This window comes from Xyrauchen texanus, chromosome 2 (assembly GCF_025860055.1).
Source record: "Xyrauchen texanus isolate HMW12.3.18 chromosome 2, RBS_HiC_50CHRs, whole genome shotgun sequence".
Taxonomy (NCBI): domain Eukaryota; kingdom Metazoa; phylum Chordata; class Actinopteri; order Cypriniformes; family Catostomidae; genus Xyrauchen; species Xyrauchen texanus.
In genome coordinates this window covers 21,425,416-21,490,453 of record NC_068277.1, presented here as the reverse complement: position 1 = coordinate 21,490,453, position 65,038 = coordinate 21,425,416, and the positions used below count along the sequence as shown (strand labels likewise).

Here is a 65,038-nt window from a genome sequence, read left to right as displayed (position 1 = left end):
TTTCAAGCTCATGTACAAAAAGATTTCGGATGTTAAACTGACCAATCAGCAGACCAGCTTTAACTATTTACATTTATGCATTTGGCAGACGCTTTTATCCAAAGCGACTTACAGTGCACTTATTACAGGTACAATCCCTCTGGAGCAACCTGGAGTTAAGTGCCTTGCTCAAGGACACAATGGTGGTGGCTGTGGGGCTCGAACCAACATCCTTCTGATTACCAGATTACCAGTTATGTGCTTAGACCACTACACCACCACCACTCCTATTTGGCAGACACTTTTATCCAAAGCGACTTACAGTGCACTTATTACAGGGACAATCCCCCGGAGCAACCTGGAGTTAAGTGCCTTGCTCAAGGACACAATGGTGGCTGTGGGGACTGAACCAGTGATCTTCTGATTACCAGTATACGAGTAATGTGGTTTAGACCACTACACCACTGTATTCAAGTTGCTACCATTTGTAGAGTCCCAACACACAAACACCTCACTCAGCCAGTAGGTTGACAGATCACTATCAGAACTCTCTGGAATTCAAGATGACTGCTTTCACAAAGGAATAAGGGTTGTAACACAGAAATGAATTATTTTGTTTATTTTCAATCCTACCGTTGATAATAAGTTTCTAGTCTACAGTGTTCTCATTTCTACTGTATTTAGTTGTTTCATACACTCACCTAAAGGATTATTAGGAACACCTGTTCAATTTCTCATTAATGCAATTATCTAATCAACCAATCACATGGCAGTTGCTTCAATGCATTTAGGGGTGTGGTCCTGGTCAAGACAATCTCCTGAACTCCAAACTGAATGTCAGAATGGGAAAGAAATGTGATTTAAGCAATTTTGAGCGTGGCATGGTTGTTGGTGCCAGATGGGCCAGTCTGAGTATTTCACAATCTGCTCAGTTACTGGGATTTTCATGCACAACCATTTCTAGGGTTTACAAAGAATGGTGTGAAAAGGAAAAACATCCAGTATGCGGCAGTCCTGTGGGCTGAAAATGCCTTGTTGATGCTAGAGGTCAGAGGAGAATGGGCCGACTGATTCAAGCTGATAGAAGAGCAACTTTGCCTGAAATAACCACTCGCTACAACCGAGGTATGCAGCAAAGCATTTGTGAAGCCACAACACGCACAACCTTGAGGCGGATGGGCTACAACAGCAGAAGACCCCACCGGGTACCACTCATCTCCACTACAAATAGGAAAAAGAGGCTACAATTTGCAAGAGCTCACCAAAATTGGACAGTTGAAGACTGGAAAAATGTTGCCTGGTCTGATGAGTCTCGATTTCTGTTGAGACATTCAGATGGTAGAGTCAGAATTTGGCGTAAACAGAATGAGAACATGGATCCATCATGCCTTGTTACCACTGTGCAGGCTGGTGGTGGTGGTGTAATTGTGTGGGGGATGTTTTCTTGGCACACTTTAGGCCCCTTAGTGCCAATTGGGCATCGTTTAAATGCCACGGCCTACCTGAGCATTGTTTCTGACCATGTCCATCCCTTTATGGCCACCATGTACCCATCCTCTGATGGCTACTTCCAGCAGGATAATGCACCATGTCACAAAGCTCGAATAATTTCAAATTGGTTTCTTGAACATGACAATGAGTTCACTGTACTAAAATGGCCCCCACAGTCACCAGATCTCAACCCAATAGAGCATCTTTGGGATGTGGTGGAACGGGAGCTTCGTGCCCTGGATGTGCATCCCACAAATCTCCATCAACTGCAAGATGCTATCCTATCAATATGGGCCAACATTTCTAATGAATGCTTTCAGCACCTTGTTGAATCAATACCACGTAGAATTAAGGCAGTTCTGAAGGCGAAAGGGGGTCAAACACAGTATTAGTATGCTGTTCCTAATAATCCTTTAGGTGAGTGTATATTGTTCATACTTAGGGTTAGGGATTTTACCAAACCCCTAACCCAAACTATTAGACTTTGGTGTTTAACTTGTCCCGCACAGAGGTGTACAATAACTTTTGGCAGACAATAAAGCAGGTAGAAAAAAATCACATAGGTTTGTATTGAAAGAGGGACCTGAGTCATATCTAGGGAAAAGAATATCATAGAATTGTGGTTGGACTCTTTTGACTTTGACTAGTAGGCTAACACCTACATAGCAACCACAGAGCAATGCTCCAGCTACCACCCAGAACCCCCTAGTAACAACATAACCATGAGCTAAAATACACTCAAAATACCTTTGCAAACACCACATCCTAGCAAATGTAAAAATCTAGAGATTAATTAAATAGGTTTCATCTTAAAAAATTCTAAATCCTTTGTTGGTTTTTGTATCTAGGAGGAAACTCAGGAGAGGATCAGTGAGTGAGTTGGCCAAATATCTCTTTTGCATAACCTCATAATCATTTTCTGAAAGTAACATGGCATCATTCTATTAAGGCCACTGACCTTGAGGGAAGCTTTCCTATCTCTTACATGTTACTTTCATGGGATATACTGTACAAACAGCAAAGTTGAAAATAAAAGCAATATTTTGAAGAAATTTGATATGAGGGACAGTTTGCACATGCACCACTGGAACAATTGGTCTTGTTTATCAATCTATTTTGCTCCCCTGCTCAATTATAAGAAGAACGCAAGCCCATATATTTGTCAGGGAAATAGCAATAGGATTTATTACAATATGAATCGTGATCAGGTACCAACACATTCTGAATAGGCAGGTGGGTCTTTTCCATTAGCCAGTGCATTCCCTTTCTTGCAAACTGAGCAAGTCTCTGAATACGGAATTGACAGCAAGGCGAGAAATAGTGTCCTTTTGTTCAGAAATACTGTATGTAGAGTAGGAATACAGGTCTGTATTGTTTGGAACAAACACATTTAAAAATGCATTGTGCAGCATTGTCAGGCAATATATTACTGTTTTACTGAAAACTTTCTCACTCAGACAAAAGGAGCAATAATATCATAGTCTGACAATATGTGGCTAGCTACAGAAAGTCACTGGTAGTTAGACAAGTTGAAGTTTCTGTCTGCAATGATATATAAAGTTCTGTTTAGGAACAAGGAAGCCCATCTTTAAAGTACTGATTCATGATTTCAAATTTATACTGTTTAGTTTAAATGATTCATAATTGTATACAAATTTTCTCTTGCCATGCTTCATTGCTGATAAAACTGGCATGAGCAATGTGTGATACGTGCACTGTCTTTGAGGACCAGCAGTGGAATCACGCCAAACAATTCTCTCACTTCACTGTAATAAACCTCCAATTTCAGTGCACCTGTGGTGTGCAAACACAGACACACAAACACACTTCCATTGAATAATGCATGGACAGAGATGCATTCGGCTTGCTCACTGGGGTCATAAATACAATTATTATTGAATTACTTATTTTCAATTGTATTTTATCTAATTACACAATGATGACTCATAGACATTATAGACATTACAGTTTTATCGTCTGTTAATGCCTGATCTTCTGTAAAGCTGCTTTGAAACGATGTATGTTGTGAAAGGCGCTATACAAATAAAATTGACTTGACTTGAGAGATGAGAGCAGCCTAGACTAACACAAACTGACACCTCTGCCTCCGATGCAACATTCATCCATCTTAAACAAAAGCACCCATCATGCCCAACTGAACTTTTAGTCAAATGAACCCTGTTATCTAATTTCCCAGTTTTCAGACTTCCTGAAATAATCAAATAGAAACACAAACACACTTTTAAATTCAAATACTGTACACACTCTGGTTCTGCTGATTCCATCTGACCATTACCCCTGTGGTTACACTATAGTTACTAGAGGATTGATTTTCTTGTGGTGTTTGAAGTAGGGTGGATCATGTTTGCAGTTGTTTTTCGTCAGTGTGGTGATGTGAGATGTGGATAGAGTGGACAGACAGAGGAATGGTGAATGAAAAAATTGCAGAACGCTGGACAGCCTGAAGTGTGGGAGGTTAATGGAAGCAGAAAGAAAAGGAGGAGGTGGGGGAGGAAGAACAGGACACAAACTGACATCTCAGCCCCAAGAACTGCCAGAACTGTGCAGAAGTCATAGCCCAGTCACTGAGAAAAGGGGGAAAATGCAATTACAAAAGTAGATCCTGAGCAGAACAATTCAAATGAAAACTGTGAATTATTGAAGTTACTTTTTGAACTTCCAAAAATATTTTAGAAAGGCTGGCAAGGTCATTTATAACATTTCCAAATACATTGGCTCAGGTAACCAGAAAAGTAAATAAAGATGTTTTTCCCCCATGTCCTGAAGTGGTTTCGCCAACTGGTTGGTCCATCTGTTCATGCCTGTGGCAACACCTTAAGGCCAATGCTCATGTTAACATCACACCACCTGCAGGTCAGCAATTATTTTATTCAGTACTAACACACATTCATTTTGAATCCTTTGTGCACATTTAGACCCATGTGGATCACAGTTACAGCATTGATCTAAAGACTACTTCAGCCTGTTGTGATTACCTTAACATTAATCTTGTTTATGAACTTTCCCCTATTTTTAATCTATTTATATTTATCGAAAATATCATACCTTCCATTACATTCCCTTGCCTCTGTAAATAATAGATTTGTATTTGTATATTTTACATAGCCTGTATGGTACAGTTTATTGTGTGGCTGAAAATATATTGTTATTAGCATTTAGATACAGAGATTAAGGATGTAAATTGACAATTATGAAGCTAGATTGAGCTTACTTCACATTCATTTCCCGCAAAATAATTGTATTTTATCCGGAAAAACGGCAGCATGACAGTCTCATCGCCTTAGTCCTGTAATACACGAGCATCATGCTGTCCGGACCTCCCCTGTATCTGCAGTAAGTACATAATCTTGCTACAACCAACTTTTCAGGTTCTGACTAGACTCAGTATATGCTTTATAATAACCATAATTATCTACAGTTCTCAAAACAGCTTTGAAAGCGCTAATAGGCTACATAGATTTCAGGTTAGTCTGCTCAGGTTCTTCCATTAATGGATAACGACTCAAAACAATTACTAAAATGCTTCTATTTGCGATATTTGGCCATCATCCTCAAACCCATAATCATTACTCTCAACTTTCTGTAATTTTTAGTGCTGCGTTAGTATGTAACATAATGATTGTTTCGCCCGACAAGCATCATGGGACATGAATATTGTGGATAGATCAAATTATAAAGTTTTATTAGGAGACTGAAAGTACAGAATACTTCATAAATCATCGTGCCAGAGCATATGTCAACAACACACTTTATCTGTGTTTTTATGTGTTTTTTTATTTTTCATCCTTAAAATGTATTTATATATATTTATTATTCCCCTTACTTTAATGTTATGTCATATTGTTAATATAGTAATTATAATGTTCTAAGCATTGTTCTGATTCAAAACAATAAAACAATTAATGATTGTAAAAACATCTTGAATGCAGTTAAACAGACACACCATAAGCCTCGTTAACGTGTTTTAAATCCTCAATCTGTGCTTTTGCGACATACAGGCAGTCGTGCCAGCAGCTCGGCAGCTTATCCCGGAAGTCATGATAACAGATTGCAACCATACATGGATGACAAGCTCACAGGAGCTCTGAACGTTTGCAGAGGGGTGAAGCAAATGTGCAGAGATGTAATCAAGAGACAAGCCCACGATGTGTGAGCAGACAGGGATAAAGAGAAAAAGATGAACGGATTGAGGGAGAAAGAAGAAATTGCTTTTTTATCTGAAAAGAAAGATGGAGTCGGGTCAGAATGTTAAGTCTGTAAGGAAATCAGTAAGAAAAGACCACAAGAATCAGGTGTATCATTGTGGGGTCTGCCTTATTTGTTGCTTCTAAGTCCACAGGAACAGTAATTATAACTTGTAACTTTTCGTGGTCACTGTATGTCTTATAGTCCGTAGATTTTTTACTACCTTCATAAAAAGATATGCACCTGATAAATAGAAAGATGAGCTGAATATGTCCTGTGATAATATCTTCACTGCTCGTTAATATATTATTGAATGTTAATTATTAAGCAAAATCACGCTGGCAAAAATGCAAGAAAGAAAGAAATTAAGAGAGACATCGTTAATCTATTATAAGTCATAGTATTGCATTACTGTTGTATTTTATATGGCCTGACCCTGGCTCTGGTAATTATTGTCATGAAGACAGATGTGCAGACCAGATGATGTTGGGTACACATCATTGGCCTCTTTCTTGTATTTGACATGTGCTGCAGATCCATTAGACAGATTCATGCATGTATAATACATCCATTAGGATGTATCAAGTTAAGTCAAGTGGTTGTTATTGTCGTTCAACCATATACAGTTAGTACAGTACACAGTGAAATGAGACAACGTTCCTGCAAGACCATGGTGCTACATAAAACAACAGAGGACAACACAGAACCACATGAGACTACACAGACTAAATAACATACCTAAATGAAGTGCACATGCAAACGTGTGCAAAAAGTATGGGACAGTACAATAAATTATTAAAAATTAACAGGACAATGTGCACAGTGAGAGACAGTGCAGCGCCGACCAGTACACAGTAGTGCAAAAAAATTACAGTTTCTAAAAATGCCAAATGTAAACATAACATACTATGAGATATTGTTCTATGCACATAGCAGTTATTGAGGTAGCAGCCAGTAATAATGTGACAATAATTAAAGAGCAACTCAGGACACTTACGTGTGTGTGTGTGTGTGTGTGTGTGTGTGTGTGTGTGTGTGTGTGTGTGTGTGTGTGTGTGTGTGTGTGTGTGTGTGTGTATCCACAATGCTGGTTGCTTTGCGGATACAGTGTTTTTTGTAAATGTCTTTGATGGAGGGAAGAGAGACCCCGATGATCTTCTCAGCTGTCCTCACTATCCTCTGCAGGGCTTTGCGGTCCGAAACGGTGCAAGTCCCAAACCAGGCAGTGATGCAGCTGCTCAGGATGCTCTCAATAGTCTCTGTATAGAATGTAGTGAGGATGGGGGTTGGGAGATGTGTTTTCCTCAGCCTTCGAAGAAAGTAGAGACGCTGCTGGGCTTTCTTGGTAATAGAGCTGGTGTTGAGGGACCAGGTGAGGTTCTCCGCCAGGTGAACACCAAGGAATTTGGTGCTCTTGACGATCTCCACAGAGGAGACGTCGATGTTCAGCGGAGAGCGGTCACTCTGTTCTCTCCTAAAGTCAACAACCACCTCTTTTGTTTTGTCCACATTCAGAGACAAGTTGTTGGCTCTACACCAGTCCGTTAGCCGCTGCACCTCCTCTCTGTATGCTGACTCGTCGTCAGCATCACAGAGTCACATTGTCCAATCATGCTCTTGTTTGATCATTTGATCTTACTAGCACAGCTGCTGCCTACTATTTTGTAACTGTAATGTTTATGTGTCCCATCAGAGCTGCATGTGTTCGCAGCAGGGCCTGGCCTTTCATAACTTGATTGTAATGAATTTTCAATTGAAGTTAGATGGAAGGTAAACACTTCCATCTTTAACGTAATTTGCTTTATGAAACATATGATCATTTTTGTTTTGCAGCTCAAATAGCCAATCTGGCTCTGTGCTTCGAGCTCTCATGCAAATATGCATTTATTTTGGGCAAAATGATCAAGGATACAACTCAATGTCTTTAGGGCCCCAGAGAAAACTAGTTTTAGCATAGATAAAGCAGATGCTGGGTACAGAACGCATATTAGGTTAAAAGTGACAACTTGTATGATAGTAATAGGTTCAAAATAACAAGCTAAAAAGCTTGAAGTTATGTATAATATATATTAATTATATGTAACTATATTGCATGTTTAATTTCTGCAAGTGGCACCCAGTAATCATCTAAAAAATATGGTTAATTTACATTTTGTATCAAAGTGTATTAATCTTTGACAGTCCAATCAAATAAAGGGTTAAAAAAGAAGATTAAAATAATGTTAAAAACATTTTTTAAAAAATTAAAACATTAAAAATGCCATTCGGAACATTCACAAACAACCCAGCTTGGTAGCTAAAATGTCACAGCTTTTGGGTCTTGGAGGTACAGGCAGCATTTTCTCATTGGAAAGTGGACGGTATATTGTAGTTGACCGAAAGCTGCCTTCTGCCTTCCATAAAGAAAAACATCAGCGTCCATCTCTACATCTAACTTAAAGAAATCAAGGTTATGCTAAGTTCATGAAATTGAATGGCAAATAGCTAGCTGGCTGTTTAGACACACGTTAATAGTGGAGATTTAGCTGTTTATGCGATAATAATGACATATTGCACATAATTCTTCTAATTGTGTCTTGTCTTCATAAATATGTATTCTAAAAGTATTATTGTATTCTGTAATGTATTGGAGTAGAATACACAATACAATTAAGAGACAGTATTTAGCTCAGAATACTTATAAGTATTCTGCAGCCCTGTCCGTTACTCCCTAACCCTATGTATAAAGTAGATGTAGACTTTACCAGATACACTCCGAATATGGATGTTTCCTTCCTTATCCCAATTAATGAAGTCACCAGACACTTATCAACAAATGTGCAAACTAATTTTCCTAATTTCATATGTCCTCCATCATGCAGTGTCACTACTATTGAGAAACTTATAAGAGCTGTTTTATTCTGCATTTAGACTGGTCCCAACTTTGTGTTAGGGATTCACAGCACATGTGAGTGAGTCTGAAGACAAAGCCCAGGATCCAATCGGTCAGTCATCAAAGGGAGCTGTCCACTGACATGGCAAACACTACATCTGGGATGCCACACCTAAAGATTAAAGAGTGGAATGCAGTACTGAGGATTAGAAACAAAGGCCTGAACAGCTATAGTTTTCATGCGAACAAGCGAGCCACTGCGAATAAGCTTGTCTCATAGTGTTCATGAACATGTTATGAACTTTGAGATTTTTTTACCAAAAATCATGTATATTTCAGATTTTTACTCATCAAAACCTAACGTATGCTTTGAGAGGACTTAAAATATGATGCATGTGTCACGTTTTTATGATGCTTTTGTGTGGTCTTTTAAGCTTTAAAGTTAGTATGTAAATACAAGTGCCATGTTATTGAAAAGACAGACTGGCATATTACATTTTATAACAAAGAAATTAATGCGGGTTTGGAACAGCATAAGGGTGAGTAAATTATGACAGAATTCTCATTCTTGGGTGTGCTATTCCTTTAAAACCCATTAGAACAAGCAATCTGAATTCCCAATAAGCAGCACAGCCACTGTTCATCCATAGGAGGTCGAGAAGTTACTGTCTTACACTATGCTAAAAGTATTTTCCATACCCAATCCTAAGCTAAAACATAAAAGAGGAACTTCGAGATTGGTCACTTTGTCTCTAATCGCAGCAGAAAGAGCACATTAAAGCAGCACGGGAGAGGTTTGTTGTTCGCTATTGGCTGTGATGGATTGGATCAGCTCAATTGTGACTCAAGCTGCATCCAAAAACGGCAAACAGACGTCAGAGACTATTTAAACATCCAAACAAACAGAAGATTTCCAAAGATAAAGAGTGGTTTCCTGCATTCAGTAACCACTGGGGTTGAGTGTGTGACAAAGGTTGTGTGTTTATTTTCTATAGGTGCAATGATTGAGGGTGGTTCAAGAGACATGCAGTGAATGTAGTTGAATACAGATGCGCACGATCAATTCAGTGAAAGATTTGGGAGCACAGTGCCTCCTAGTGGTACATTTGAAATACTGCATTAATGGTACGTTGGTAAAATGTAATAGATTAAATCAAGTGCCTTTAATTTACAAGGAATGAATCAGACAAATATTAAATTAAAATATTTTTTTAATCAACAAAGTAAAAAAACAAAAAAATTCAAGTCTTTGACATGGCAAACATAGAATGCTGTACGAAAACCAACAGATATATGTACATGTTTAAGCATTGTTTAAATGCTATTTTAATAACATTATTACATTAATCTAACAAATCTAATGAACAAATACAGTGAATAGGATGTTTTTTACTTTATCAAACTTTATTTAACTTTTAAGAGTTCTATAACAACTTTAATGATATAGTCACTGGTTTCTGTTTAAGTGATTTTACTCTTACAAGAGTAACATGGTTTATAAAAAAGAAAATCCAAACATGAACAGTCAAACATGAAAAATGGAAGACATGCATAAACGTTCCATTTACACTCAAAAAATATTTTAAAAGATTCAAATACAACATTCAATATAAATATTTACAGTCTTTGAAACATTACACATTTTCCCCTCAGCTCACTTCAAAAACCCCTCCAGCTTCTGTAGATTCACTGTGGGTATCAACGCAACTTCAAAGAAAACCCTGAAAATGAAAAAAAAAAAAAATAATCCATTATTTAAGATGGAAAGAGACATTAATAATGTGAAAAATATATATCGAACACAGAAATCTTGAATATATAGGCTGAATATGAATAAAATGCTTCATTAGTCAAATGCTTTTAATAATTCTCAACATCTGCTGTAGGTGTGACATGAAATATGACAGAGCAGATGTCAATGCCAACCAAGTTTAGGAAGACTTTCAAAACAACAAGGTACTAGGCTGAAATTCCAACAAAGCATCAAGCATGAATTTTAACTGAACTTCTGCATTAAATACTAAGTACGCTCTCTTGACAGCACCTCTGACATTCAAAAAAATGTATTCGCCTTGTCCCTGTTTGTAAAAACTAAATATGCACTTACACTGAAAACCCTAATAAGTTCATTGCACTCATTCGATTGAGTAAACTCGTTCCCTCAATTCCATTGAGTAATGGGGGCTCCCAAAACTTGAGTATTTAAATTCAATTAACTTGGTTTTCAAGTAGAGTGAACTATTAACTATTTAAGTTGAGTTAACTACATGCAAGTAGACTTAACTCAGATTTGAATTTAAATATTGTTGTACATTTTAATTGATTTGATTCAATGTTAGATAAAACAACAGCACAGCTCAAATAAAGATAACCAATTCTACGTCAGTTATTAAATAATTATTTACGGAAATGCATATTTGCACTTCAGCTTCACATGCCCAAAGAGAACTGAGATAATGTGGCAAGGGTCCAACTTGATCAAAGAGACACAGATCACTCTAATGGTGACATTACCCCAAGCAACTATTTGCAACAAATCATAAATAATTCAACAAAAGAGCTAAAACATCTATGAATTCTTAATAACAATAATTTAAATTCCCCAATCTGTTTCCTCTGACCAAGGAACACAATTCAAGCAGCAAGGGATTGTGGGTATTTCCAATAGCCTCAATTTTGTAATCAATTGTTTGAGTTATTAACACTTAAAATCTTAAGTATATGGATTTTTAAGAAACATAAGTTCAATTACCTTAAATATTTGACATTTCAAGTAATAAATAATTAAGACAACTTGATTTTTACAGTAATGACAACTTTAGGGTTTACAGTGTACAATAGAAGTCCGTGGAGCAAGGTATTGTAACAGAATAAACGTTAAACACACTATAGGTGTATACAAAGTAGAAGTACAATACTTAACATTGTGCATGTTAACAGGATACTAGCTTGATAGAATCGCTTACCATCCTTGTTTGTGCAAAATGACATTGAATCTTTATCAAAATTCCCATGTTCAAACTACTATGCTATGTAAAGCTGATAAACCCTACAACTTTTTTAAGGATACCAAAAAGGGACATGACATAACTAGGGTTGCAGAGGTATACCGGTTTCACAGTGTACCACTGTATGAAAATTGACGGTTATCATACCATGTACATTTGATTATCTACGGTATTGAGAAGAAAACGCAACCGGACGGAGAATCTCACCTGTGCATGCTTATCTCCTTTCCTTCTCGACTGTCTGTCAGACTAGTCAACTTACCCCACACACACACAACGGAGAAAATGTCAGAGAGAACTGGTGGGTCGCAGGTCTATTCGGACTGGGTTGCGGACAGCAGGGAAAGAACAATGCCATGGTTCTCCCAATGAAAATATTTCGGCAGATTTAATGATCATCTCGCAATCAGCTAAAGGCTTCTCACCTGCACATTTATACGAGTGTAACGCAACCAGCTAGTGCTAATTATCTACTCTTCTCTCTGGTGCGCGCATGCAACAACCGGCTTTCCTCAATATTGCAGAATGCAGACCTCAAAACTGATGTGACCAATTTTAATTCTAATGAGACTTTTCTAGTGTAAAGCAGTAGGCTGTAATGACATGCCAAACAGCACTGAGGGGGAAAAGAGAAACACTGTACTATGCGCTAATATTCACCTTTACAAAACTGCTTCATGGTTTTACATGAGTAAAAGTAACTGTTATATTTTGACAAAATGTGATAGTTTCATATGAAATAATCTAAAAGGTAGAATCTATTAGACCTCATTTTATATCAACGGTGGCAGTTGCAGTTTCAAAATGTTTCAGCTAGTATTTATTTTTTCATAAATACTTTAATTTGTTATTATTATTATTACTACTATTATTTAAGACTAGCTACACTGACCTAACCAGCCATGGTAAAGAGGAGCCTTTCCTCCTGTGTAATATGTATGTGTTTGAATTATGTTTGAAATTATGAAAAAAGGGATAATAATGGGCTCATATTAGTAAATATGCTCTTCAATTTTGAAAAGGGGGAAGAGAAAACTTCCTGTCGCTTTTGTTGTTGACGTCAACAACAAAAAGTAGTCACTGCTTGTATTTGAAAACCATGAACAAAACTATGCAACAAAATGCGACACAGGATACATTAAAAACAGGTTAATTTTTTCTATGGTGGGTCGCCACTTGATTTTGAGTAAAATCTGTCCTGAAGCAAAACCAGTTGAGAACCACTGAGTTAAAGGTTCAGACAGGAGCAATCTGGTCTCACTGTCACACACTTACAGTATATGTTAATTATTAATAATCATAGGACATTACTTTAAATCTCACAAAGATGTTAGTGTACATTTAGTATTTCATTTAACCTGCTATGCTAACATGTAAGCAAACATGCTTTAGTTGTATAACATGTTATATTTACATGCCATTTTTATCATGTTTATAATTCTGTTTATTATTATAATTCTATTAGCTTTCTTATTCTTATTTATTTTCGTTTTTTAATTCTTCAGTATTCACTCTTTTAAGGGTCATTGTAACTGATAATAATAATTGTTTATACCTTGATATTTTCAGAGACTGTTATCGTACCATGAAAATCTTATACCGCTGCATCCCTAGATATAACTATCCGTTAAGTAGACTTTAAATGTAGCAAATTCCTTCCACCATTAGTCTCAAAGCTCAAAAGAAAGATTTAGACAACTTCACAGCTCAAACACTTTTTTGCATGAAAGAATCAATAGAAGAGCTGTCAACAATAGCACTTTTCCGCTGCGCATTAAGGTTCGACTCGCCTCAACTCTACTCGCTTTACGTTTCTGAGCTTGCATTTCCACTGCAGTTTAGTGCCATCTCAACGTGGGTGGGATTATAGGCTGATCGTCAAAGTTGTGCCGCCTCTACTGCCATGACATCATCTTAAACATGACACAAACTGACCAAAACAATAACACAACCGCTAGCTGTTAGCTACTAGCTCATTGTGCTGCATAAAGCAGTTGTTGCATGGTGATTGGCCTGGTTGTTTTAGAAGCAAGCTTCCAGTAGCTGGTCAACTAAATAAAGCAAAAGCTTTCAAACATAGTATAGAGTTAACGTAATAAAATGTACCATCCTCCATCGTGGATCAACACCAGTCCAGGGCATTCTCCCTCCCATTGCTCGCCGGTTTAGATAGCGTCCATTTGGTCGAACCACTTCCACTTTTCCTTGATGGTTCTGTAGTCACTTTTAAATTTTTTTTTTACTTTTCCCTACACTGTTGGTAGCCGTGTGCGGCCAACAGCTGAGATACTTCCTGAGAGACTTTTTCGTTTCGCTCATCGCTAACGAGTGGACCATCTGCACCTCGTTTATTGACCACAGCGTGGTTTTGCACACAGCAATTAATTTTTTCACAATTCGAAAGTCACGTGAACAAAATGATACTGCTATCGCTGTTGCTAACTTTAAAACTAGGGGTTGATGTTGCATGTTGAAAACCCAGTGATGCTAGTAGTGACGATTCTCCATAACCAATCAGTGATCTGCAGGATTTTGATGTCACATTTAGTATCGGCTTGGCTCGCTTGGAACCTCGACCGAGATGGCACTAAAAAAAAAAGTATCAGGAACCAGGTACTATCCACAGTTGAAAACCCCTTAAAAGCGAGCAGAGTCGAGTTGAGTTGTACCATGCAGTGGAAAAGCCCCATAAGACCTGCACATTTCTGAATACCCTCCAGAATGCCTTGCCCCATAGACTTCTATTGTAAGTACATTCCTTTGAACACAATTTTGTTTTTTTTTTTACAAAATGAGAGATATTTAAAAGACTTGGAATATGGTGCAAGTGTTGTATCGATTACTTGACTATGGTTTTATGTTCCTTTTTGAAGCTTGAAGTGGAGTCACTATTCACATTAATTAAATGGCGAAAAGCCTAGCAAAGATTATTAAAATGTGTTCCAAAAAAATAAAGTAATTCGAGTTTAGAACGGCATTAGGGAGTTAATGATGACAGAGTTTTCAGTTTTAGCTTTACAATCCCTTTAATAACTCAAATATACTGGAATGACTGAAAATTCATTCAGCAGTTCTGGTAAAAAATAAACAATTTAACAATTGAATAATAAAAAAAAAAAAATCACACTGATGACTTACTCATGTGCGTACTTGCTCCTGATGATGGCAAGCTTACTGTCTGGTGGGCTGCTGAGCATGTGATGGAGTTTTCTGACCACGGGCGCCAGATCCTCCCCGTTGTATCCAGAGTGGAACTTCAGACATGCTGACTGGAAGCAGAGGTGGGACATCACTCAAAACCTTCACGTACACACACTGCAACCTCAATTTGAGGTAATGCCAGATATCTATGAGACTATCTGGAGGGCTTATGAGTATTACATAAGGGATATGTGACTTTACTATGCCTGCCAAATATTTCACAGAGCAAGAACAAAATACCCTCATGCTGTCAATATTTTGAGGATAAGACAGAGAATGTAAATGTTTTGGTGTGTGATTGTATGTGGTGTGTGCAGTGCTCTACCTCAGACTCCTTCCTATAGGACACAAACCAATTAGTCAAACTTCAGAAAACACTGTCCAGCTTCACTTTCATTAACCACAATGCCTTTGTCCCAGCCCAGTGCGAGGGCAAATGTGTTTGTATGTGAGTTCCAAGCCAGTGGACAGAAATTAGTATCCGTAATTAACAGTCACCAGACCATTATAAAGCTGCTGTCAGCTTTAGCTCATTTAATGCTTTCATAAAAGCACAGAATACTGAATCACAGCACACAGAGGCTGCAGAATTCAGAGAGTGTGGCAGAGAGAGAGAGCAAGGAACGGCTGCATTTTGTGTAAATAAATGGTATTATTCAGAAGCTCTGTGACTGTGCATACATTATAAAGGTATAGCTGTACACACATACCCATCCTCCCAAATCCTTGGTTACCAGGGCGATGAGCAGGCAGGCAGAGGCGAGCAGAGAGGCTCTCACGGGCACAAACTCCATCTCGAGCAAACTCAGCTCACAAATAAACCGCGCCAGAGTCAGTGTGTCCATACCTGCATTCACACACTGCAGGGAGGAGAGAAGAGGTTAATTATCTCTCTCACACACACACACACACACACACACACACACACACACACACACTCTCTCTCTAAAGCTACCAAGAGTAAAATGAAAAAGTGAAACAAAACTATTCACTCCTAGAGCAGAGCCAATCATTCACATGCATTCAACTGACTAAGACATTATAAAATAATAAAAAAAGCCATCTGAAAATCTAAATTTCACTCACTTTAAAGCAGTGATATGGCGATAGCATAATATATGAATATTTCTGAGTATTCTGAATGAAGGGACAAAATAAATGAATAAAAATATTACACATTTACAAAAAACATTTTGGAAAGAACTCATCATATTCTTATAAATTTGCAGTTTGCAAATGCGTGAAACATCCAGCTACTATGTACAGCCTATAATTTAAAAATGGACCAAAATGGTCCAGTGAGCAAAGTGTGGTGAACAGGGGCCAGATTCTCAAAAATATACTTAAGAAAAAAAAATTTAAGTTCTTAGGATACATACAGAGGGCCCTATTTTAAAAGTGCTACCTATTAAGCACAGCACTATGCAATATGTCAGGGGTATTTCATTAATGTTCCAGGAGGTCTGGTCTCTACATTTCCTTCCCAGCAAATGTCTGATAGTAATAGCTTGACGGTGTCAGTTTTCAGTATGACTATGAAATATATATATATATATATATATATATATATATATATATATATATTATTTATTTATTTATTTATTAATTTTATTTTTTTAAATAGTTATTATAACTTTCCACATTGGCAGCAATAGTATATTGTAAAAAATAAAAATACTAAACAGTCAAAATAGTCTCTTCAAAACTAATAAGGACATTGGCATCTGCTAAACTGTCATAATTTATTATTACCAGTCATTTGAATTTTCATATTTTCATAAGACATTTAATAGCTTTTATTTTAATTTTTAATCATGAACTTACAGGACGAGCATATAGCAGATTATGCATTTATTTATTTATGAAGAGAACAGTTGAACAACAGAGACACCACACAAAGCGGATGAATGATTTTTTCCCCCGCAGTGACAGCGGAGGCCACTAAAACACGACATATGAACAACACAATATTCAAACAAAACACAAAAAAATTAACTGAACAGAACTCAATCGACAACTCAAACCTTCCTCCGCATCGACATAAGTGCTCACCTGTGCGTAATCAAACGCATCAAGGGAGACTGATGCGGAGGCAATTGTCATTAGATTTTGCCACGTTAAAAAAGTGGGAGGTGTGCACAATAAACATTGAAAACATGTATTTGGAAGAGAGAAAAAAAGTTGCTTTGATAGCAGAAAGTAATAAAATACTCATTTATGTTTAGGTCTAAGCGTTTTGTTGGTTAAATTAGATCAATAACTGAGGTCTCTGATATTCGTAAACGATAAAAACATATTTAATTAAAAGAAATTTCGAGACATTCAATTTCACTTCACACATTTTTACAGTTTTTAAATATATTTTGTTGCTTAGTACTCTCAAAGACATTATTGGTGAAGCAAAAACGGTGCGTGAAAAACACTTTGGTGTTAAGTCACTTCATAGATTTCAATGTATTCTGCAGCGCTGACACAAGTCATGTGAAAAACCCTTAACGCATATAAATATCACTCACTTTTGCACATCAATCATTGCTCTACACAATCACAAAAGTGACCGATCATGGTTTCAAAATGGTAATTTTCTCGAAAGGTGAGGAGTTTGGATCCCTGCACATAATGCACATTTCTAAAAATTTGACTAAAGAAAATACGAAACATTGCACATTTCCATGAACTGTAAATGCCCAAATATCTTGAGGGAGCCGGCCTTTTTGTCATGAAGCAACTGAACAACATCTTTGATTCGGGAAGAGTTGTATTTGCTGTAATAAACAATTGTACATTACGTTGTTAAATGCTGCCAGGAAATGTCGCAGAATTAGTGCAATAGCTCACATAATGAGGGCTCATATATGGCTATTCCCATTCGCCTACAGCCTCCACATACCTGGGATGCGTGGATCAAACCGTTTTGGTGGATTGTGAGGAACCACTTTAACGACGATCTGTGGGTGAAGCAATTTCGACTAACCAGGGCCATGTCTGAAGAATTGTGTGTCATGGTCGTTGAGCTCTCACACACCTATACCATTCGACAAGCGCATTTCCATCGTGCTTTACAAGCTCGGAAATTGTGCCGAATACTGAGTTTTTGGTGAGACCATCTGTGTTGGTGAGACCTTCAAAATGCTCATCAAAATATTCGGACAGAAACACAGCTACTGACACACAAGGGCAGATTGCTAAAGGAATGGTGAAAAGAAAACTCAGAGAGCACATCGAACGTAAACCTTCCATAACTTTGACACACACATTCACAAAGAGACACGTCGATATTAATCCTGTGGCATGTATTGTATGACTCTGAGCTCAATCTGTCTCTGCAGTGAGGGTGTGCATGTTTGTGTTTTCTCTCACCTTGGCATAACGACGGAGAAAACGGTATGGAACCGGAATATTAATGTCAAATTTCAGTGCCTGCAGGATGCTGATCTCCATGGCGATGAGTTGAGAGCGCTTGTAGGCATCGTCGCAAATATAAAGGAAATCGTCTACGCATGGAGGAGCCCGCTCCTGTAAGGATACACCAGAAGGATGATGATTAACAACTCATACTTAGGGTATGTTTACAATAACAGAACCTAACTTCTTGTTCTGTTTTAGCAGGCTATTGTGCACAGTTTGCTAAATTTCTATATGCATGGCGTACACGGATGACCAACTATGACATTTGGCAAATATTGCAGGATACAACTGAAGCACACTGTGCAATATGCTCATCATGACCTTCCATGTCCAGTTGGAGGAATGAACTTGTACCAACTTGCAGAAAATGTACCATCATTTTTTACAGCTCCTTCTTGACATTATATAATTGGAATGCCTTAGCCTTTTATACTCTACTGCATATTTTGAATGCCATCTGCAATTGTTCACACCCAATCTCAAAAACTCACTTTACCCCCATACAGTGGACTACATGCAAAAAATGTGTCTCATTTTACAGAAAACCCCCATAAATGGGAAACAAAACATTCCAATAATTCATAAAAAATTGAGCAAAGGTTAAAAATCTTATGATTAACACAATTTTTTATTGGCTTTTTATTTTGTCCTAAATTTGCAAGCATATAATTCATGCTCTGTTTGCTCTACCTCTATGTAGAGTGCTAGTTCATTCCACAAAATGGCAGCAAGTACTAAGAAAAGTAATTTTTCCTCTATCAACTTTCATCGCAGTATACAGATCTGAAATGTAAGTGACGCTCTAACACAGCTGAGCACTGATACATGTGTCCATAGACATCTTGTCTGTTTTGTGATTGCATGCACCTTTCCCACTGTTTTGACAAAACTCACAAAGCTTAATCTAGGTGTCGCTGGAAAGCTGAGATCCTCAACTTTATGAAGATGTATAACATTTCATCATCAATATTGGTGTTGAAAACATATTTTGCAGATGATCTGTTTGTCTTGGTTTTTCTGCTGGACTGCATATTTTCTTCATGACATCTAAACATTGGATTATTTACCCAAACAAGCTCACAGCTTATTTTGAAGAAAACAGCCAAAGGTAAGAGCTGATCTAGAGTTTGTGACTTTTGGGGGCTTACAAAAGAAGTGATCAGAGCAGATATGAGACATTTGTCTTTGTTGTCTTAAAGAGATCATATTTCATTTTGTGATTCATTTGATAATCTTTCAAAATGTTATGTTATGGAAACAAAATAATTGTAACCGCATTCTTGAGAACACAAACTTCCATTTGATACATGACTTGTCTATTTAAGTGTTACATGAAAGCCTTGAGTGACACTGAGGTTTTCAGGTCTTACCTTGTTATTTGATGTGATAAAACTAGTGTTGTCAGTCAGTTAAAATATTTAATCTCGATTAATCGCATCATTTTTCATAGTTAATTAGCAGATATTGAAAGTGCTGAAATTTGACTGTATATTTATTTATTTTCATGTCAAAATGCATTTAGTTCCGTCTTAGAAAATAAAACAATATGTAGCAATAATGATTTATAATAATTTACCAAATAAAGTATTCCACACTATAAAGATGGAAATCCACTAAAATAACACAAATCCAAGAAACAATCAACATTTCCCAACATCTAAGTGGGAGGTTGACTAAATGAAAAAATGTATACCCATAGGTTGCGTATTCATTAAATTGGGAATTAAATCTCTTAAACACTCATCCTTCACTAGGGATGGGATTGGGAATACAAGGAATTAATGATTCCGGTTCCAATTCCTTAACAGTTCCAGTAATTATTTTAGTAGTCTACGTTTGAGTAAGAATTATTTGAAAATGAGAAGTACAATTCTTATTGGATTTACTGTCCTCTGCAGTCTGTTGCCAAATGATGAGATCCTTTAAGATTTCTACAGAGCAGATATAACAAATCAGAAATACATTTAATGCAATTCCTGTAAAAGGTGTGTTTGCTAACTTTTTAGAGACATAAATCCAATCCAACAACTGATCCTAACTAGTCTCTATTTAATTCATTCATTTTTGTAATAAAATGTATTGTATTACAAAACTTGTATCTTTAAGCATTGTCATATGAACCACCAGTCAGTAACAACACTGCTTGAATAAAGTCTCAGAGGTCTTAGGTAACATGACATAACAGTAACAGTTCCAGAGATAGGTTAGTCTGTCTTCTATTATCTAATATTGTACTTCAATGTGTAAGACTTCAACAGTTCTTATTTAATTTCGAATATGTGAAATACACATAAGTGTAAGATTATTTCTATACCGGACTATACTGGAAGTGCCGTATGTTTTGCGCTGTAAATTCAAAGGAAAGTAGGTTGCGTTACGCTGTAGACCCAGTAGAAGGCAGCGCTGCTGCTGAAATGCGCTGTGGAAAACAGTGTCAGAGAATTTCAGCACTGTGTTCCATCCACATCGGCAGTAAATTCATGCAGGGGAACTGTTAACGTAACCACAATTTTGTAAATAATGGTCCTCGGTTCCCAACCTTACCCTCCAACCTTATTAATTGTGGCTATCCACTTTGCAACAGCAATCGCGAATCACATTTACACGATTTGTGGCACTTTGAACTCAACATGAAAAGCTTTTAGCACTGGCACTGTCCACGTAATGATCCTTCATCCGGATTGTCCGGTAAGACGGAAGCGCTGTGATGCAGGTTAAATGCTGATGCTTCACCCCAGTGGGTCATGTGAATGTGGCTTTTCACAAGTTCCATTTGTTCTTTTTGTTGTCCAAAAAGTACGGTTAAGAGGTTCTTTCTCCATCCCTTTTATCAATGACACAGAATCGCTGTTGTGTGTGTTTGTGGTGTGTACGCCAGTTTTATGTCCCCCGACACATTGCAAAGGTTCCGCCCTATGCCAACCAGTGTTTAAAACTCAAACGGAGTGTCAGAATCAAATGTCATATTGGCAAATGGGTTGATCTTTCATTTTTCTTATGTTAAATATTTACATTAATTGAATGTTAAAACATTAATTTGAACAGCTCTAGATAAAACACGTACTATTGCATTTATGCAAAAAGAGAAAGTGTTCTGTGAAAAGTTCAGATTCTAAGCTTTCAAATGGTACCTCATATGACTAACTTATGTATCCAGGGACATTTCCCAGATAGCACACATACATCTCTGAGATGTCTGTTTTAGATCACTTTCTAATTAGCATCTGCTAAACATCTTAAAAAGATCAGATAAACAAACATTCTTAATCATAAATGTCTCAAATACATCAGCTGAATGTCTTATTGACATCTGAGACATAATTTTCACATATATCTTATAGAGAAAAAAACACATCTTCCAGATGTAAACACACACATCAACGTCTGGGTGATGTAAATGTGCTATCAGGGTTTATGCATAAACTTATAACACGCTCCTGGCCCAGCCATAATACTTCAAGTGTTTAAGACATTTGTTACACAAATTTTTATTAAAAATGTAAAATAAACATAACAGTGGGCAGTATAAAGTATATATAGCACAGCATGTATTAAGCATACTGTTAACAAAAAAGTCTGCACATCTGAATGGTAAAGCTGATCAAAAATTCTAAAACAAAATGGAAAAATAAAGCTTTTAAAGAATCTGGAGAACTAAGAGTAGATATCAAAGGCACACTTTCAAAGAGTAACTCTGTTTCTATGAAGTTGTGTGTGCCTGTATCTGTGTTATAATGAGTAGTTGAGTAATTACCTCTAAGCCCAGAGTCAGCGTAAAGAAATTACTTTGGGCCATCATGAGAGAGCATATGCTTTACCTCAAATTTAGAAGCAATGAGCATGGCAGTGGAACCAATGAGCTGTAAAGAATCTCGCTTGGCTTGGGTCACGGCCAGATAATGATCCGTCATTTTCACAGCCAGGTACAAAGTCTCATGATTCAGCTCAAAATTCTCCTACAGAAATCAGAACAAGAATAGAGTCATATCAGTGCTCAACACCGCCAACAGAAATGGACTAAACACTGTTTGCTTTTTTAACTTGCCAAAATGTGGGAAACCCACAAGGGTAATGATGGCTTATTTGGAAGCAGCCTAATGATCAGATATCAAAACATACCTGCACCTCAACCAGCCAGTCCACCAGAATTGCTCGCATATTTCTGTTCAGATTTGTCTGATTGGCCATGTAGTCTTGCAGGACAAACTTCTCCTGAAAATCAGAGAAACAATCAATCTTTCCTTGTCAGATCATTCACAATAGTTCACCTAAGATTTTTAATTATCTCATTACTCACTTTCCCTGATGCCATCCCAGATGCTTGACTATCTTTCTTTAGCAGAACACAAATTAAGATTTTTAGAAGAAGATAGAGCTCTGTCAGGTTTTTATAATGGATGTACACGGGTGCCACCACTTTGAATGTCCAAAAGTCATATTTAGGCAACAATAAAGTAATCCACATGACTCCAGTCGATCAATGAATGTCTTCTGAAGCAAACTGATACATTTTTGTAAAAAATCAAATCGATTATGAAAACATTTTTAACTTTTAAAAAGCACTTCCTACCAGCAGCTGAGGCGAAGTGTGTTGTAAGCGGGTCAGCGATTTCATGCTAGAATTCGGAAGCGGTGCTTATTTACAACAGAAGAACGAACGTCGCTTGAGAGTTCGGCCATTTCAAACTGCATCAGTGCCTTGGATGGAAGCGCCAATTTAAAGTTAAAAACTTTTTAATTATCAACTTGTTTCTTACATAAATCTATCAAATCGCTTCAGACATTTATTGATTGACTGGAGTCACATGGATTCCTTTTATGCTGCCTAAATATGACTTTTGGACTGTCAGAGTGCTGGCACTTGTGTACTTCTACAATAAGGACCTGACAGAGATCTATCCTCTTCTAAAAACCTTCAATTGTGTTCTGTTGAAAGACATTCATACACATCTGGGATGGCTTCAGGTTAAGTGAATAAATAGAGAATTTTCATTTTTGGGTAAACTAGTCCTTTAAGTCACAACTACACCAACCTCCCTGCTCTTGAGGTAGTCAAAAATATCTTTGGCATACTCTGGTGCATGTGTGGAGTCGCTGAGGTGCTCAGAATCAATGTCGAACTCTGGAGGGATCTAAGAGACATCAGAAGAACATAAAAATCAGAAGGTAAAAAAATATTTATTAATGTTAGAATTCCATTAACAAAAAAGACTACCGTAATTTCCGGACTATAAGCTGCAACTTTTTTCTCACGCTTTGAACCTCGCGGCTTAAACAATGACGCAGCTAATATATGGATTTTTCCCGCTTTCAAATTTTATGAAAAAAAAAAAAAAAAACATTCTGTGACGTGCTCGGTTTTTTGGCGCCGTGAAGCTTTCATTAGACCAATGAAATTGCCGAAAGGGTTAAGGTCAAACAACTTTTTTGTTTACTGTTTAGATTAAATCGAGCGCGCTCAAACTTCCCATCATTCTGATTACGGTAGTCATTTTGTCACCCTCATCATGGCAAAGACTCATGCAGCTTTCAAGTTGAAGGTTGTATTTTTGTTTCAAGCCGTGTTTCGTTAAAGCCTATTTATTTTTGTGACAAGCCGTGTTTCATTAAAGCCTGCGTAAAGTTCCTTTGTTTCAATGTACCGGTAGGCACCTGCGGCTTATAGACATGTGCGGCTTATTTATGTTCAAAATAATATTTTTTTTTAATTCAGTGGGTGCGGCTTATATTCAGGTGCGCTCAATAGTCCGGAAATTACGGTAACTACTTCCAAGCCTCAAAACAAATACAATCTAGAGTAATATGCCCCTGCAGAAAGGATATAATTCATGATTAAATATGCATTCATTATTAAAATTCAGTTTGTTTAATTTATCTATATTTTCTGTGGGATGTAATAAGCCTAACTGGTTTCTTTTTGCCATTAAATGGAAATCCTTTTTCAAAGCCTTTTTATACTTCTGTGCAGCACTTTGGAACATTGAACAGCACTCCAGAACAACTGAATACATATATGCATTTGGCAGAATATTTATTAAAGCTTAAGTATGTAGTTTCAGCGACACTAGCGCCACCAAACAGAATTGCAAAAATAAACTTTGTTTTCAAAATAGCTTTCTGAATCTGCCATTGGTCAAACAAAGTGATAGCCATGCCCCCCACTCATGGCATTGGTTGAGTAATGTTGTTGGGGCGGGTCACTCAAAACAAAGAAAGAAATTTTCATAGCACCAAAGACAGTGCTTATAGTTTTCGTGAAAATTAACCTATGAATGGCTTGGTTGTCATTGTCTCTGCATATTTAGCTGGGATAGGAGAAAGTATTTTAACAGAAAATATACATACTTCGGCTTTAATGGATATTCGCATTTAATTTCATTGCTCATGGCAATTCTGTCAGCATCTTACCAACTAGGGATGTGCGAGACTAGTCGACTAGTTGGCTAAACAGTTCTGATGCTGCTAGTCGACACTGGGATTATTAGTCTGTTAATATTATAAATTGATTTACAATTTTACACATTTACCTTTGGCTTTATATTATTTCAAAGGCTGCACTGTGCATGTTAATGTTACACATTTTAAATCTAATTAGTAATACAAATATTATTAAAAAAAGAGGATTTCTGTAATTAGTCATTCCTCACATCCCTATTACCTACACAGCAGACCTGGACCTTACCTGTGGGGGCAGCAGATGTGGAGGAAGTGAAGCTTTGGAACAGGGCTCCACTGGTTTCTCAACTGGTAACTCAACTTTCTTCAGTTCCTGCAACTTTTCCTCCAAACTGACCACAGCTGATCTGATGGAATAGAAGATCAGCAATCCTCAAATGTTTAGCCAATTTAATCTCAAATTACTCTTAAACCACCTCAGTGTAATGTAGGAAGTTTAGGGGGATCACATGTAGAATTTAGACTAAAGATGAAGTAGGTAATTTCTGCATCACCAAAGAGAAATTGCAAAAATATCTCACACACTTCCCCCCTTTTACTCCATCATTAATCTGAATATTTGGGGAGGGAGGGTGTCCCTCTCTATCAGTACATTTACATGCACTACATGCACAAAACAATAAACTGTCTAATTAAAATTTCAAGTAAACACTTTAGTCCGACTGCAATCGTCTCAATCCAATTTTTGCAAAGTCGGACTATTATACCTAGATGATCCGATGGTACCTCAGCTTCGTCCAGCATATATACACATTAATCGGACCACAACTGGCCTCGGCATTGAGCGCATACATTTACATTTATGCATTTGGCAGACGCTTTTATCCAAAGCAAATTACAGTGCAATTATTACAGGGACAATCCCCCCGGAACAACCTGGAGTTAAGTGCCTTGCTCAAGGGCACAATGGTGGTGGCCATGGGGTTCGAACCAACAACCTTCTGATTAAGAGTGATGTGTTTCTAACCCTGATGTATTTGCTGTACTTCGTTCCATATTCGATAATGCACTGTGTCATGCATTCTTGGGCAGACAGATGAATACTGTAGCTCGACTATAAAGAACCAGCTGTAGCTTGATTATAACTGTGTATGAAACGGATTGGATGCCTGTGGTGGTTACAGCACATGTTGAAGTCAAGAGAGAGGTAGTAACATTCCAATTACTTTTTAAAGGTGCCATCATTCTTAGCAAGTACTGAGGCCTTCTTCTGCAACTTCTTGATAGGATCTTTCTTGATGGGATTGCATAGCTCGATCTTGTGTGCCTTTAACAAAAAAAAAAAATGCATTTCATGAGTAAGCATGGATAACTTTCCCTTTAGGAACCAATTTATTCTGCTTACACAACACTATACTCAGGGTTTGATTTTTCCCTGCAGTAAAGTTGTCCTGATGTTAAAGCTGGTGAAACAGCAAATCAATAACATTAGTTTGATCGGAGAATCAATGAAAGGTGTTAGACATCGGTGAATAAAGCCATCATCACAATCTGCATATGAGAGCACCTCCCCTGGAAACCCTGAACCACCATGGGAGGGCCCATTTGAGTTAAACGTGTCTTGCATTGCATTTTTTTATAATGTTCACTGAGGTCCACTTATAATGTTAGTAAGATTTTTTTCATCAAAAATAGTCATCATTTAGAAATAATTTTCCATTTTCTATCCTATTTTTGTCTCTCTGATTAAAAAGCTAAATTTTCAGGTTGTGTCCCCTTTAAGACTTCAATGTAAACACCCACTGCTATGATTGGGAAACATCTTTATCGACGATAGTGTCAAATGTATTTATATTGGAAAACAAGCCAAAACAAAAACAAATCATAAATGTATTTTGTTGCAGTGTATAATGAGGTGAAGACTACTCTCTCTCACCTTTTTGTTCACTTCAATTCATCTGTAACCAACAAAAAAAAAACTCCCTCTTATTAATGTGTATTGCCTATTTTCTTCACGATAAGAAATGCACTGTGATGCATATATTACGATTCAATAAGCCACGAGCCATCATGTTATAATCTTGCAAGTGTGCACTTGAGGGACAAGTGTTCCCATGACAGATTGTGCCTCAGCCAGGGGCAGTTTCAATATCTCTCCCTTAGACACTTCGCGCAACTCATAGAGGAGGTGCTGACTTCACAGAGAAATGCCAGTTTCTGAGTTTGTAGTTATTTACATGATCTGTTTCCTTATAATTGTAACTTTAATAATGCTATAACGCATTAAATATAACTGCATTTAAGATGTAATGCTAGAGTTTTTCCTTTAAAGATGCTCGACACGCAAGTTTTGCACGAGAATGCCTCTTTATTTACTTATTTTGTATTTTTGCCTTATAATTCCCTCATACTTTGCAATCTAGAATCCAAGAATTTCACCTACTGTTGCACTTGTGTACATGGTAGTGTGACAATAAAGTGATTTGATTTGATCTACATCACCTGAAGCTTGGAAAGTTTAGAGTGCATCTGGACTGTTAGCTGTGTAATTCTTCCCCTCCTCAGTCTGTTGCGAACTGCAATGCCCTCTTACGCATCATCATTAGAATTTAATATGACCTCATGATACGTTCAATTATATCAAACTATTCCGACAACTAAAATTTCTGTCAACACTTTTTTACTGTCAACGTTGTCAATAATGTTGACTAATCGTTTCAGCCCTAATATGAAGCAATACAATTCACATGGATTCTCACCCTTGTCTGTTACGACATTACTGCACTGCATCAACTTTTAATTTAAGTCTCTCTCTCTGCAAAACCTGCGTCGAACGGTGTCTTGTTTAAAAAGAGTCCACAGTAAATTGAAGCGAACAAACAAACTGTCTTACTGATGCGATCCAGGACTTCATTAATAATAAACATCAGCCGCTCTTTTCTAATGTTTGGATCATTAGGAATCAAATGCATCAAAAGAGTCTGTTTTTCCACCACCTGGCACTGCACAAAGTTTTGTAAACTTTGCAGGCATCTCGATCCTTGTGTTGTCTGCTGTGCCAACTCTTATCACCGCTCTAACAGCGAACCTGTGGGTGGGCCAAATAGAAGATGATGAAGAAGTAGGCGTTGACCTGTTTATGCAGAGGCAGACTTGTGCTGATGGTTTCATTAAAGCCTTTTTTTTTAGACTAACTTACTTACAGTATGTTTGTATAGTACTTTGACCTCTTATACTTCAAAAGATCAAGGACCTTATTATTTCTCAATGCAAGACACCTTTAATAAAGTGATTTATATCCTGCTTGGGCTTGAATGAGATTTCAAGGAAGACTATGGAATGGGAGGATGAATATGATACATGTACAATCTGTGCTGATTAGCAGAAGATATGCATTATTCAAGCAAACCGCTTAAGTTAGTGTGTTGAAAGACAATCACACTCAACACTGTGTTGACATCCAGCAATAAACTGAGGGGCCAAAAAAAACTCTGAGAGACAGCCTAATCAGGTAACATAAAAGCAATAAAGCTGTAACGCATGTTTAAACTAATACATTTATGAATGAAAACCTGAGGCAGCCTTACATTGGTGATGTCCACAAAAGCAGTTCTTTTCTTAGGAGCCCCTTGAGGAGAGGAGGATGAACGCTTGGTCTGGGGCCCATCCTGCTGAAAAGCATAAACACAAACTCAGATCAGTACATGTTTAGAGCTAGAGTCAAATATACAGATCAGCAATGTCTCATTCATTTCAAATATCAGTTGTTCTAGTTGGTATACCTGGTTCTCCAGGCCTTTGGTATTCAGTTTTGGTATTTTGCTGGAGATGGGCTTCTTTCCCCTCGGAAATGGCATGTTATTACTTATCTGATCCTTCACGTTATCTGTCGTTTCAAATGGATAGGCCTACATACAAACAGGTTTAACAGCACATGGTCTACTGTAAACGTAACAAGGAAACGTGCGATCTACGACAAAGTCGCTTAAAGTTCAAGCAAAAACAGATCTAAGAGGTTTGCTTCGGTCAGTAATTGTTTTTATCTCATTCAACCTCAGCCGCATATCTCTGAACAGCATGCGGACGAATGTTTAGTTTATCGAGAAATAAACGAACTTACCTTTATATATGCGTTTAATAGCTTAAGTTAAATGTAAAAGTGTTTTGGAGAATATCATGTGTAAACTTTTACAAAAAGTACAATAGTGCAAAAAAGCTTAACGCAGGCTGAAACAGTTCGTGTTGCTTTCTGCATGTGTCCAAAATTGCACACAGCGAACTGATTGGCCGACTGCACTTTCCACTAGACCAATGAGCGTCAACCTAGAATGCCGTTGTTAAGGGGCGGGACTGTAGAATTTTCAAAACACCATAGCAACCAATAGGAATAAAGTTCGCTGATCGCGCTGTTGTTTATCTCTGTAGGTTGAAGAACGTGCAGCCCACGAGACTACTGCTAGGTGAAACCCATAGAGTCGGTTTTGTAGTTTTAATACATTTTTGTGATGTGAGATAATCACTTTGCTTATTTCTGCCCTTACGTCGTCTTTTCAGTTAAGCCACACCCTCATCCACCCACACTCAATGCATGTCATCTCACATAGGAAGTCAGCATACGCTTTTCATAGTCTACACTCTGGTCCCATCACTCACTTGAGCTACTGAAGTATATTAAGCTGAAATTGTTTGACTGATATCCCTGAACAAGGTATGAAAAACAGATATTTTCCCAGTCACATTCTGTAATTAAGACGTGTATGTTCCCCCCTCCAAGATTGTGATGGAATTATTATTATTATAATTTCTGCTGTAAATAATATTTAAACAGTTTAAATGTCTGCTTTGCCTACATGTTTGCTTTAAACAGCAGAATATTGTGAATTATGTGGAAGATATATCTAATAAGATTTTTACTGTAAAAATTGTGTGATGAAAATCATATACAGCATTTTAAAGCCATGCAATGTGGCATCTGATACATTTGGTTACGCCTGCACACTGGTAAAATGTGTTTCATTGTCTGGGCAGTGATCTCTGCAGCAAATATTCAGTAAATTATTCCTCAACATGTGAGTGTGATATCTCTCAAGCTGTTTTTGAAAAACAAAAAAGACACTATTGATGACACATGCCATGTGCTTTTACTTGTAAAAAATATTTGATCTGTATTGCTGCACAAGGGAAGTGTAGGGTTGATTTAAGACTATTCATCCCACTCTCTTTGAGTTTTGTTTGTTTCATGGGACATTTGATGTAATTAAAAGAGAGAAATGCCTTGAGATCATCGTTTCCTTTGGCAGTTAAACAGAACTGCTTTGCTTTGGACGAATACAAGCACACGCATTTCATTACTCCTTAGAACATCTCAATCATCTGTTTATAAGATGTTCTCTTGTGAGGATTTAAGGCCTGTATTAAAGACATCAAACCATAACAAAACAGATTACAAAACCCAAGATTCAAGGTGAAGTCTCCACTTCACTGCCCAGGAGACTTCATATTTTCAAATCTCTTTAAATGCGCTTGTAATCTTACTCGAACCCACTGCAGGTCACACAAGTGGGTTTTCGCAATCATAGCCAAATTAAATAAATATGTGGATCCTGACACAAAGTGCTTCACAAGTTTTAGACTGAGAAGATGTTTATCAGAGATTAAACATCTGTAAAAGTTGCATCATGATACTGATCTAGGATCAACTTACTCAGTAAGTATCATTGCTTTAATTATTAGATGAAAGACTCTAAAACTGATCTCATGGAAATGTAAATGGAAACATCTACCATCAAGTTTTTTAGCATCTGTCAACACCCACCATCTTTTCCTGTCTGTCACATGACTTATTTCCTGGAACCATGAGAGCAACTCATCTGTTGATCACTTGTGGTTTTCAGGGCACTAAAGTTGTCTCTTTTCATCTGATCTGAGAAAAGTTTTGAGGTTGGTTTTTCATTGATTTTGGCTAGATCGAGCTGGTCCTAGATCTGTGTGGTTATAAAGTAAGTGCATTTACTTTTGCTTATTTACAGTCCTGTCATCTAATTGCACCATTTGCAAATCCTCAGTGTTCAAGGCTTCACAAACACTTAACCAGCTGAAACATTACAACTGATTGCCACAATCTGGTGATAAAATAAGGTTTGTTTGGGGTGGGCTGTATGCCAATCAAACAACCCCAGAATTTCAGAAAATCATGCTGTGGGTTCCTATTGTCCTCAAGGACATGTGAAAGATATCTGGTAGCCTAGAAAATGTTTGCTCTATCCTGCTCCTAATGATCTTCTAACAATGTTTCATGAACTTCAGGTTCACGTGATAATTATAGGCAGGTGTGTTACAGCATGGTTCGAATTAGGCTAATGCAGAATGTGATCTGGACAAAAAGCAACCCTGCTCCATCATATCAATGGACCACTGATGTCTGTTGTCCTAAGCTACAAAATATCTGTATCATGCCTCCAACAACTACATAAAAATTTGATTTTTGAATCTTTTTTTTTTTCTTTCTTTCTTTTTCAGATGACTACAGAGGAGTGGTTGTGCCGCACATTTAAACTTTGTGATCTTGTCAGTTCAGAGTCTGGTCTCTCTGGTGTAAGTACAAAAATATAGAAAGTATTTTAAAGGTGCTGTAAGTGATAATTTTTTTTTAAATACCACATACAATGTCAAAATGGCTGAAATTGTTTACAGCACTTTTAAAAGCCTGTAAACACATTTCATTCATAAGTATTTACCTTGTGCTCTAAATTTAGTTCACAAGTCTTAAACAAGTACTACAGAAAAGCAGCTATTGAATAAAATCCTATAACAGCTATTTTTCCATTTTGACATTCTCACAACTCCATTCAGGAAGTAATCAACAGCGATTCATATCCACAGCCTGCTTATAACCCATCATCTATCCAGCTTACTTTGGAAACTTACAGTCAGCTACTGGATAAAACATCAGAATTAAACATGAAGCATATTGATCAAAAAGTGATGGAACAAGACAATGAACAGATAGAGTCTATTGATCACTTTGCACAGATGACAGCCAAATCTGTCTTAGATTCTGCTATGATGACAGGCGAATACCATCTTGACAAATGCAATCTAACTGACCCAAGAGAATCCATCAAAGTTAGAGGAAATGACGTGGATATGTTAGCTGAGGAGCTAACATTACAAGTCTGTTGCAAAGCATTGCAAGAGATGGGGAAATCATACGAAGATAGAGGTTATAAAGAGGCTATAGAGGGAATTTTCGAAAATGCATCTGTCATGTGTGCCTCGGGGTACCACTGTGATGAAAACACATCTGAAATGGAAACCAAGATGGAGGAATATGATGAAGCATCTGGTACCACAGTATATGCCACTGCCTTGAACAGCATGGCCAGTCTGGGCTCTATTGACTACCCTGATGCTCCTCCAAGCACCCCTTTACTTCCAGAGATGATGAAGAGCCGAGCCAGTTTTACAAGGAAGCTAAAGGGGGGACTGGCTAAAGAGTTCCTTCCTTCACCCCCTCCTCCAACCCCCAAAGACCAGATGCAATCCTTATTGGAGAACCAGATGACAGACACCTCTGCTGACAAATCAGACTTCATGGTAAGACTGTTGCGCTCACTATCATTAGAGTACTGTCGACATGAAGGTCTAGGAGAAGAGGATGCTGAAGAGGTTGATGATGGTGGACATCAAAATGAGATTCCTAGATTGTATGACTATGCAGCACAACTGTCTGCTGATATTCTGCATTGTATTACCGCAAACACGATAGAAGTAAATGGAGAGGGTTCTATGAAACGAGTGCAAACTATTGCTTATCAACTGGCGGATGACATTTTCGTAAAGTCTATTGCAGAGTTGATTGAAAGTGAGACAATAGAAAGCAGAAGAGACACCTCATTTTCGAAGGAAGAAGCAACATCATATTCAACCCTCAAGCCCAACATGGAAGACGTGGCTTCAGTGTTAGATGCTGCTTCTCAACAAAGACCTAGCATCCCATTCTCTGCAGTGGAGGGAGTGAATGTTTTAGCTAGTGAGCTAATCCTTAATGCCGTGGTTCAAGCTTTTGTTAAGCTAAAACAGGGTATGTTTAAACATGGAACCCATCCACATTTTTTGGGCCAAGCAACAGAACTACAACCATGGGAAAAAGGAAGATATTCAAACACAAATTTGTGTACAGAATCGATCCAGTCCCACAATGCCAAAGCCTTCAGTTGCTGTAACAATAAATCAGAATCGAGTCCTATTACATTTGACAGCAGTAACATGACATCGTCAGCAGAATACACATTTGCTGAGAACTTCACAGAAGATTCTGTATATGATGCTTCCAGCATATGTTCAAATGGCAAACTTGGTTCACAGAGAGATATTAAATCGTGCATAATCAAGATGCATGCTGAGGAAAGTCGTGATGTTCAGGAACTGCAATGTGCGCTACTTTGGGCTGCAGCCTCTCAGAAAGGGATTTCAGCACTTCAATTTCATCTAGCAGACACAAGCCTTCAACACCAGGTACAGAATTTTATTTTTTTTCACAGTTTTGTCATATAATTTGTCTATTATTGCACAATACAAAAGCTTTTATAGATATGTGGATTGAAAAATTCCAGAAGTATATATTGAAGTACTATAGTTTTTTTTTATAGCATACTACTTAGTCTTTTGAAAGGCTCATTCCTTTACTAATTACAGGTGAAACTCGAAAAATTAGAATATCGTGCAAAAGTTCATTAATTTCAGTAATTCAACTTAAAAGGTGAAACTAATATATTATATAGATTCATTACAAGCAAAGTAAGATATTTCAAGCCTTTATTTGATATAATTTTGATGATTATGGCTTACAGCTTAATATGAAAACCCCAAATTCAGAATCTCAGAAAATTAGAATATTACATGAAATCAATAAAAAAAAGATTTTAAATACAGAAATGTCGGCCCTCTGAAAAGTATAATCATGCATATGTACTCAGTACTTGGTTTGGGCCCCTTTTGCATTAATTACTGCCTCAATGCGGCGTGGCATGGATGCTATCAGCCTGTGGCACTGCTGAGGTGTTATGGAAGACCAAGATGCTTCAATAGCGGCCTTCAGCTCTTCTGCATTGTTTGGTCTCATGTCTCTCATCTTTCTCTTAGCAATGCCCCATAGATTCTCTATGGGGTTCAGGTCAAGCGAGTTTGCTGGCCAATCAAGCACAGTAATACCATGGTCATTGAACCAGGTTTTGGTACTTTTGGCAGTGTGGGCAGGTGCCAAGTCCTGCTGGAAAATGAAGTCAGCATCTCCATAAAGCTTGTCTGCTGAAGGAAGCATGAAGTGCTCTAAAATGTTCCGGTAGACGGCTGCGTTGACTCTGGACTTAATAAAGCACAGTGGACCAACACCAGCCGATGACATGGCTCCCCAGACCAACACAGACTGTGGAAACTTCACACTGGACTTCAAGCATCTTGGATTGTGTGCCTCTCCTCTCTTTGTCCAGACTCTGGGACCTTGGTTTCCAAATGAGATGCAAAATTTGCTCTCATCAGAAAAGAGGACTTTGGACCACTGAGCAACAGACCAGTTCTTTTTTTCTTTAGCCCAGGTAAGACGTTTGACATTTGAAGCCCATGTCCAGGACCCGTCTGTGTGTGGTGGCTCTTGATGCAGTAACTCCAGCCTCAGTCCAATCCTTGTGAAGCTCCCCCACACATTTGAATGGCCTTTTCCTGACAATCCTCTCCAGGCTACGTTCATCCCTGCTGCTTGTGCACCTTTTTCTTCCACACTTTTCCCTTCCACTTAACTTTCTATTAATGTGCTTTGATACAGCACTTTGAGAACATCCAACTTCTTTTGCAAATTACCTTTTGAGGCTTTCCCTCCTTGTGGAGGGTGTCAATGATGGTTTTCTGCACAACTGTCAGGTCAGCAGTCTTCCCCATGATTGTGAATTCAACTGAACCAGACTGAGAGACCATTTAAGGGCTCAGGAACCCTTTGCAGGTGTTTTGGATTAATTAGCTGATTAGAGTGTGACACTTTGAGCCTACAATACTGAACCTTTTCACAATATTCTAATTTTCTGAGATTCTGAATTTGGGGTTTTCATAAGCTGTAAGCCATAATCATCAAAATTATATCAAATAAAGGCTTGAAATATCTTACTTTTCTTGTAATGAGTCTATATAATATATTAGTTTCACCTTTTAAGTTGAATTACTGAAATTAATGAACTTTTGCACGATATTCTAATTTTTCGAGTTTCACCTGTATATTTTCAATCAGGTCAGTTAGAAGTGCTTATGCAGGCTATCATTATCATTATTTAAAAAAATAGTACTGATTTTGTTTGAAATGTGACTAACTCTTTCTCTTAGCTTTGTGGACTCTCTCGGAGTGCCCATGTGAATGGCTGGACAGTGGGCGCTTTAATGGCATCACTCTACCAGTTTTGTGATATGAAGCGAGAGACCAGCAGAGGGCACTATAAGAGCTCTGATTCTCTGTTGGAGCATCTGCAGTGCCTGATTGACAGTACATGTTTAAACTGATCATGGACTAGATTCACCCATCCAATTTCTGGTGTAAAACATGCCCAGCGATTCCCCCAGATATCCAAAGAGGAAGGAAACAGCTGACACGATCTTAAACAACACCACTCTCACATCTCAAGCATTAACGGATCCAAGGCCATAACAAAGTAATGCCATACAGATGAATATTCAGTAATAATTTATTTATTTTTAGCTATTAAATAGGAAGCAGCTTTGACCCCGTAAAGATGAAACTGCTGCACACATGCTATCTGCTTATACTGAGATCTGCTCTCCTAATCTAAACGGAAAGCCACAGCCATTATTAGGAAAGCGTAAATCTGAGCACAAATTAGTTTTGAAGGTTACTTTCTAAACAAACAGACTGACACATTTTTGAATAAGTTTCCTGTATTCTGTGTGTTTCTGTATTTTTTCTTTTCTTTTTTTATGCCAGTAACAATAATAAAAATGACTCTTTTAATGCTGTATTGTTAGAGCTGTTTTATGATTGAGATGATTGCTCTAAAAATTGTTGCACAGGGCTTTGGAGGGTGTGTAAAAAGCAGGACAATTTTACTCCATCCCATTAATACTGCCCAAGCAGTGATTCCTAACATGGCAGGAATGCCTTTTGGTGAACTCCTGCCTCCCACTCACTCCCACTGTTAGCCACCATCACTTGAATTCGGGGACACACAAAATCTCACACATACTCATTCTTTGAACCTCTGCCTCTCTCTATCACCCTCCCAGACACACTTTTTTATTTCACTTTATCTCTCCTGCACACATACACATACACATTTTCGCATTCACAAGGGAGACTGACTTCACAGCTGCAGTGTCAGTGAAGACACAATGGCTTGTAGTCCAGCCCTGCTTTACACATCTGGAGAAGTGTTTCTTCCAATGTCTGAGGAACCTCTACTGCCAAAAAGGGAGACAGTGAAAAAAGGTGCATAAGTATAAAAGATAGCAGGAAAGGGACAGAGAGAAAGAGAGTAGGGAAGAAGTGATTGCAACAGAGCTGAGACATATAGAGTCGAATGGATCACAGGGTTTCTGGAAAAGCTCCCAACACCGAAACCCCCCCCCCCCCCCCGCCTTTTTTTCCCCCAAGCTATGACACATCGATTTATTCTCTGCAATGAGAGCCAGACACATGTAAGGAATTCCTTACACTAAACAGACCTCATAGACCTCAAAGTACTCATAAATGTTCTATTCAAATCAGTCAAGTCTAGCAAACCATTGCAGCACCTCATATTAGATCAACAGCGATGGTAAGCAATTCTTTGTATTTACAGTTGAAGTCATAAGTTTACATACACTTAGGTTTAAGTCATCAAAACTAATTTTTAACCAATTCAAAGATTTAATAGTAGCAAACTATAGTTTTGGCAAGTCGTTTAGGACAACTACTTTGTACATGACACAAGTAATTTTTCCAACAATTGTTTACAGACAGAAAGTTTCACTTTTTATTGACTATATCACAATTCCAGTTGGTCAGAAGTTCACATTCACTAAGTTAACTGTGTCTTTAAGCAGCCAGAAAATGATGTCAAGCCTTTAGACAATTAGCCGATTAGCTTCTGATAGGAGGTGTACTGAATTGGAGGTGTACTTGTGGATGTATTTCAAGGCCTACCTTCAAACTCAGTGTCTCTTTGTTTGACATCATGGAAAAATGAAAAGAAATCAGCCAAGACCTCAGAAAAATAAATTGTGGACCTCCACAAGTCTGGTTCATCCTTGGGAGCAATTTCCAAACATCAGAAGGTTCATCTGTACAAACAATAATACAAAAGTATAAACACCATGGGACCGAGCAGCTGTCATACCGCTCAGGAACGAGACACTTTCTGTCTCCCAGAGATGAACGTAGTTTGGTGTGAAAATTTCAAATCAATCCCAGAACAACAGCAAAGAACCTTGTGAAGACGCTGGAAGAAACAGTATCTATATCCACAGTAAAACGAGTCCTATATCGAAATAACCTGAAAGGCTGCTCAGCAAGAAAGAAGCCATTGCTCCAAAACCGCCATAAAAAAGCCAGACTACAGTTTGCAAGTGCACATGGGGACAAAGATCTTACTTTTTGGAGAAATGTCCTCTGGTCTGATGAAACTGTTTCTGAAATTGAACTGTTTGGCCATAATGACCATTGTTATGTTTGGAGGAAAAAGGTGAGGCTTGCTAGCTGAAGAACACCATCCCAACCATGAACCATGGGGGTGGCATCATCATGTTGTGGGGGTGCTTTGCTGCAGGAAGGACTGCTGCACTTCACAAAATAGATTGCATCATGAGGAAGGAAATTATTTGGATATATTGAAATAACATCTCAAGACATCATTTGCTCAGTCGCAAATGGGTCTTCCAAATGGACAATGACCACAAGCATACCTCCAAAGTTGTGGCAAAATGACTACGGGACAACAAAGTCAAGGTATTAGAGTGGCCATCACAAAGCCCTGACCTCAATCTGATAGAAAATGTGTGGGCAGGATTGAAAAAGCGTGTGCTAGCAAGTAGGGGGCACAGGGCAAATGGGACAAAAATGACAGCAACTTATTGTGAGAAGCTTGTGGAAGGCTACCCAAAACTTTGACCCAAATTAAACTATTTAAAGCAATGCTACCAAATACTAACAAAGTGTATGTAAACTTCTGACCCACTGGGAATGTGATGGAAGAAAGAAAAGCTAAAATAAATAATTCTCTCTATACTTTTATCCTGACATTTCACATTCTTAAAATAAAGTAGTGATCCTAACTGACTTCAGACAGGAAATGTTTTCTACGATTAAATGTCAGGAATTGTGAAAAACTGAGTTTAAATGTATTTCTAAGCTGTGTGTAAACTTCTGACTTCAATTGTATGTATTTATACAGACCATAAAAGAGCCAACTGAGTGAGGAAACTGCATAAAAGGCTAAATAATCAAAAATAATATGAGCAAAATAAAATTACAATTTGCATTGGTGAAGAGGGTTGTGTTTTTAGTTTTTTCACCGATTTTATCAGGCTTTTGGTATCCATCATAAAGATAAGGCTGACATATGTTAGATATGTTCTCTGTGATCCGTAGTGAAAAAAACAAAAAGTTGTTCCAATCTGTAACACTACATTAAGAAATCCTTCCCGGCATGAGTCAGGTCCTTCATTTTGTATCGTTGATTATCTTTAGTCAAAGTAACTGTCAAAACATGTGAAATGCTATTTTATGCAGGTAAAAAGCAGTGGGGGTCCTGTCTCTAATATGTTTTCTCATGACTGAAAATTTGTTTTCTTTTTACAAACAATACCAGACATGCCAGTTAATTACTTGCCCCTTTTGGGCTCTGCCGCAACGGAGGCAAGTCATGATCCGTGGTTGAGGTGTGAGCATCAGTCTGATGGGGGCCGAGACCGATCAGCCATCTGACTTCTGTCTCCACAAACATAAACTCTGGCCCACACACAATGCTCATCTCTAGATGTTTATGGCTGAAACAGAATGGCTGCAGATATATTTACAGTGTGTGGAGAGAAGTCTTGTTCATGTCCCTTCAACTTTATTGTTGACCATTTATCTCAAGAAGACTGGAATGTTTGAGACTGGTGAAGAGTGCAAGTGATAAACATAATTTATTACACAAATGCTAAATGCAAAAGAGCTAACATTTTCGATTTTGTAAGTGAATCTGAAACCAGTTCCCCTGCATTTGTCATCCATTTAAGTCACACATATTGCACCTTGAGAACTAGCAGCTTATTTTTGTCCACTAAAGAAGTCAGTATTATTGTTTATTATATTAATGTCATGGTCTTAAAGAGAACATCCTTTGCTTGTATGGGAGTGACCAATATGGTCAAATGAATAGCCTGTATGGTATTACAATGGTATGATGTGGTCATAATATAATATAATAAAATATATAACTGTAAAAAATAAGATGATATGTCTAATACAGTGTCTTGTGCATTAAACACTAAATCTAAATGTAAGAATATGTATTATTATTATTATTATTATTATTATTATTGTGATTACCCTATTTTTATTTACTTATTTGCTACACCTCAGTGGGATATAAATTAGTGAGGAGAAAAAAATGTACGTAGTCATCAGCAGTTGTAGTTTACCTTTACAAACTCTTGAGACTCAACCCCTCAGAGTCTTGGCTCACTTCACACACACACTAGTCCACACACTCGCTGCATGCGTGTGTCGGGCAGACTGTACCCTCCCACGGCCGCTCTCCACCGAGAAGAAGGAGTTTATTTACCGTGCTGTTGTAGATGTATATTTGTTTATCACTGACTGGTTTTATACTCACGTCTTAGGAATGCCATGGCTACTCAGAATAACCAGGATTACTTCAGGTCGGTCAGCAGCGAGTCCAGCGCATACATGATGGTTCCGGCGAACGGCCGCGTTCGGGACTCGCCGTCTAAGTTATGGGTCGCAATGGTCGTGATTGTGGTGGTCGTGCTGCAAATCGCCTCGACCACCGGGCTCTTTGTCTATTTAAATATGTCTTTATCGCAGGTAATGCTTTCTGAGTTTGAATTATTTTGCATTGATTTGTAGACACATGGGCGTTATCTCAAAACTTAGTGAGATGTAGTCCTAAACTTTAACAGAAATTTGGAATCATAAACGCGTCGCGCTCAAAACAAGAGTGCGCGACCTTACTAGCGTATATAAACGCGCTCCACGTGTTCATGATTCCCAAAAGTGCTGTCTAGGTAGGTAGCGTACTACGTTTTGAGACGCGGTAATAGGCTACATAGTCTGCAACAGAGTATAACTTTTACGAAGCTTTTCTATCAGGATAAGAACTGACACAGTCAAAGTGAAACGCTTTGTGAGAATTGATTGTGATGGGGAAATTGTTCGGCTCTTTTTATGTCATTTTATCTGTACAGATTTGTAGTTTCATATCCGACTACTGATACGGATATTTCATCAACACCATTGATCTAATAGCTACTGATTTGAAACAACATCAGTGTTTGCAGATTTATTAAAACTATTGAACATTTTTACATAACTGCAAAAGCATAATTAGCCAATGAAATGGCACAAGATACAGGAATATCGTGTAGGCCTATTTGTTTTTGGAACATTGTTTTCAGAAGTTCCCGTGCATGCTTTACTTTCCAGTTTGGCAACATGTCGCGATCCAACGTGCTACAAAAATAACAACAGGTGCTTGTGATAACATTAGGTGAATACGTCATCATCCTTTGAATCAGAGCTGACTTTTTTGGATCATTTGCACTGAGATAAGGCAAAGATTCCTCCACACATTCCCACCTCATCTGCTGTCTTTTTGTAATTATGCATTTAAGTAATTACACTGTATGTGCTTGAATATTAGTATACACGTTATTACAAGTATGTGCATGAAGATTTGGCTAGTATAGGCCTATATATCGGCGAGGCCAATAAATCAGACGATATTCAGAGTTTTTATTATTGCATCGGCGGATAAATTGTCCTGTTAAAACGATTTGTTTTTCAAGCCGCAGGGGCACAGAGAATCGCCAGCTTGCATGTGTAAAGGAGCTGAAACATGTAACCGACCAATCACAGTTCGTTTTGTTGTTACGTGCTTGGCTGTTGACTTTCCGACTTATGTTGAAATTTTAAATTAAGTTGAGTTCAGTTTTCACCCATAAAAGTTAAGGGTAAATATTTTGTAATATCTTGATATTATTTTTATTCATAAAGGACAACTTTAATGTTGTTCTGTATTTTATTATTTAATTTTGTTTCAACTGACAAATTGTCTTAAAAGAAACATTTTCTATGGTGTCAATAGCATCACAAAACACACAACTGATCAGACTAATATCAATAAATCAAACCAATTAATCAATTTGTTAAAAAAAAAATCTTTCAAATGAACAATATCACAATAACACCAATCACATATTTATATGAATCATATAAAAAATTGCATTAAAAATGTAAATGAATCACTTTTTCAAAATGGTGGGGAAATTATTATATGCACATTCAAGCAGACCCTTTTTCCTCTGAACTTTGACCTTGACCTTCTCCACAACATTTTGTTTTTTCAAAATACAAGTATTTAACATTGAAAACACCACTGACATGATTGATCTCATGTCAGTGGTGTTTTCAATGTTAAAAACTGGGCAATCATTATTTTTTAATGATTTAAATTATTAATTTGATTTGCTATTTTGACTTATGCATACCTGAATTATTAAAAATGAAACATAAATAACTGTAAATGTCATAAAAAGTGCTGTATATGATGAAGGATACAGGGGCTTTTTCAGGAAATTGGCTAATTCAAATATATATATTTTTTAAAAAGTGAAACCTTTTAAGTTATAGAATGAATCCTTTTTAAGGATTAAAAACTGCTAAAAATGTTATTGTTTTATTATATAGTTAACTTTTATTAAGCACTATATTTACTCAAAATATGACACAGAAAACTTTAAATCATAAATGATTTTGAAACTTAAACAGATAGTTCAACATGTATGACTTTCTTTGTTCTGTGGATATAAGGCAGAATAACAGCCTCAGTCACCATTCACTTTCATAGCATCTATTTTATTTTCCTCCATACAATAAAAGTGAATGGTGACAGATTGACAGCCTCAGTCACCATTCACTTTTATTGTATGGTGACTGAGGCTGTCAGACAGATTGACAGCCTCAGTCACCATACAATAAAAGTGAATGGTGACTGAGGCTGTCAATCTGTCTGACATCTCTTTTTGTGTTCCACAGAATTAACAAAGTTAAATGAGTTTGGAACAATATGATGATGAGTAAATTATGACAGAAATGTCCATTTTGTACAGTGCCTTTAAAATTAAACTTTTTTGTTTTTATCACAACACGTCGAGTTTGGTTATCAGAAATCTGAATGTTGTTTTTCAGGGTTTTTAATGTTATTACTGCTGATTGTGAAGGGTTAGTCCTAATATTTGCTAAACAGACTCTGTGGTTTTGATTAGGGAGTCAAGAACACTCACTGATTGAGAATACACCAAAGACAAGTTGGCATTACAACACGCAACAATAACTACTAGTCTTCATTGGGTTCTGCTTTTTTGTGATAAAGTAATGCAATGTAGTCATACTCTGATGCAGCTTGTTGGCTATTGTATTGCTAATTCATCTCATAAACCATTGGATAAATGGGAATGCAGTTGGATTGTCTGAGCCCTGAATATTGACTCCATAATGGGGATTTCAAAAACGCTTCTGAAGCAAATCCAAATTTACAAATAGGGCTGTATTTCACTATCAAAACATTAAAGCTGCCCTTCGATCAGCATATCCAAGCGATAGTACCTGGTGTGATAAGGCTGATCATTTCAAATAAACGCTCCCTTTGTAGTGAAATAGAAAATGAGGTTAATTCACAGTCACACTGAGAGACTGTAAACACTACAGGGAGGATAAAGAGAGAAGCTCCCACACATGTCGCCTTTGTTGGAATTACATGGGGTTCTGGCTAACCTATTTGTATGTAACTGCAGTTGACAAAACTCACTGAGAGAGGGTGTTGGGTTGGAAGGTGATTATGATATGTGCAGTTTTGAGTCATAGTTGTGGTGCTGAGTCGTGATAATTGTCTTAAGACTGAGTTTGTATGTAGTGCCCTGTTTTGGTCAGCACTTGTGGGTTTTTGTTTAGTTTTTTCTGTTTATGCCAGCTCCAAACTTTTTCTCTCTCAAACAGCAAGGTTTGTGTGTAATTCTGGATAGGCCCCTCATCAACGATAACAGTAAAGTTATACCCTGCAAGCAAATGTTTGTCTCGTTTTCCTGGGCTCCCGATGGTAAACCTCCTGTGACATATTACACTGCCAAGATCAACAACGTCTCACTCTCTCACCCGCTTGTTTTCATCTCTCCTTCACTTTCTGTCTTAATTCTTATTACATTTTATTCTGTCTTTCCATCTCTTTTACTCCCTCTCTCACTCTAAAACCATGCGTATTTTATGGAACAACTTACAGCTAACTCTTGCTGTCTTTCTCTGATATATTTTTGCAGATTCAAGTTACACTATGTTTGCCAGACCTAAGGAAGGCATGGGTAGATTCCAGTGTTACACAGACTTTTTTTTTAATCAAAGTTCAGCCTTAAATGCAAATCTGACATGAGGACAAAGTCCTAGATCATTTTTACTGATATGAATGGCTTTGAGCTATTTGAGACATTTTTATACTTTGCTGTCTGGGAGCCTGGTAAGCATGCCTTCAAATTGATTGGGGAGCATAGAGAAGCTTTTCGTTTTTTCTAAATAAGTAAAACTAAGCCATGCAACTTCACAAGCACAGTATACTAATTCATTTCTCGGTATAAATCATGTTTAATGCACAAGACACAGGCTTTTATAATAAATCTGAGAGAGGTTTGAAGTATCTCCTGGCCTATTTTTGAGGCCCTAGTCATGATTAAGTTTTAGTCATATATGAGTAAAAAAGCCTTAGAAAAACATTTTCAGGGATTAAACACCACCGTTGAATTTGCAGAAGGATTTAAGATATTTTTTTCCCGGGAGGGACTGTAATTAATTCAACACAATGACAAGCTGAATGGGCGAGAAAAGAGGTGTGAGAATTGTGACATATTGTGTGAGAATGTGCTGAAAATATAGACACACAAGCTCTCACTTTAGACACACACACACACACACATACATACAGCTGTTGCCTAATGAACATTCTTCAGCACTAACATAAATATCCTGTGCTCACTCTTGGTGCACTGGCCAGATGGGATGCTCACAATGTTGTCCTGAAAGACAAGTAAACACCTCAATTTTACCCCATTATCAGAGCCTGCAAGGACAAACAAAGCCCTAGTTTATACCAACAGTTCTGGTAATAAAACAATGCCACACCCTCACATAGATCCATTAGCGCAGCATAAATATCTCAGCTGTGGCACTGTCCTTCCAATGACATTTGGGGAAAGGACGTTTTCTCTTTAAAACATTTACTGATTAGGCCCAAAAGGAAGATTCAACTTCTTAATTCATGAAATCTAATCAAGTGTCTCAAGTTAAAATTATTTAATAATTACTCCATGCTGTCTTTGTCAAGTTTAATTTCTGTATTTATTATGTGCAGTGGAAAATCCTGCTTGAAGTGCTAAGATACTTTAGCAGGGCTAGATCACCGTTGGGGCCCCATATGGATGGAGAAAAGAAGTCCTAGCCCACTGACAGGCGAGTAGTTAGTATTCTGGAAGAGTAAAATTCAGTCAGAATAGCAGAACTCAGGCAGAACGTGATGGAGATGGCCCGAGACTTCTTACAACACCCAGAGGACTTCACAAACACATTAAAATGGGCTCTTAAAAAGGTCTGTCTTCATTGGCCATTTACCAGAGATTTGTTAGCAAATGAGAGAAGCCAAGACAAAGGTGATTATGACAGAAAGAATAGTTACCCTTGGCAACTGTTGGTTTTGCCACACACAAAAGTTGAAAGTTTGTTTGCACAGGTATATACTAGGGCATTGATGACATTCCAAGTATTCACTTTATCAGAAAGTTAACTTGTAAGGAAAATATTGTACTGTATGTATCCTACACATACTGGCATGTGCTAATTTTAGAGAAAATAGCCACTGAAAGGAAAAAACCTATACAGACTTTGTTGACATGCTTTTCATTGTGTAATCTAAATAAAACTAAACTAGAAACTTTGCTCAAAAAGGGGGTTCCGTCATAATTTACTCTCCTCTGCGGACCTTAGATGATGTTAAGCAGAATATCAGCCTCTGCCAACATTCTCTTACATTGTATGGGGAAAAAATATCCAATGAAAGTGAATGGTGACTAAGAGTAAAACCTGCTATATACTGTAGGATTTTTAGTCCTTTAATATTGTTGCTTGTCAGACTGTACAATATGAATGCATTGATATCGCAATGGCACACTGTGTGACAATATGTCAGACTGTACAATAAATCATTGCAGCTCCCTAATCGTCCCGATCAGTGAACGTGACTCACATTATGGGAGCGTTGCAGAATAGAAGTGAAACGGTGAGATTTGCCTGCCCCAGAGGAGCCTTTTTTTTTTTTTTTTTTTAAGTCAGAACATCTGCATTTCTGTTGCTCCAATACCACTCCATCACCTGCATAGGCTACCATATAAAAATTAAGATTAATTTAGTCAAATAGGCCTATACAGCCTGATCACTTATACAAAAAATAACAGATGTTGAAATGTTGAATGTGAGTGCGGGAGGAAGCCTACAGTAATAATTAGCTACCACAAGCAAATATTAATTGTGGAAATAAAAAGAATTGTGACCCGAAAAATTTAAAAATTCTCCGTTCACATTGGAGAAAACAAAAAGGGTGGGTTATAGTACATCTTTGTCCTCTTTTAGTTTAGAAACCAATTGGCCACACAAAATAAAAAAAAATCATATAGGCTAATAACATATCGCTCTTGCAAATTCCCTATGGATGATGCACAAACATGACATAGATTTCTATAATTGTGTCCAATTTTATCTGCTGATTTGGATTAAATGTCCCATAAATGCTTACCAATATAAATTGTTCAAACATTGTCCAAGTGAACTGGGGAGTGAGAGTGGAGTGGACATTCTCAGCTGGCCGTCATAATTGCAGTCGCACTATACAGCTGCAATGCTACATTTTTGACACAGCCAGAACTTCGTTGGAGGCTAATGTCATTGCAAAGGCTATTAATCGGCCGTCAGTGAATATGTCACACTGAACATTGTAAGATTGCCAATTTTGCTCTACGATGACAGAAATCCTTTAGGATTCCCGAAATTTATCTCAGATGGCAGAATCGTGGCCAAAATCGTACAGCGTGCACTGGGCTTAACATAGAGAAACTGCCTAACATCTCCTTTTAGGTCCAAATGAAAATGAAAGTCATATGTTTTTGGAACAATAAGAGGATGAGTAAATGATGACAAAATTGACAACTTTGGGGTAAACTTTCACTTGAATCCAAGCAGAAGTGCAGGACTTGAGCTCTAACAGATCATTTAGATCATGACCAACTCTCATTCCACTTTCCTTTCTTTGAGACCATAGGAGGGAACTAGAAAAAACATACACATGGATCGGGATGGAGGAAAAGAGAGAAAGTGGGGAGGGCATGGTGAGACATTATGGAGAGAAAGAGAGAGAGATACCTAGACAGAGAGCCCCTTGCATGTATTTAAGTTACAAGTCTGGTTTCTCTTATTTAATCCTTTCCTGAAAAAGCAATGGATGTGGAGTGAAGCAGAAAGTTCAGTGGTGGCTTCTTTTCCCCAGTAAGAGGAATCAGGGCTAACACTGAAGCATTGTTCCCGACTTCCTGATGCCCTCTCTGGGATCAGAAACCCTCAGCCCCTCCGGTGCACAGTACTAAATACCACCATCTATGTTGATTTTACGTAACTGAGTTATTTTACTGCATTTTGAACTACATGTGCATTGATTTTATTGGGTACAGCAGCCCATCTGTTATAGATTATGTATAGCAACACAAGGATGATGGAGGTTATATGTACAAAAGTTGGGGAGTAGCAGCATTGCACCAGAGTTGTTTAATTTCTTTGGTATACATCACTGAGCTCTTTATTTGGAACACTATGGTCCTTATTAAGTGCCCGCCATGGTCTTCTGCTGTTGTAGCCCATCCACCTCAAGGTGCGACGTGTTTCGCAGTCTGAGATGCTATTATGCTCACTACAATTGTACAGAGTGGTGTGCTTGAAAATCCCTGGAGATCAGCAGTTACAGAAATTCTCAAAACCAGCCTGTCTGGCACCGAAATAACTGAGATCACTTTTTCCCCATTCTGATGGTTGATGTGAACATTAACTGAAGGTCCTGACCCGTATCTGCTTGATTGTATGCATTGCACTGCTGCCACACAATTGGCTGATCTGATAATCGCATGAATAATTAGGTGTAGCTAGTGCTCAGTGAGTGTATATTATGATGACAGATGATCAATTGCTGGCACGCACTTAATCACACCCTGGATAGTATGTCAAATTCCAGGGCATGTTTAAATGACCCATTTCTCAGAAACATAAAGCAGGAATTAAAAGAAAAAAATATGTTTACTGTCATCAAGACTTTGAGCATATATGCACAAGCTATGTCACATCAGGTTATTTGTGGTCATGTAATTAAACTGTGAGCTGTTCAAGGGTGATTCTGTGTTAAAAGTGCCTTTTCACTGCTGCATTATAATCAGCCTACATAGCTAAAGTGGTAAATAGAACCATTATCAGGAACATGAGCCACTATTCCACTATAAGGCTGAATGATTCTTGTTTGTGTAACCGTTACATTCTGTACCAATCCAGGCTTGTTGGCACATTTTCTTTTTCCTTCATGGTGCTGTAAAATTAGGATTAGAATGGTCTTGCTGGGCAACATTCTGTTGAGTTACTGACAAGCAGAAACTCCTATCTGACATCTTTGCATCAATTTAAATTTGTTTAACTTTTCCTGTGGTGCTTCTGATAGAGCTTCGCACAAGCAACGTCTAATACACACCTTCGGGTCCTGTGGTAACCAGGAAGTAATTGTGTTCACATAATCAATGATAAGCATGATTTCGAAGTTGTATTTTTCCCCAAAGATAAAATTTTTAGGGTGCCTTCACACTAGCACTTTTGGTGTGCACCCAGGTTCATATGACGTCACAATTCGGTTAATTTGGATGATGTGTACATTGGATGATGTGAACGTTAATGTTCATTTGGATGATGTGAACAATGTTTTCGAAACCCTGATGTGCACCCGCGAACTGCACTCAAGTCAGCTTGAAAAGGTGGTCTGGAGTATGGTTCATGTGAATTCTGGTTAGGGTGTATTGTTAATAAAATATGCTTTCCTGTTGACTGCATTACATCATTTACAATTAAAAACAACTCCATTTTACCTGGAAACTGGAGCTCAAGTGCTGAATACTTTCAACAACACTTCCAGCTTCAGCCATTGATGGCAGCGATTGGAATTTTGGAAAGCACGGACCGATTTTAGCTGAAGAATTTTTTCCTAATGTCACCGATTCACAGTGAGTTCAGTCTGAAATGCTACAAGGTTCAAGGGTGGAAAAACATTTATAGATGTTCAGTGCTTAGAAAAACAGTAAAAAAAAAGCCCCTAATAAGAACTGACCTTTCTTCTTAGTGTACTTTGCTACAAATGTTCAGTCATGTGACAAAATCGAAACTGGTTGTTAATCAACACACGTGGCAGAGTCTGCACTTGTCCTAAAGGTGTTTTCGGCACATTTAGGTAGAAACTTGCTCTGGTCTAGGACAAGCCTCTCAAAATCAAGTAATCATCTTTCCTATTCCACAATAAATTGTGAAACTAGTCTCAGAACCGCCCCTTGCTTTTCCTGTAAGTGTGGCCTGTTCGGCATGGGGATCCCTCATTACCTGCCCAACTCACTTTGAAAACTGCAAAGCAGTGTGAGCTAAAGAAACACATACACTCCCTCCACACCTTCTGCTGCCACGCTCCACCGGCAACTGGACCGGAGTCATTAAGAGATTTTGCGGACCATGACTTCAAGCAATTTCTGGCCCAAGGCTTTAAAATTGCATCCAGAGATCCTTAACTATATTTAATCCTTTTAAAGTTCAGGGAGAGACTCAGGGTTTCAGAGCTGGGACCTGAGAGGACAGAAAATGAGAAAGAAATAAAACTGAACAAAGTTCTGGTCTCAAAGCAATGCCATATTAAAGTCTCTTGTTATGTAGGACATACAGTACTTCTCCAGCTGGCTTGAGATGTTTGTGCTGAATTTGTACTCCACTGGCTTTCCATTGCAAGCCCCATTGCAGATGTTCTCATCTACCTCCCTGGAAAGGGTCAATAGTGAAGCATGCCCTCATTTTGATCTACAGCCTTAGCTTCAGCCTTGAGCCGGTTGTTTCCTCATTGAGCCTGTCTTCAGCCCTCTGCTGATTGTTTTATAATTAGCTTCCTAAACCAAAGTGCTTTTTCACATTTCCAAATTTGTAAAATGGAAGTAAACTACAGTGGGGTAAACTACTATAGCAGTAAATGGGAGACCACAGCAAATATTATTTTTGCTTTCCCATTTCCTCCAACAGCAAAAGAAAAAATCTACTACTACATTTCCACAACTTTCCAAAATATTATGGCAGTCAAAAGAGAGAAAGATACCAGTTACTGTCACTCCATCAGCAGCTGTATTTGTAACTTCATGGCAGTAGTGATGACTATTTTGTTTTAGTAATGCCAGGGTAATATATCACAAAGATAATAATGTTATAAACTCACTGTAAAGCCACACTCAGACTGCTTTGTTATTGGGATTTGGACTTGTGTTCTAATCTTCATCATTGCCATTGGCAGGTTAAGAGTCAGGGGGTCACAGAAGAGCTGCGGTGCCTGGGTTTGCTCAATGCGCTGGATAAGGACATAGACATTCCTGAAGACCTGGCCCAACTGTTTGGAGAGCCCTGCATCAAACTAGCTGAGGGTATCAAGGCCTATATCTCCAAGGTGAGTTGACAGCTTAATTTGATATTGATTTAATGCAAAACATTCCAACTCTTCATTTGTTGGGTTATCTGTTGAGGCAAGCTATGTCCCAATAACAACTTTTAAAACATCATATGCCTTGTCAGCATTTGGGCAAATTTGTAGTCAGCAGTTGCAAGTGAAGTTCTTCACAGCATGAAACAACTTGCTATTACCATAAATGTGTCCAGGCAAGTGATTACAATCTCCTAAGGGAAGAAAAGTGGATGGTTGAGTCATGGGAGTGTTTTCAGGCATTTGTACTTGTATATGCAGCATTGTAGAGAATGAGTCACCCCTCTGTCCTGATCATAAACCAGTCTAGCAGTCCAGGCTCAGATTTGAAGAAAATGTCTTGGTTTTCCCCTGGCATGGCTGGTTTGTCCTTCAACTTTAAAGTGCTCAATACATTAATGAACCTGACGTTCAGTTTTTTTCTGAAGGTGTGATGGGACTTTCAGTTTATGAAGTAGTAAGGGCAAAAGCACAATAAAGTCAAACACCAGGAAGCTTGCATTGAGTTGGAAACTTAGTGTTGCAACTTCTGTATGGTATTACTTTTTGAATAATTTTCCATGCCACCCCTTTGTTTACCCAAGTCCCTAAGCTCCGGGAATATATGTTATCGGGTTTTATGGAGCGTGTCTCTCCTGTCCCAATTTACCCCTTCACCCTCACTGCTGTACGCAACAACCCGTGCGTACCGTCAAATCTTTCACTACTAATTGAGTGAGGCTGCAAACAATTTATTGGCACTTGGAGACAGAGGCATTTGCCTCTTAATTAAAAACACATGTGCCACTTCTAAGAGATGCAATTATGGTGTGCTGAAGAATTCCCTGATCACGTTAAGGGTCGGTCACTGGAAAAAGTAAATAAATATGGATTTAGGGCACAGAGAGCTTTGCCAATTTAATAGAAAGTGTATGTGACAGACTATATATAAGTCCTAAAGTACACACATTTTTGTGTGCATGCATGTTCACGTGTCAACACAAATTTGACAGTGAGATTCGGATTAAGATAGGTAGATTTTTATATGCAGAGGGAAAAAACAGCACAATTTGAGTCCTGGGCTTTTCCTCAACTTAACGTCAGCAGAAAGGTAAAGCACACAGAGAAATAACACAAGAAAGGGAGATCGAGAGCATGTTCGAGGGAAAGGCAGAGAATGAGTGAGTGAGGAGAGATGGAGGAAATGCATGTTTCTGAAGCAAAGGCCTTCAGAATCTAGAGAATGCCAGAACACCTGGAAGTTATTATAGAGGGCTAAAAAAAACTGCAAAAAGAAAAGCACGGCCCTATTCTGTCGTCTTCCAGATTCTTGACTTTAGCTGGACCAAGCACACAAACATGTACAGACATCCATTATGCACAAACCCCTGTCCATTGTTGCTCCCTGGCTTGCTGTCGCCCTTGTGAGCTTTTATATGATGCTTAATGCAGCATGAATGCTCATCTAACAAGAGTCAAACCCTGCAGGAGATTTGTAAATTCATCGAACAGATGCCTGCATCCACCGAGAATATAAGAGGCATGCAAGCATTGACCCTAACAAATCATAAGTCACTACAGTGTCTCGGCCAAAATGGATACAATCCAGCTCAGAAATAATATCAGCATTCCAAGGAATATTATATGCTGAAACAGCACCTGAGTAGGACCCAGGGAGCAGCCACTCGTGTCCTCTCATTATCCTTAAATCCCTGCTCAGTTTCCCGCAAAGCTAAATGGGACATTTGTCCCCCACATAGTCCTTTTTCTCCCCATGTCTCGGATTCTCCTAATTACTCATTAGATGAGGAAGCATCTCATCTTCGGGCTCATATCCGCCACTGCATCACCACCAGCATGCCAGACTAGAGCCTGAAACAGATTTATGATGAAAGGCTTGATCATACACGGGGCATTCCGCCAGCCACAAAATCTTCCACTGTTAGCCAATTCCACCCTCAAAACAAACACAAAGGCCATCTCTGTCTGCCCTCTAACCTTTATCTTCTGCATGATCATAGCTCAAACACTGTGTTTTTGGTTCTGTGGTGAGTTTTACTACATGCGGATTGTTTGGATGAATGTATTTTTTGTTACAGAAGACTACTGGAAAGAACAGCTTATTATGACAAGATGAGAGAAGGGCCTTGTAACAAATAAACACAAGACTTGTTAGAGTGAAAAGGAAAAGAAGGAAAAATAGACAAGTTAATAAAGTAATATTGCCTGGTCCAGTTGGTATTCTCATGTTGCGCTGTGTGTGGACTACACGATGGTTCGCCTCTTGCCAAAAATGTGCTGAGCTCTCAAAGCTGGTATTACTTAGAGTCAAATTTCAGCAAGTGCTCTGTAGTGACCTTCCGTCTAACAGAGAGAAAGAAAGAAAGAGATTAACTTGGGTTTAAAGCCTCGGAAGTTATGAAGCCCATTCTCCACACCAAAAGACTGATGACAGCCTGTCACATCTTTAAAATCCCATTAAGTGTCACAGTGTCAGAGAGCCCTGACTAGAGAGGGAGTTAGGGAGGAAGACACAACTACAACTACAACTACAACTACAAATATAACATTAACCCCAACTGCTGTTTCTAAAGTCTAGGTTAGTAGATACAAATGAGCTTAAAAACATGTGAGAGAGGGAAAGAGAGTGAGAGAGATGAATTCTCTCAGGGCTTAAAGTCAGATTCTGGAGACATTTGTGCACTGTGGTTGAACAGCGGGGTCCCTGGTGAAGCGGCCAGGGGACAGAGGAATGGGGCCAACCAAAGACAGCAGGAGACCAAGAATGGCAGGAAACAACTTGTAAGCATACACACACCCCCCATTCATTCTAAGGCCCATAACTGGCATGCACAGATTTTATCCAATGAGTGTGTACTGTATACAGTGATTATAGTCTGTATTAATGCCTTGGGACTTTGGATTATTAGCTACTTAACTGTACAAGCCTGAGTCACAGATAGCAAAGTCAAACGCTCTGAGATTTATTGTTTGCTTTTCTCTGAGCCTCAAGTAAAGAAAGAGTTATTTATTAAGATATCTGTTGTAGGAAGAAAGAGCACAGTGCTTTTGTTTCTTGGCACAATCTCTGGCACTAACGCACAGAAATTTAAAGGATAGGATTGCCATCTCTTTGCAAAGCTCATGAGCTGAAGTGGATGCTAATGGTTCACTCCACATGCTGCGTACATGCACTTGGTCTATTCCTGCTCCTTTATTATCCACGGCCACATGCCTTTTCTGGATCACGGGAACGGGGGGCCAAAGGTTTAACACTGGGGGTGTTTATTGTTATTGTTGAGGTCTTTGTATGGGTTTTTTCCCTGCCCTCCACCTTTTGAACTCTGTTGTGTTTTGCAAAAAACAGTGGCATGCATGCTTAACTAGATCTTTAACTAGACTTCCTGGCAAAAAAATAAAATCCTAAAAGAATGTGTGCAGGATTATTGTTGGAATTTTGTCATAAATTGGAGCCAATCCTAATAAATCCTAATAGGATTAATTAAGAATCCTATAAGAATCACATAAGACCGTGGTGGACAAACTGATCTTTCAACATGAGTTTTTCATTCTTTTTCAGTCCTGTTGAATATTTTGTCTTAATCAGAACCTTACTGGACCTTTAAAGGAAATTGCACTGGGAGTGAAAGGAGTTTTACAATCCTGAACGTTTTTCTGTAAATTCTTTTTGATGTCCTACGGAGGCATTTTATCTTATTTAAAGACATAATAGCTCTGTTGGGAACTGTATTCTAAAAGATCAATTTTTTGTTTTGTGCTATGATGCTGTTAAAAATGTCACTTTAGGACTGGTTATGATACAAATAGTTGCTAAAAGCTAACAGACTCTTATAGTTTTAACAGCCACATTCGTTTTTAGAAACATCTGGTCTTTTTTTCTTTATTTTCCGTTCTCGTTTCTCTCTCTATGTCTTTCTATTGTTCTCTTTTTTCCTATCTTTGTCTTTCTTCCTTTTTCTGTTTTTCTCTTTTTTCTATATTTCTTTTTCTTTCTGTATCTCTCTCTCTTAGGTATGGCACGCTGCATCTGCTAGAACATGCTCAAATGGCTTTTATCTGCACCATATGCGAGATGTTGAATTGATTTTGGGATCATTTACCAGAAATTATGGTGAAAAGGAAAATCCCTGGTCAGAAATCCATCTTTGCAGTGGCCTGTGTAAGATTATGTCATGTTATAAAGCCTGCAGGCACTCGGCTGTCTGATGAATGGAGAGGAGAGAGAGCCAATAACAACAGAGACTCCATCACAAACTCACTTTGGATGATGGCTAGACAGAGAGTGACTGGGGAGGTAGGGACTGAGAAGGAGAGGGGGAGAGAGGGGAAGGCAAGAAAGGAAATAAACTTATTCCTCAAGAACAACATTTTTGTTCATTTGTTGTTTGAACAAACACATGTCAAATATTTTAAATTAAAGTGTTTGCATTAAATCTCAGTTATATTCTACACAGACTGGAATACACAACAACTGAATGCAACATTCAAATGTACTGCGAAACAGAGAATGGCAAAACAAAAATATTATAGATTGAAAATATATTGTAAAACATTGAGGGCCAAAACACTGCAAAATGTATATTTGTTGTAACTATTAAGTGACGTTCAACCTTTATGAGAGAAGTATTCAAGAGAGAGGGCAAAACCTGCATGGGGAAATTGGGTTGAACTTTGGCTTGTTACTTAGTAATTTAATTTTTTTATCTGAAAGGCTTCTTGGATTCTTTTGGTCAGCGCTTTACAAATAGCAGATTTCTATCTGACATTCTCTTGATTGTTTTTGCCATCGTGTTTAATGATGTCTGGTTTTAGCACAGTGATTACATTCCCAACTACATTTTTAACAAATCGTCAAGAGTTTTCTATTAGTTCGATTTGGTTAAATCAGTTGGGGGTTGGAGCTGAAATTGGCCCAGAGGCAATGGAAAGAAGCCATTAAGTAGAGTGTTGTTGGTTCAAGCCCCAGCCACTGGGACTAATGATCTGAATACTGGGGGAGACTGGTTGAAATATGGCCTTTACAAATGACTGGACAATTGCCCTTGTGCAAGGTGACCCTAAAACTATTCTTAGTAGTTTAATTCTGTGATTGACCCTCCAGCTCAATGCAAAGTTAACATTTCTGTTCATAGAAACTGCTGTCTTAAAGGGTTGTAGAGAAAAATGTAGTCCTATCTGTTATAAAATGGTCAATTAACTTGTATGTTGTGCTCTTTTGTAACATAAGGTAAACTTTAACCACAGTCAACAATGCTTGAAATAAAAGAAACAGAAACCAAACAAGGAAAGACACAGTTCAAAACTGAATCATCCAGTTTCTCATTCTTGTTAATTATCTAGAATTTGAGGAGTCATCAAATGTCACTCAGTTTCCTCAGCTAATGGGACTTTTTGTGTATGTCTCAGGTTACAGACAGTATCATCTCCAAACAGGCTTTACACGGTGAGTATCTTATCAGTTATTTCTCTAATGAAAAATCAGTTTGCAGTAATCATTAGTCTACGGTACGTAAGAATCAGGAACAATGGGACTAAAGAAAAGTTCTAAAGCTTTTTAAAAAAACAATCCAAAACAGTTCAAAGAACAGGAAACTGGTTAAAGTCTCTTGTGAAACACGTTGAAACATGCTATGTTTTTGTATGTGCTGACTGTATTTACTGTCTGTTATTCCCTCAGAAGCAAGAGCCATGCCTCATCCATATAATACATCAGGGTCAAAGTTCATGACCACTGTGGCACAGAGGCCATCAGCCCACCTGACCCTTAGCAGCCTCCCAGGTAAGCCTGTGTGTGTCTGTGCATGTATACACATGCACATGTCTTGTGGCAAGCTGACCTTCATGTGTCCATTCTGCTCGGATCAAAGCTTAGTCCTATTTATTATGTGCGTACTTGATTTATTCAGCCAAGCATCCCACAATGAAATGAAACCAAGTCAAACTGGCTTTGTTTCTGGAGCACGAGTTGCATGTCTGATCACTAGGCTGCAAAGGAGTGTACACATTCTCTTTTTTACACATCCTGCATATGCTTAGCAGATGCATCATTATTCACAAAACTGTCTGATGATGACACCGTAATGGATTGCATACAAGCAGCATGAAAAATCTCCACAGTCTGCCAACTTCAAAAAGCGAAACCGTTTAATCCTCAGGAACAGTTATATTAACCACTGTGATACACATCTGTTGTTGTGATGTTTTCTCTATATATTTTGTCAGAAAAATGGCCCGCTTAAAACGTTTTAAAGCGTTAAATCTTGCGTGATATTGATCTTCATTGAGGAATGTGGCTCATCGTGTTTGAGGAACATGCTGCCTGCTGCCTTCATGTCCTCTACACCTCTCTTCCTCCCTCTCTCTCTCTCTCTCTCTCTCTCTGTTCTTCAATTTTTCACTTTCTCCATTTCCTCCTCTCCTACACAGCCATACCCTCCTGTTCTGATCTGTCCTGTACTCTTAAGGCAATCTACCAATCTTTCATTCCTCTTTTTTACCTTTTGAATTATGACTTTTCTTATTCTCCACCAGCTCCTTGTCTTGGAAACTTCTTCTCTACTCTGACACATCTCTACTCTGACACTTCTCATACCTTCTTTTTTCTTTTTTGGTCATTGCATGGTTTATTTTCATTTCCACATTTTGAAAGTCAACATCAAATCAAAATGTACCCTTTTGTCTTCTTAATCTTTCATCACAATGTAATAACTCACCCTGCCACTGAAATTACTTTCCTTATTGGCTGACGGTGCCTAGGCTGCATGGGCTATTGGTTAATGGAACCAATTAGACATGGTTTAAGGCTACTGTTTTAGGTAAGGCAGCCTGTCTAAAATCTTGCCAGTTAATACAGTGATTTAATGCTGGTTATTGTAAAACAGTGTTAGGAAACTACTTTGACTTTCTCATAATTTAAAGTAGTTAAACTATACTCAGTCTACTCTTTAATAACCCTGTTTTTGTCATTTTTTACCTGTTTAAGATCATTGCTGGGGTGTTGCTTGATTTCTCATCGCTAAATATAAGTGAATCATTTATTGTAACAGGTTCATTTACATGAACTGTCCAAAAGTACCGGTTCACTTAAATGATTTGGATTTCCTAGTGCTACTTTAGTAAGAAGATGGTTTAGGTGAGCATGTTTGTTTACTCCAATGGCTGATTTACTGCATTTGCTATAGTACCCACCTACTGCAAATAAAAGCAATTAGCATTTTGCGATGCTGCTCACTACTTGTTGAAAAATGTTGCTTGTTACTGGAAAGCTACACTATTATGGTACTGAAAAATGTAGTTAAGTTAGTAGCGTTGCTACTTTTAGTTAGTTACTCCCCAACACTAACATTAATGTTATACTGGTTACAGCAATAATAACAAATAACAATATATTTTAAAATGAAGCGTTACGATTACCATTTTCATATGTTCCTGCAGCTCAACAAGTAGTGCATGGCACTAGCAATGGCAAGATCATGGGCTTGATTCTGTGGGAACAGACAAACTGATAAAATGTATATCTTGAATGCACTGTAAGTCGCTTTGGATAAAAGCATCTGCCAAATGTGTAAATGCATATGTCAATGTGCTCTCTATCTTCAGCCTTAATGTCTTAGTCAAAAAGCCTCCTCAAAAGTGGCCGTTGGTGATGTTTCATGAGGGGAGTAGTTCTCCACAGACAACTGCAAACTTGCGTTCAGGGGCCGGTTGCATAAACAACCCCATTAACTTAAGATTGTGCCTAACAATTAGTTTGACTAGCTAAATACACCATTGAAAGCCAGTTGCATGAAACAAGTTCACAGTTGTCTTTAGTAAGATGGTCTAATTTGCATTGCAGGAAAAGAAAGACACTGAATAGCTTTAAAAAAAAATGGCCTATAGTGGACGCTTAATACAGTTTTCATTCGCTTCAAAATATTTGCTTATACTTGCTTGACAGTGCTTCAAAATGTATTCCAATGAATAAAATGTAGTGATTTTTAACCCAAATAATAAAAAACGCATGACATTTTGTTACCATCGTTGAAGTCAAAAGTCTTCTACAAAGTCTCAACTTAAGCCCCTTTCAGCCCTCAACTGAAGCCCCCTCAAGCTCAGCTGAGAGTTATTTTCCATGGCAACATGGAATGCAAACAAAATTTAGCCTGGGGTGTGCTGTCTTACATTTTGGCCTTAAATTAGACTGATCTAAGTTTTTATGCAACTGACTGAAAAAATTAAGACCAAAATTTTAGATGACTAACTAGTAAGTCTAGTCTAAAACAGTTTTATGCAACAGGCCCCAGGTCTTGCTCCATTCTGGAATGGAATGCTCACTTCTCACAATCCAATAAATTCCTAAAATAAAATCAAACCCTGTCCCACATCAAATGCCTTAATTGACTTGGAAATGCAACACATTACTGAAGTAAAATTTATTGTGAATGCCATTTTATGTTGACTGTCTCTCTCTCCCTCTGTCTCAGGTGGTGCTCAGTACTCAATGCCTCAACCAGACCTACACCAGTCCTGCCGCCACCCAGTGCGCTACTGGGCCAATCAGAGCGTTCGCGGCCATCTGTACAACATGACGCTGGCCAATGGACGCCTTCGTGTACCCCAGAATGGCCGCTACTACCTGTACTCCCAGGTGTACTTCCGTTACCCCTCCCCCAGTGAGGGTGATCAACACAGTGCAAGCCACCAGCTGGTCCAGTGTATCTATAAGAAAACCTCCTACCCAAGGCCCATTCAGCTTTTGAAGGGAGTGGGGACCAAATGTTGGGCACCTGAAGCAGAATACGCACTTCATTCCGTGTACCAGGGAGGCCTGTTTGAGCTGCAAGCAGGCGATGAGGTGTTTGTGTCTGTCTCTTCTCCCAATATGGTATATGGTGAGGATTCTTCTAGCTACTTTGGAGCTTTCCGTCTGGACCTCTGAAAGCATATCAGAGGAACTACCCCAGGACTACATTGCCCAGAATGCACTGGGCAGAACATTCTGTGGCTGCAACCCATAGAAGACTTAATAATTTCATCGTCTAACTGTCCTTTCTATAAAACAGACATTGAATATTTGAAGGATGCGTTAATGAGCGACATTCAGACATGGTTGACAGAGGAATTTATGTATATTTCTACAATCACATCAAAGATGTAATTCTGAAACGGTAGCAAAAACAAGCAGGAACTCATGCAAGGTTAATTTGTGCTAATGGATGTAAGAACTAAAGACTCTCCTGTCCACTGGAGGGAAATATTTTTGTCTGCAACAGATTTACCACAGAATTTGGAAAACAGAGATATGAGAAGAGAACGATGACAGCGGGAATGTGGAGGAAAGAGAGCGGAGAGTGGAAGCAGCTCTACCAGCCTCAAAAGCACCATCCTGGCAGGTTGCAGTACATGTGAAATTCTTGCTGTCCAGTCAAACCCATGGAGCAGAATGCCCTGACATAAAAAAAAAAAACAGTTATGACACAAACAGAATTCCTCTTTTGCATAGATTACTTTTAGATACACACCCACACTCATAAGATAATTTATGGCTTCCAAATATGCAAAACGCAGACATAAGACAAAACAGATTTCATCTAAATCAAAAAGCACATGTGTTTAGTCTCCTAGTCAAACACAAATCACACAGTCTTCGTCCAATTATCGCACACTTTTACAAGATGCAGATACACCTACATTCACACTCAAACAGAGTCTCCCTCTGCTGTCTGGTCCGGGGTGCGGAGGAACTGCTGTCAGGGAGGGAACGCACAGAGGAACGTGCTCCCTGCCTCACGTGGTGTTCACTGTCTTAAAGGTTAAATAAACACTATGCCACACTGTTTGTTGAAATGTTACACCCAGTCTTACAATGCTTTGTTTTTGCTAATGCTAGATCTCACAAGATCTCAGCTCACCCTGAAGAAATCATTTCTTGACCAGTGGCACATCATATATGTGTTTTCCATCTTTCTTTCTCTCTGTGTGTGTGTTTGGTTGGTTCAACCTGTGTATATATTGTGTTTTATTCAGAATCTCGTGGTTTGGAATTGAATGTACAAGCATTGTAATGCTGGCTTTTCTACTAAGGTTTCTTTCTTGCATGGAAATCAAACATTGAGCCTCTCACTGTAAATGTAAACAGCCTAGAAAAAATTGACATTCTCCAAAGGAAGCAGCACTGTGAAAGAGAAATGGGAAATTCTATATACTGTACGCCAGCTTTTCTGAGGAAAAAGTGTTTGTTTCAAGGAGGAGAGGGTGGGGTAATAACTTTCCTCTGTAAATGCTGCAAAACTGTCACAATGGTGTTTCTCCGATCAAACAAAACACTTTCATTGTAAACCGCAAATGGGTTTTCCTCTTTTTGGACTCTGCCCCAGTTTTTACTGATAAAGTCAGAAAGATCCCTTGCCAAGACAATGCCTTAAATCACTAAATACAAGGAGAGCAATTGAGTCAAGAAGGTATGGACACAATGTTAGTTATACCTCATATTATAAAACATAATTCTGTCTAGCTGTTATCAGCAATTCGTCTGGATTAAGGAACTTGGAAATAGATTTCATCCAAAGGGGAGAAACCATTTATTCTATAAAAGGTTAAAGCTTTTTGATGCCTTCAGTGCAAAGGCATTTCACTCAGATCTTCTGAAATGCACAATAAAACTTAAACATTATATTGTTATAACAGTGTCATAAAACTGTTATAACATAAATAATGCCATGAAGCTCCCCCCTGCCGGTTGCTATTATTGTTTTAAGGAATGTGACATCAAATACCACCAAGTTTGGGGTAACGCTTCAGAATAAGGTTCTATTTGTTACCATTATTAAATTATTTAGATATTTTGAAGTAACAGTGGACACTGTTTTATTAGGCTACAGCTTTTATTAATCTTGTTTATTGTTCATTTATAAAAACACAATTGTTCATTGTTAGTTCATGTAGTTCATAATGCAATAAATAATGTTAATATATACTTAACTTTTCATTTTTAAAATGTGTTAATACATGTTGAAATTAACATTAACCAAGATTTATAAATGCTTTAAAATAATTGTTTATTCATGTTAACAAATTCAACCTTATTATAAAGTGTTACCAAGTTTTGTGTCCTCAATTAAAGTTATAATGTATGTGTAAAAATTCCTTTGTACCACTTTTATGAAAGCCTCTCACAGAGTCTTCACTGTAAGTGATGGATATCCAGTGCTATTAGAATTATAAACATAACATTAGTATTGCGACAATGGCATATACTTGGTTAGAAATAAAAGATGATTCAAATTAGTAGGCCAGAGACCAGAAACATCACAAGCTGGCTTTGATGTAATGGTCAGAAGTTATTTAAATACATACCGAAATTCATAACACAAAACATATATTTGTAAATGAAGTCATTTGAGTTCTGTCTGACATAAAATAGATGGATTAGCTCTGCAGTAGCTCTCTCTACACTTCTAGTTTAGACAGCTCTGTTGATATGATGGAAAGTATCTACAGTATAGTTTTGTTATGTCGCAACACTCCTTTTTACACTTATCTGAGGTTCACAGTTCATTAAGTTAGTGCCTGTTGTCACTATTTCATATATTCGGGTCACAGGACAATGCCCACGTTCCCAGATGAAGTATGTGCTGGATTATATTCATACTACTCGCCTGCATACCTAAAGAACATTCTTCATCAAATGCAGTAAATTCTCTGACAATAAGCGAAGTCGTACGCAGCTTAACATTTACCAATATATGGGGAAAAACCAACCCAGACTTAAAGACATACACAACGTCATCATTGCCCAATACCCATCAGTCTTTATAGCCATCAGAGCCCAGCGAGGCCTTGCACACCCTCACAAATAAACATCCACCTAAAGATAACAATGCATCCCCAGAGTATATATTGCAATTGCACTCCCATTGTTTCAAAAGACAGTTGGAGGCTTACATTTAACCAGTCAGTCTGCTCTGGCCTGTGTGAGTGTACTAGTGGAAATAAGTATCTGTTGAACATGAAGGTCGTGGTTAGGTCAGGGGTGGCCAGCAATGAAAAAAATTGGCTGAATTCCAGCATATCTAGATAGACTTCAGCAGGACTTGCCCTCTGAACCGCATAGCACCACAATGTGAGCACAGAAGAAAAATGGATGTTAAGTGTATATGTGCGTGTGTTTTTTAATGAAATGCTCCAGTGGTTTCTAAAATATTGGATGTAATATTTTGCATGCCCACTTTAAACAAAACTCTCACTGAGCTCTGGAGAGACTTTACAGGACTGCTGTGAAAAACTGGACGGAATATAACACATCGAAATCCAGTGAGCAACATGAACTGTCAGGCGAAACAAAAAGACTATTGTTTTTCCTTTTCCAGCGAGAGCCGCAATACTTTTTTTGTCTTGAGATTGTTAAATTCTCTACCCACCAATCTCCGGGTCTTTTCCATGTAAAGATGCACTGTTTACCAATGTTGCGCCTCCATCTTGGTAAGAATGTACTGATATCTCTCACTCTTTATTGTGTCATTTTACAGTGTCTGATCTGTGTGCTTAAAACATGTGTTTGAGGTGTCATTTCCAATCATTAAAGTGCCTTTTTTTTTTTTAATCATGAGTCACCTTTTGATCATGTATTTTTAGTTATTATGCACTTTTATGGGGTGGCCCATATCACAATTTCTTCACTGCTTTGTTTTCTTTAAAACTTATAGACACAATACCACAATCAATAGCTCATTTATCCACCAAAACAAACACACTGCTCTAACACAGAAGATGCTTTCACACACACACTTAGCTATGTAAAGAACACACCACACTGAAAAAAGGGAAAACAGTTGAAAATAATAAACCAGTACACTTTAAATCATTTTAATACATTTATGTTTGAGAAGAGAACATAATTATATTCAAGTCCAATTGATATTCAACACAGACGTTAAAAAGTAATATGATCACATTGCTATGAAATGTTCAAATGTAGTCAAACTTCTAACATGTCAACCCAGTCTCATGAAAATTAATTCTTATTTTATGAATTGGCTATTTTGTATGATTTCGTACTAGTAAATTTGGAGAAGCGTGTCATGCTTATTAATATTATGTCCTTACCCAAACCTCTTATCTAACCCCAACCGATCGGTAGAGTGTGTAAACATAATAGAAAGCTGTTGTGTGTGACAGACACAAGTTCTTGTCACGTAATAGATGGAAACGATGTCCAGCAACATCATTGGCTGTAGTGAAAGTCATTCATATGTGTGAAAATTTCAAAATTTGAAAAGTCCTATAAATCCTTACAATTTCACCATGAGAGTGTGTAGGACAATGTCCACTCTATGGGATTTTTAAAATGAGCTATTGCAACAAAATTCTTTAACATTGTCACAACTCAATGTAATTGTGTACAATCCATCATGTTCACTTAATCCAGTTGTGTTGGGACTATGTGAATTATATTAGTTGCATCAATGTATTGCTGAAACCAGGCAGGGGATTTCCATTTCCCAGCATGCTTTGCATATGAATGGATTGAGAGAGTACATTTTTAAATAAAGTGTTATTTTAATGCATGTTAACACAAAATGAAACAAGTAGGGGACTTGTTAGTGTTTAATGTTCTGTTATGCTGGGATTTAAATGAGTTTCTGTTGTTTAAATTTTGGAGGTTACCATTGTGCAAAATAGTGGAACTAATGATTAGGTCGAGGTTGTGTACATTATTATTGATAAATCAGAGTATGATGATTCTCAAAAACTAAATTCTGAAATATCAACAGTATAATGACTGATTGGGGATCTTTAAAATCTCAACAGCATCATCACCGTTGTCGTACAGTATATGTGTGTGTGTCTCTCTAATGTTTCTGTTGCTAGCTAACATTTACTTGCAAGGTTCAATAGTGTTATTTGAGCAGATCAAATTTAAGATAGGTTAGATTAGTTGACTCATTTTACATTACATTTATGCATTTGGCAGACGCTTTTATCCAAAGTGACTTACAGTGCAGTTATTACAGGGACAATCCCCCCGGAGCAACCTGGAGTTAAGTGCCTTGCTCAAGGGCCCAACAGTGGCATCTTGGTGGTGGTGGTGGGGCTTGAACCCCCGACCTTCTGGTCAGTAACCCTGAGCCTCAACCACTGAGCCACCACTGCCCCCGACTCAATTAATGAGTGGCTTACTCATACATTAAAGCTTCAGTTATTATATAAATGATTCTTAAAATGATTTCAGAGAAATACAGAATCATTCAAAAAGTAACAATTTATTTGCCGTGTAGGATTTAAAACATAAGTTACAGAAACAAGTCAAAGAACATACCTGGCAGTTGAGAAAACTACATGTAATTGCAAAGCATGGGAGATCTGAATGCAGATTCCTATTATTAAAGTTACACACATTGAGTTGTGGGATCATCTGACTACAGAGGACCATGAACAATGCATCACATCTCCTTAAATACCCAAACCATAAACAAAGGGAATTTTGGGAGTGGTTAGGTTTAGAAGTCCTGGGGTCACACCTCATTAACATGCAGGCAGGGATGGGGACAGACCTCTAGAATTCTACAGCATTTGGCAAAGACTTTATAACTTTGTTCCCATTAGTTTTATCAACATGGGTATGAGACCAATATACCAATTGTACTGAAACATCTTAAATAATACCAAACATTACCTAGTCACATTATTTGTATACATCAGATATGATATTTTTATCTTAGGTGAGTTTGAAGTGATTCTGAGCTGAAGGGGAATGGAGGAGTAGGAGAGGGGAGAGAATAGGACAGATGTGGAAGGACAACAATGAAGTGTGAATTTGCAATCCTCGCTCAATGGAGCGTGGTGCCTCAGGAAGAGATGCTAATTGTGAGAAAGTTCAAATGTTGATTTTTTTCAAAAATCATACATTTGCTCTTTGCCTCCCTGGGGAGTTTTGTCCTTCGAATGCAAACACATTGGTACCCTGCCTTACAACATTTTCATGTGTGTAATCTGATTACAGTTTCTTTGTGGATTACATAATTGCATATAGATTATAAAGTACATTATATATCAAGGACTGACTAAATGCAAATTGCTGTTTGATGAAAGTGTGTAAAGGAGTGTAAATTGGTACTTAATACACTGAAAATTTGATTTTCCTCAAAACATGGAATAAATAGGCCTAAACCATAAGTAATAGATTGAAATTTGCCCCTGGCAATCTACAGTGCATGAGGACATACCATAAAGTTCTATTGTTTCTGTATGAAGCTAATTATAAATACTACTGAGTACTACTGACTTGTTTAGCATTTTTAGAAATATATATATATATATATATATATATATGGATTGTTTTTCCAACTGAGGATGTACATGGATGGCCCTCAAAGGGAGGTTTGGTCAGAGTAATACCT

At 37.9% G+C, this 65,038-nt stretch overlaps 3 protein-coding genes across 5 annotated transcripts; 2 read left to right on the top strand and 1 right to left on the bottom strand.

The window, feature by feature from the left end:
* Positions 1-9,801: 9,801 nt before the first annotated feature.
* ccnb3 (cyclin B3) lies at positions 9,802-28,805 on the bottom strand. 2 transcript variants are annotated; one of them, XM_052145274.1, is made up of 12 exons: positions 28,682-28,805; positions 28,344-28,469; positions 28,149-28,232; positions 25,788-25,888; positions 24,848-24,968; positions 23,199-23,297; positions 22,285-22,377; positions 21,984-22,121; positions 18,118-18,273; positions 15,468-15,617; positions 14,695-14,825; positions 9,802-10,269 (listed from the first exon to the last, which is right to left on the bottom strand). In XM_052145274.1, exons 2-12 carry the CDS (start codon positions 28,416-28,418, stop codon positions 10,203-10,205), a joined length of 1,215 nt encoding a protein of 404 aa, XP_052001234.1. In that variant the 5' UTR covers positions 28,419-28,469; positions 28,682-28,805; the 3' UTR covers positions 9,802-10,202. The 2 variants fall into 2 exon arrangements, with proteins under 2 accessions (XP_052001234.1, XP_052001244.1); XM_052145284.1 differs by having other exon boundaries at positions 28,149-28,229.
* A 385-nt stretch (positions 28,806-29,190) lies between these two features.
* Positions 29,191-35,559, top strand: si:dkey-171c9.3 (uncharacterized). 2 transcript variants are annotated; one of them, XM_052145221.1, is made up of 4 exons: positions 29,191-29,269; positions 31,081-31,155; positions 31,414-33,078; positions 34,933-35,559. In XM_052145221.1, exons 2-4 carry the CDS (start codon positions 31,081-31,083, stop codon positions 35,104-35,106), a joined length of 1,914 nt encoding a protein of 637 aa, XP_052001181.1. In that variant the 5' UTR covers positions 29,191-29,269; the 3' UTR covers positions 35,107-35,559. The 2 variants fall into 2 exon arrangements, with proteins under 2 accessions (XP_052001181.1, XP_052001184.1); XM_052145224.1 differs by lacking the exon at positions 29,191-29,269 and adding an exon at positions 30,421-30,560.
* Positions 35,560-39,282: 3,723 nt separating this feature from the next.
* On the top strand, positions 39,283-62,679 carry LOC127656851 (tumor necrosis factor ligand superfamily member 10-like). Its single transcript, XM_052145371.1, has 5 exons — positions 39,283-39,628; positions 49,476-49,625; positions 55,065-55,101; positions 55,336-55,437; positions 58,124-62,679. The coding sequence occupies exons 1-5, from the start codon at positions 39,431-39,433 to the stop codon at positions 58,576-58,578; spliced, it is 942 nt and encodes a 313-aa protein (XP_052001331.1). The 5' UTR covers positions 39,283-39,430; the 3' UTR covers positions 58,579-62,679.
* The last annotated feature ends 2,359 nt before the right edge of the window (positions 62,680-65,038 follow it).

Bases quoted from the DNA above. Each gene is read 5' to 3' on its own strand.
- ccnb3 (XM_052145274.1), bottom strand. From the start codon at position 28,418: ATGCCATTTCCGAGGGGAAAGAAGCCCATCTCCAGCAAAATACCAAAA. The intron at 23,298-24,847 runs GTAAGGTCCAGG...GATGTCTCTTAG, and splicing joins CACATCTGCTGCCCCCACAG to ATCCCTCCAGAGTTCGACAT. The intron at 22,122-22,284 runs GTATGTTTTGAT...TGATTTCTGTAG, and splicing joins ACTGGCTGGTTGAGGTGCAG to GAGAATTTTGAGCTGAATCA.
- si:dkey-171c9.3 (XM_052145221.1), top strand. From the start codon at position 31,081: ATGACTACAGAGGAGTGGTTGTGCCGCACATTTAAACTTTGTGATCTT. The intron at 31,156-31,413 runs GTAAGTACAAAA...AACTCCATTCAG, and splicing joins CAGAGTCTGGTCTCTCTGGT to GAAGTAATCAACAGCGATTC. The intron at 33,079-34,932 runs GTACAGAATTTT...TCTTTCTCTTAG, and splicing joins ACACAAGCCTTCAACACCAG to CTTTGTGGACTCTCTCGGAG.
- LOC127656851 (XM_052145371.1), top strand. From the start codon at position 39,431: ATGGCTACTCAGAATAACCAGGATTACTTCAGGTCGGTCAGCAGCGAG. The intron at 49,626-55,064 runs GTGAGTTGACAG...TGTATGTCTCAG, and splicing joins TCAAGGCCTATATCTCCAAG to GTTACAGACAGTATCATCTC. The intron at 55,438-58,123 runs GTAAGCCTGTGT...CCTCTGTCTCAG, and splicing joins GACCCTTAGCAGCCTCCCAG to GTGGTGCTCAGTACTCAATG.